This window comes from Acipenser ruthenus, chromosome 20 (genome assembly GCF_902713425.1).
Source record: "Acipenser ruthenus chromosome 20, fAciRut3.2 maternal haplotype, whole genome shotgun sequence".
NCBI lineage: Eukaryota > Metazoa > Chordata > Actinopteri > Acipenseriformes > Acipenseridae > Acipenser > Acipenser ruthenus.
The window spans coordinates 31,914,842-31,982,800 of record NC_081208.1 but is presented as its reverse complement, the minus strand read 5'-3'; the positions used below and the strand labels follow the sequence as shown (position 1 = coordinate 31,982,800).

The 67,959-nt window shown below is 42.4% G+C and overlaps 1 protein-coding gene across 2 annotated transcripts; it reads left to right on the top strand.

Moving 5' to 3' along the window:
* The first annotated feature begins 24,172 nt into the window (after positions 1-24,172).
* Positions 24,173-57,004, top strand: LOC117425048 (protein naked cuticle homolog 1-like). Of its 2 annotated transcripts, XM_034041701.3 has the most exons (10): positions 24,177-24,397; positions 24,546-24,578; positions 24,847-24,989; positions 42,319-42,376; positions 47,545-47,648; positions 48,434-48,529; positions 49,909-50,056; positions 50,361-50,433; positions 51,262-51,389; positions 51,628-57,004. In XM_034041701.3, the coding sequence occupies exons 1-10, from the start codon at positions 24,373-24,375 to the stop codon at positions 52,323-52,325; spliced, it is 1,506 nt and encodes a 501-aa protein (XP_033897592.3). In that variant the 5' UTR covers positions 24,177-24,372; the 3' UTR covers positions 52,326-57,004. The 2 variants fall into 2 exon arrangements, with proteins under 2 accessions (XP_058849944.1, XP_033897592.3); XM_058993961.1 differs by lacking the exon at positions 48,434-48,529 and having other exon boundaries at positions 24,173-24,397.
* Positions 57,005-67,959: the final 10,955 nt, after the last annotated feature.

Sequence of the window (67,959 nt, the reverse complement as noted above, 5' to 3'; positions counted from 1 at the left end):
CTGCCTCCTTTACGTACGCATCACTCTTAATAATCATCGTCATCGCCATCGCCATCGCCATCATCATCATCATCATCATCATCGCCATTGCTCATCATCCGATCAACCATAATGCTCACACTTTCTCAACGTGGGATTCCTTAAGCTTTGCTTTCATTTTTGTTTGTTAACTCATGATAACCTCCATGTGTAGAGGAATTGTTCTCTGATCTGGCACCCCATTAGAAGCTGCATACATTATATTTGTGTTTTCCATTTCTAACGCTGTATATATGCTGGCCAGCTATTATCTGGCATTTTATTCAGCCCTTTGATGTTGGTTATGAGAGAAAGCTCCTCTTGTCTCGTGTACCCTCAAGGCATGGTGTAGGTTAGGTAGAAAGTCAGAGGTTCTGGGCTTGTTAAATGTCACCCGAATGGCTGTCTTCACATATTGAAATGCCAGCGTCTTTCTTTACGAGGGGTGCGGGGGTGAATGAATCACATTACTGCAAAGGGAAGCAGTGCTTTTGTTGGAGGAGCCTGTTTGTCTGCTACTTAAGAAGGAGGGTTTAATTCGTCCCTCGCAGGCCTGCGGGCTAAAGCCATTCCCAGCCTCCAAACAACATTTGCTTTTGTTGAAGTGCGGACTCACAGCATGCAACAAGATAGCAAACCACATGGACCATTACTGAAACTTCATTTCCCTGGCATTGATCTCGGTTTGTATAATTAGTTGTTTCTTAAAAGTATAGCCCAGAGTCTAAGTGTCCGTCAGTTTTTCTTGTTCCTGCTGAGATCTCCTGAAGGAAATCCCTTAGGATTATTGTAAATCCATAAAAGAAATTTCGAGACAGTGACCTTTGATCTATTGTGTTGTAGTGAACTTCCTGATTCCTAATGATGTTGGAACAACACAGACGAGAACCGAACAGGAGACTCTGTCACAGCCCTGTATAAAGACACATGCCTATATCTGCAAATAATTAATAGATGGGTGGTTGACAGCTGTCTATTATATTACATTGCCAAATATAATGAAATACGTTTAAGTATTTGGTAAGGATTTTAGAAAAGGCTTTCCAAATAATGTTTAACTTCATGTTTTTAACAAAAATATTAAAATCAAGGGCTAATTATTATTTGTTTATTTAGCAGACGCCTTTATCCAAGGCGACTTACAGAGACTAGGGTGTGTGAACTATGCATCAGCTGCAGAGTCACTTACAACTACGTTTCACCCGAAAGACGGAGCACAAGGAGGTTAAGTGACTTGCTCAGGGTCACACAATGAGTCAGTAGCTGAGGTAGGATTTGAACCGGGGACCTCCTGGTTCCAAGCCCTTTTCTTTAACCACTAGACCACACAGCCCATTGAGCCCTGTGCATCCATTGAGCCCTGTGCATCCATTGAGCCCTGTGCATCCATTGAGCCCTGGCTGCACCCCTCTTTCAGACTGTGCAGTGTTGAGAGCAGCGGACTCCACAGTATTTACATTCATTTATCAAAGAGCTGGAGGCGCACTCTGTGGCCTTGACTCAGGATAGTTTGCATGAAAAAAAAAAAAATTAAAGATTGCAAAAGCCCCTTTTTTCCCAAGCCCTGCACAAATGCAGAATCACACGTACGCTGTAGACTTACATTTTCATTACGGAGTTGTTATCCCTGCAGAGACTAAAGAAATACTAAGTAAGAAAACAAGCATTAAAAACAGTGAAATAGGTTTTTGCAGAAGTCGTAGTGTAACTTAATTGTTATTGTTATATCGGTAAGGACAGTTACACCATAATTACAGGCCACTAATTAATATTGTCACATACAAGAATCTATTTCGTGAATGTCATTTTTTTTAAATTGCTGCTCAGTTCTCTGTTTAATTATATTGAAAGGTTAAAACAATGCAGGTTCTATTTAACTGAAAAAACAAGCCCCTAATACTCACACAATCTCGTAAAAAAAAAAAGCATCAGATGAAGTATTAATGTTAAAGGCAGCACCGGTTCATTGTGTCTACCAGCCAGTTTGTCAAAAGATTTCCTGATATGCTGTGGTATTTTTTTTTAATTTTTTCGGAGCTTTCATCTTAATTAAGTTTGAAATGCTTTCATTCTGCGTGGATCAGCAAGTGTACTGGCCCAGCGATAGTGCAGATCCAGGAGCTCTCAGTACACTGGTCTCACTGGAACAGCCAGAGAGTGTGCTGGGGTTGTGTTCTAGTCTTCTTCAATGGGTGTATATCATCATCATCATCATCATCATCAGTATTACTATTATTACCTGCAAATACTACATTATATCTAAAGACATGAAGCTATTCTATGAGGAAGGTAACATTCACTTCTTACTTTTCATTGTTTGTCTATAGACTAATCATTATAGAACCTACTCTTCCATTACAGCCCCTCCACCTCCTCCTCCTCAAAAGCTCTCTCTTCTGCCCAGCCTCCTGTGCAGCTGTATCTGCCTTTCAGGGGCTCATCTCCCAGCCTTGACACTTCAGGTTAAAATACGAGATCCTGCTCCTCTTATTCTATCGCTTTTCTGTTCTAGAGATAAACAACCATTCCCACGCTTACAGTATGTTTCCTGGTTTATTGAATTTTTAAATATGTTATACCAATCAATATTTATACCAAGTCAAAGAACTTCAAAGAAAAATGCTATATTTTGTTCTTTTTACTCCGATAACACCAGTTATATAGTTATATACAAAAAAAAAAAAAACAGTTTGAAGATGAAATGGATGAAATGAAAAGCAATGTCCTTTGTTCTTCAGATGTTGTACAGAGTTGTAATTCACAAACCTCCCTCAATGACGCATTTAACTATAGGGACCACAGTGACGGGTCACCAGTTCAGTTAGCGTTGGTTGTGTGGTCTGTTCGATTGATCTAAATATCATCATGGTTTAAATCTTTCTTATAAAGCATGTATAGGAAATCAAACATTTTTCTGGCTTTGTGGCCAGATAAGAAATTAATTTTCGTTGTTATAATATTTAATATATATATATATATATATATATATATATATATATATATATATATATATATATATATATATATATATATATTATAATTTCTTATTATTGGACAAAGGGCTACATCCTCAAAAGCTTTTTATCTAAATTGCACTGAGCACAATTGCACCGAGAAGTAAACTCCTGGTAATGTAACAGAACTTAGAAGCAACACAGCAGTTAAATCCGAGGGGGCTCTGAAGTGCAACTAAGTTGTTTCTTGCAAGTTGACAGTTTTTGTTTCCTTTTAGAAAAATCAATTCTGCAGCACTGCAGGGTTTCCCAGTGGATTATTGGGGCTGTTTTCCGTGTTCATGGAAACCACATTGTGCACGTTCCATCTGCTGCTTTCTTTCTTTTTTAGTCCAATAACAACCTTTGTACCAGTATGTCAAAGTGCATGTGTCACTCATGGGTCCTAATTTAGCACTCCAGGAAAAAGCATTGAAAATCATACTCTGACTGATCATGTAAAACTGAAGAACATCCTACTGGGATGGGAATTTTCCTGGAAAGGGTACCCAGCACAAACAGAAACCATTGGGATCTCAATAGATGCTTTCTAAGGGTCAGCTTATCAGAAGACTGGACCAGGTGTAACCCTTGCAGGCCTCTGTGCGTGGTAGTGTTTTTATTAGTTCAATGTTATTCACAGTATTATGAATGTTATCAAGCCAAGACAAGGGAGGGGCAGAACTTCCTATCGTCATGTGTCTCATGCAGGGTTTTCTGTTTATGCCGTCATGCTTCCTGGATTGGCGTGCTACACGTCTTCCCAGCAAGCTTCCTGGCAGCCACAGGATCAAAGTGTTTGTTTTGAAGACTCTGCAGCAGGAAAAGGTAAACTGGCTGCACTCATCCCCTGTGTATTTGAACGTGAGACTGTACCGGCGAGCGCGTGTTTCCCAGAGTTAAAACAATAGCAAAAAGATCAAAACCTCTGCCCTCTGATTTCATCGTTAAGAGATAGTGCGCTTTCTGCAAATTAATCAGAATGGATGAAAGCTGGGACGGGGCGGAAACACACTGAACAACTAATATAGCGGGGTGCTGTGAGAAAGCGCTCCTGTGCACAAACATTGTGTTTCCTTTAGAGAAAGGAAGGCATCACAGAACGAACAAAACCAGTGATAACACCATGAAAGAGTGAAGACAGATTTAATACACTGCGGTACACGGCTTCAAACACATCCTACTGTGCTTGATGAATCGGCAAAGGAGCACACGAGATGTTTTGTGTGAGAATGTTTGCCTTATTAATTAACTTTCAAAAAAAAAAAAAAAAGATTTCAAAAGAAAACTAATTGCCGTTTATTTGACTTAAACACATTATAAATTAATTAAACAAAATAATTATTTGATAACAATAAATAGCTTGAAAAAGAAATCATTTTTTTTAATATCGACTGTTTAAATCCCAGCCTCCCCTTACAGAAGGAACAGATATGTTTTGAGTATTTTTAGTTTTTAGACTTTCATTGCTTTTTGGTGGTTGGTTCCACAAAGTCGGTGGGAACATGCTTCTTTATGACGCGTTGCGGACATGTGCACGAAGCCAGAACCAGAATCCTGAACACTGTAGAAAAATAAAAAAAAACCTTCACCCAACCACTAGGGTCTGCCAAAAAACATATCATTCCCATTGGGGGCAGGTGAGCGGAATGGAGACTTGAGTATTTGACAGCTATGTATGGGAGGAGGGATTTAACCTGGACCCAAGTGTTACCACCCCTATTCATCCTTCGAGGAGCAGCAATAGATGTGTAATGCAAACAGGGTTGGCAGGACCTCCTTCTCCAGCTGTATTCTCTACAGTATGATGGGATCTGTGCTGTGTGCAGGTCTACTGTAAACAGCTATTATTTCTGGGAGAGTGGGGGGGTTCATTGCATTCCAGAGCTATTTTAACAAATACCAGTGGATCTGTGGTTTGAAGTGCATGCCAGTCAAAGGCGCTGCAATGTTTACTGTTTGAGAGAGTGCTGCTCGGTGTTTAAACAGAGCTGTGATTCAGCAGCTTTGTTCTTTCCTAAACAGGTCACCCCAAGAATGCCGTGTGTGCAGAACAGAGCCCTTCTTCAGCCTGCCAGTCATTAACATTGTACAAATTCTCTCAGTTCTTTCGATTTTAATGAGGGTTCTTTTAAAAGCGTTGCTGTGTATTTCAGAAAACAAACTTTTCTGAGCGTTCCTTCGACATCACAAATTCTTTTTGTTGAATTGAAAGGCGCTCTGGAGTAATTAGGCATCTCTGTCTTTCATCTCACTTAAAAAAAGAAGTAATGAAGGAACAAATTGTGTCCATCCAGTAACAGGGTTGAACTGTGCGAGGTCCGTATTTAAAAAGGCAGTTGTTTGAATGTCTCTCTTTCCTAACCTTTGATCTAAATCTTCTTAACTTTAAATAAAGTGCTGCAGCCTTTTGAAGATCCCAGCTTGCAAGCCACTTTTCATCTCAAGATGCAAAGCCTGCTAGAAAATAAACATTTTGATCTTTAAATGCACAGTTAGAAACATCACAATTGAAGCAGCATCAGCACACTGAACATCAGGCAGCAAACATTGAACCTGTTACTGAATACTTCATCATGCACTCATCATGGGTTTCACTTTATTGCTCATTTCACCACTCCACAAAACCTTTTTTCAGAACTCATATTCATCATTGAAATGCCATTTTACAAACTTTAAGCGATTGTCCTTGTGACGTTTTCCTAAGAGTGGCTTTTTCCTTGGCCTGCGACCATTGAGACCTTCACCTTCAATACTCGACCTATGGTTGAAATGGAAACCCCAGTCCCACTTGCAGCTCTGTACTTTTTCCCATATTGACTTATTGGTAATGACAGCAGTCATCCTATGCCTAACCCTTTTATACTCTCTAAGAATGTTCACCTACAATCCAGCATTTTCTAGATTTTTCTAGAATTAGGTTCTTCATTATCATATTGCAATTTCTAGCACCTTGTAGACAATACTATCATAGCATTAAAGGGTATGAATACTTTTGAATTAGCATTTTTGGAGTTTTGCAAAAAATATATATTTCTTGTAACTTTTATTTCCCTCATCCACAAATGCAAAACTTTTGCTACAAAAGATCTTTCCTAAAATTATTTGTTTTCGAGAAATTTCTAGAAATGATAAATTTCCATTGGGGGTATGTAAACGTTTGATCACAACTGTGTATATACTGTTTTAAACTGCTATATCAAATTGAAAGGCTGTTCCTTGTTATCAATGGTGAATAAGCCTGGTAATTAGCAAGGCGTGCTTCTGGTTGTCGTCCTGATTGTGTCTGCTCCCTCCTGACCCTCACACACATTCAGCAGCTAATATAACGTGGTGCTGTGAGAAAGCGCTCCTGTGCATAAACATTGTGTTTCCTTTAGAGAAAGGAAGGCATCACAGAACGAACAAAACCAGTGATAACACCATGAAAGAGTGAAGACAGATTTAATACACTGCGGTACACGGCTTCAAACACATCCTACTGTGCTTGATGAATCGGCAAAGGAGCACACAGGATGTTTTGTGTGAGAATGTTTGCCTTATTAATTAACTTTTAAAAAAATGTAATTGGATTTGATTCTTTTGAGTTCAAAAGAAAAATAATTTGTAGCTTGTGCAGATTGCGTGCAGAACCTGTTTCTACCTAATTGCAGTTGATATCACTTAAACTCATAATAAATTAAACACAAAATTATTTAATAACAATATTTTTTATTTTTTTCATTACAAAAAGTTCAACAGTTTAAAATCTCAATCTCCAGTTCCACAAAATACAGAACCAGACTCACTGATACTGGAGGCCTCCCCTTTTGACCTGGTGTATTCTACAAACTGGTATTTATTGAGAGACTGTTGGAATGATCTGTATTTCAACACATCCACACCACAATCCTGAAAATCCACAAGATAAGATGGGGCAGCTGAATCACAACACTCCATGATAGCACTAACCCTAACTCTAACACTAACGCTAACCCATCCACAATACTGAAACTTCACCAGATAAGATGGTGCAGCTGAATGCCAGCACTCCATGATAACCTTCATCCTGGCTGGCCACCAGCAGGGCTGGGAGATGATTGAATCACTGCTGTGGTTTGTGTACATGGCCACAATATTGATTCTTCTCCAGTGGCGTTGACTCTATTCTTTAATCTGTTTGAAGGTTTTCTGTTAGCACCTGTCAAGTTAAAGTACGTGCTTCTATCACAATGATTCCACTAAATCTTACCTGAAATACATTGCCATAATATCAGATTTCTGTATAAAAACGACAACTCGAGTTGGTGAAAAGGAGACGTTTCCGTGCTTTTCTGAGTTATCACGTGAGTTGGGCAGGAAATACTACATATTTTCCCCAGAAATCCTTGCGAGTTAAAGGTCAAGATGTGAATTCGCTGCAGATGGCATTACAGTCAAATTGTCAACAATTTAAAAGATAAATCCATCTAGATATTCTTTCACATTTGTTTCATGTAGTACATGTACCTCTGGCAGACTGGTGTGCAGAACAGGGAAAGAAACGCTGGATCTGGGAAATAATGTGTCGGATGCCAAAGTGGATATAAGAATGGCAGTGATGAAGCCAATCTGCTTGAAAACATTAAAATTGGACCGGACATTTCCATCAAAGGATTTACAAAAATCTGGAATTGATCTGATGTGACCAGAAACCCAGAGGCAGTGTAAACTATGCCTGCTACTGACAGGACTGTCCTGTTTTTAGGTTAAGCATTTTGTGTTCCTTTTTTTTGTTGTTTACAAGGGTTTAATTAAGTAACAGACAAAATTGTTCATGCCAGACTTGTTATAAAGTCTATAACAAAATGTTTGATTGTTATTGTCGGTATGATGAATATTACTGAAGACAGTGCCCACCGTGCAGGCATCACAATGTCCATAAATAAACCGTTAAAATAAATGAGTTCCGTGCTGTATAAAACTCAGCTGATTTTACCAGTGCTTGCTAGATCTATTAACCAATTTGAAATTATTTCGAAGCATATTAAAGCCTTTTCGTTTCGGCTGTATTGTTAAAGTTTTCAAACGTGACAATACTGCCCTACAATTACTACATGATACAAATCATTCCACTGTGTTATGTTGTGAACCAGAGCTAAGTTTTAAAACTGAAAGACAGCAAATGCTTATCATAAGTTTACTGTTCACCTTAAAATTAAGGGATATAAGAACGATAAATACTATAAAGAAGGGTGTCTTTGTTTTTCTCCAAGTTGCTGCAGTGACAGATGCTATAATGAGTAACTGTAAATGAGATACTGTTTTAGCAGATGGATTTCATTAAGTAAACATTTAATTGAATGTTTTTGGAATTAAGAGTTTAAATGCAAAACTGAGTTGCATTTTTCTTTGTGAATGTGCCAATTGAAAAACAACAATTGAAAAATCGTCAAAATCACCCAAATCTGCCGAATTTAATAGCCAAAATGTCCCGTTATACCGTATGTTCCCACTTCCTTGAACATTTTTGATTGACATTTACTGATGTAATTTCCTCCCAGCCCGAATTGAGACTTTAGAATTCAGGCCAGCCCGAGGAGTGAAACTCGGACCAGAGAATTGGGGCTCCTTCCCGAATTGGGGGCCAACTTGAGTAATTTAAAAACATGGAAACGGAGGGGGGGGTCAACTCAAGTGCGTACCCGGGTAATGTGGTTCATGGAAACGTGGTATTGCTGTGAAAAAATCTAGTTTCCAAGTTTAGACTACCTGGAATGGACTTTTATAACACACACGGTCCGGGAGAAATGTATATTTATTGAGGAATGGAAGCTTGATAAGAAATACACATTTCCCCTGGACAGTGTGTGTTATAAAAGTCCATTCCAGGCAGTCTAAACTTGGAAACTGGAGTGTCTTGTGGCAAGCCCAGTCATCTCTCAGGATTGACACGTTGCTATCGCTGGACCTGGGCCCTGGAAATACAAAAGCTACAGACAGTTAACTTCTTTTGATCTGGTTCTAAGCTCTTCAGTCCCCGGAGAAATCCTGGACACCAAAAAAAACTCACTGGGACGTCCTCTCCCAGTTCTTTGATTCATGGTGTATTTACTGGAACACTTTTGTACTGTTTAATTTACATGTATGGCAACAGGCTTTAATGCATTTGAAACTTGGATGACATTCAAAGGAAACCATAATTCCTCTGAAATAAGCCTTTTGAAGGCTTTATCTTGTTCTCACTCTTTTAGCTAATCTTAAAGCCCTCAGCATGCCAAAGCAATTTTCTAATGCCAATTAAGCTGGGCATTAGCATAAAGGTCTTTAAAAGGTGTTTTAATACATGCTGAAGGAGCTCTTGTTTATGCTCTGCAGCGAATGTGTTTTGAGTGCTCCCATTGGCATCCCCGGTATAATAAAGCACAGCATTTTTCTGAGGCAATCTGACAACTGTGTTGCAGAGCACTCTGCAAACAATAGCTTTACAGACTCCCTGATAACAAGGTGCCTCCACAGTGAGATATCATGAATAATGTTCAGTGGAAATGTTATAAATATACATCGCCAGCCAGCCACACAGTATTCTCCATAGAAATGGTGTAGACAGTTGTCTTAGGAATTAATGAATCACAAACGGTCTCAATAGTCATCAATATGACCCTCAGGAGCCAGGGGAACTGTTTGCTGATTTCTTTAAGGTTATGTACTGTAGAAAATGAACGTTTCCTAAACAGCGGCCCTGTATATTTTCAATGGGCAACCTTCTTCTTGGGATATTAGAGATTTTTTTTGTTTTACGCAAATCTTGTTTGTCTATCATATTCTGCCATCTAAACAGAATTCTTAGAAGTACTGTCAGACGGTTGTATGGGCTGGATTGCCTTTGGAAGATTAAGCATGGTTCTGAAAGGGAAACTACCCTTATGCCTCAAGAAGAAAGTCTTCTACCAATGTGTGCTGCCAGTGCTAAATTATGGATGCGAAACCTGGACCCTCAATGCAAAAAATAACTAAAAAATTACAAACGACTCAACAGAGTATGGAAAGATGCATGCTGGGAATAACAAGAAGAGACAGGAAAAGAAAGGAATGGATAAACAAAAGTATGCAATGTTATTATAAGAGCGAAAAAACTGAAATGGCCGTGGGCCGGACATGTAGCAAGAAGAACAGACCATCGCTGGACCAAGGAGATACTAGACTGGATCCCAAGAGATATAAAGCGACCAAGAAGAAGACTCCAGGAAGATGGCAAGATGAAATTAGGAAACATGCTGGAGCAACGTGGATGAGGGATGGAGCAGAACAGCTTTTGTGGAAGAATCTTGGGGAGGCATCCAGCAGTGGATTGAAAAAGGCTGATTATATATATATACATACATACATATTGATAACAAACCGATATAGCCCATGTTTGTGTTGCAGATGTCTGGTGCTTGAGAGTATGAGGTCAGTAGTTCATGCCTTAAAAACAAGCTGCCGGAGCTCAAGTGTGTTTAGCAGAGGCGAGTGAGTGGGCTGAGGAGACAGGTACTAACATTAAATACGAATATCTGTTCGACTGCACTACAATGCAGTGCTGGATTTCTCTGTTTAGAACGTGCACCGCTTTGTGAGTTATGACGTAAAGCATGGATGAGGCTGTCAGTACCTATGAGGCTGACAGTACCTATGAGACTGACAGTACCTATGAGACTGACAGTACCTATGAGACTGACAGTACCTATGAGACTGACAGTACCTATGAGAGTACCTATGAGGTTGTCAGTACCAATGAGACTGACAGTACCTATGAGACTGACAGTACCTATGAGGCTGACAGTGCCTATGAGGCTGACAGTACCTATGAGGCTGACAGTACCTATGAGGCTGACAGTACCTATGAGGCTGACAGTACCTATGAGACTGACAGTACCTATGAGGTTGTCAGTACCTATGAGACTGACAGTACCTATGAGGCTGTCAGTATCTATGAGGCTGTCAGTTGAGACTGCTCATATTTTGTTGTGTTGCCATGACAGTGTGCAACTCATTTACAATGGATTCCTGGCAAAGCAACAAACCATTCATACAAAAAAAAAGAAAGAAAAATGAACAAATCATGACATCATTACGCACAATCAGAGAAAACACAGAGTATAGCTCTGCATACAACAGTTTCTTGAAACCAGTAATGGTGAAGCAGACCTGAGTTCCAAAAGAATGGGGCACCACAGTTAGATTTTTAGTCCAGGCTGAGCCCCGCATCCAGCTCAGTGCTGGTCCCCTGTCCCCCCGTCCCCTCGTCCCCATTTGTTTTAGCAGTTCTTATCTCACACGCCAGTCATTAGCAAGCAGCCTACTGCCTTCCAGTGACTGCAGCGTAGAATCTGACACCCAACACAACACTTGAAGGGTACGGCAGTTCAAAAAAGAAAAAAAAATAGGAAGGCTGTCATCCCGTCTGTATGAAAGCAACAAAGAATACAAAAACAAACAAGATTGTTTGCAAACTTCATAATGTCGAGGAAAAAGAAAATACATGAATGTCCTCATCGCAGCCAAAGAAAAAGAGTGCTCAACCCATCAGCCGTCATTAGAACAGGAGCGCGCTTTCAACACAGGCCCTGTATTGAGCTCTGGCAGACTGGAAGGGTTTTGCTCAGACTGTATGGGGCCACATGTTGAGATAGGGTCCTATAGAAGGGCAATAGAAAAAAAGGAACGTTCTAGAGTTCTCTTAAGCAACCGACCACAGTGCATTAACGAAGCCACGTTCCTGTGAGGCACAGGTTTTCAGCAATGTGATTCACCTGTAACGTCATCAAACTTTCACTGTTTTTTTTGTATAGTGAATTAGCCTTTTCACTATAATAATAATAATAATAATAATAATAATAATAATAATAATAATAATAATAATAATAATAATAATAAAGTTCAGGTCTCACATCGGAAAGTTTCATTTTTCGTTATCGATTGGCTGTATTCAAAGGCATTCAAATGATTTCGTCCCTAAGCCACATGTTAGACTGGATCCATAATCTAAAACCTGGAATGAAAGGCATTCCCCATCATTGCATAAAAAAACCGCATTCCGTTTCATTGCACCATTCCAAAAAACCGCATTCCGTTTCATTGCACCATTCCAAAAAACACATTCCGTTTCATTGCATCATTCCAAAAAACACATTCCGTTTCATTGCATCATTCAAAAAAAACACATTCCGTTTCATTGCATCATTCCAAAAAACGCATTCCGTTTCATTGCATCATTCCAAAAAACACATTCGGTTTCATTGCATCATTCAAAAAAACACATTCTGTTTCATTGCATCATTCCAAAAAACTCCACTTCGTAGCAGACTATAATACTGTGAGTAAGTGATGGGAGAGTCAGTATCATGCTCAAAAAGCATGGCTGTTTAATCCAAGCACACCATGACAGCCATGTCAACTACAAAAATTACTAAAATTCAATTACAGAGGCCTGGCAGCCTGCTAATACTGTGTAGCTTTTGAACCCGTCAGTCAGAATGAATGAATATATTAATAAAGAAGGGAGGGGGACCCGGGTGAGCTCTACCCTAAGTCCTGCTCACAGCAGTCCGAAGGACAGGGCTTATTAATGCTGTCAAGACTGCTTTTGAGAAACGGGTGTGATTCTATTGTGAAACGCACACTGGCAGACCAACGTCTCTAACACCCCCATAACAACTATACTAACATGGGAGGTTTTCTCAAAGGATAATAATACAAAATAATACTTTAAAACTTCCCGTGCAGCAATCACTTGGAGTTCCCTGCAATTACTGAGAATTTACATTCATTCACTTCTTGAGTAAAGAAAGTAACAAACCATTATCAAGAATGACCTCAAATAATCTACACATCTGCTGCTGAAATCTTAATGCTGAGCTGTTTACAAGTGGGCATCTAAAAGCTATTCAGAATTGCTTGCAGAGCAAACAAATGGGTTTAAAGTTGTTTTTTCTGAATCCCCACTGGTGCTCCCAGCGACTGGTTCGCTGCAACCTTTGCCCTCTGCCAGTGATTAATCATCTTAGTGTCGCGGTGATCACCTTCCCCCGCTCAGACCCTGACTCTGTTCTGTCAGAACGTTGAACCCTATTCTGTCTAATAGAGCACTATTAAATAATAGTGGATACACCAACGATACCTGCTCCGGGGGGGGGGGTTGTTCTTAAATCCATTTTGATGATTTTTCCCATGAGATTTAATAGGAGCCAGCCGAGGATCAATGGATCTAACTGTTCAGAGTTCAGAGTTGGCTCTTTGCTTTTGGATTGCCTTGTCTGTGACTGTGGTTCATTAGAAAGAAAAAACCTGGCTGCGCTTCGTAGAGCTGGAGTTTTGTGCGTTTCACAAGAAATCACGTAAAATAAAACATTTGAATAATTTCACAATATCCATGTAGTTATTATTGCTTTATTACAGCGTGAAGACATAGCATGTAAAGGTAATACCACAAATAACAAAAAGCAGTTTAATATGCAATAGTTAGCTGTTCAGAGAAGTCCAGTGGCTTGCAGGGATGCTGGATTGTTAGATTTCCTGCTTGTGCTTCCTGGGTACAACAAGGGAGCAATAATGAAGCCAACGCCGTGTCAGACTGAATTAGCCACCCATCAGTTTACACCAGCTGAGCCATTTGCAGATGGGTAGCCTGGGGGACATGCATCTGAAATAAGATACGGTTCAATGATCTTCTTTAATCCCAATTCCAGCTAAAGTTCTAGTTGAGATACTGTGTGATTTCTTAATAACAGTGAAGACGAGTAATAATGGGGCTGTACGGGACATCTGGGAGTGCAGTGGCCAGGGCACAGGGTCTCCTTCAGGGGCAACTCCAGGCCCAACACACGGTGCTTCTTTTTAAATTTTAGTGGGTAAAGAAGGCGTAATGAAAAATCGTTAGTGTTCGGGAAGGGGTGCATACAGCTACAGCCATTGTGATTTGCTGTACCGGTAGTTGTAATGTTGTAATGTCTATCTTTAGCTCACACTGGACAGGAATTTTCCCCACAAAGCTACAAAATTCAACACTGTATATCTTTGGAGTTCCAGTTAAGTATGCCTCCTTTTTATCCCAGAGGTGTCTACACTAAGTGTCTGAAACATCTGACTCTGACATCACTGTGTAAGCATGCAGAGTGTTATGGTAAATGAAGAGGCTGCATCTGGTTGCAATTAAAAGTGCTTGCTCTTTGATGAGGACGAATACAAATGTAGAGAGGAGAAGATTAGTAATATATCGAGGCAGCCCTATAGAACAGCACATACAACTTCTCAATAACGCTTTGCTTTTGTGTTGTTTTAAAGGACACTGCTGCTTAGACTTGAAACATTATGGGCATTATGAACCTGTTCACAAGGATCCCTGCAGAAATAGGATTGCTTTGCAGATGTGCACTGGATTACTCAACATCTGTTTCATAGTCGGACTACTTCCCCTGGGTGTCCAACTGTTCTCTTACCAGGAGGAATGGGGTTGTATTCATTATACATGGGGATGGGAACACAATCGAGGGGTTCAGCAAAAACACATCAGAATAATAACAAATGATCTGTTGAGACAGCCAAAAAAAAAAAACAAGCTGGAAGTGAAATCTGCTCTCTCTAAAAAAAAAAAAAATGGTTTTGAGGCTCGCTGTTCTTGACTGAAGCCCTTGGACTCTTTTTTAGTGCATTCCAGAATCATCTTGGAATTACATTTTATTGCTAATTGTATAGCTAATTAACAAGTCATAAATGCATAAATAGTGAGCTCAAGATCCTTTAACACTCCTGGGTCTTGTAAAGCAACAGCCAAACCAGGCTTAATGAAACCCACATGTGGCTGAAAAACAACAAGCCTCTTTTGTTTGTGCTCTCTTATACAGCCCAATACAACTGGCTAAGAAGATGAAACTACAAGAAAACTCTCTTTCAAAGCAGAAATCCATGAGATAGCGAGATTCCAGGTAAACTGTAGATGAGACAGGCTGGTTCTGGAATTACAGACCCCCCCCCCCCCCCCACCCCCCCACCCACCCCTCCTGCTCTGCATCGCTGGCCCCAAATTCCATTGTGTTGTTTTTTCTCTGTCTTTACTGCTGCGTTTTTGTAATAAAAGCTTCTACACCAAAACTTGAGTAATGCTTATCAAGAGAAATCTATAAAACTTAAATTACATCTCAGGGGACGCATAGAAACTAAAGCAGAGCTGCAATTCAGAGATTTAATTCTTCCCATTTGAATGCTACCAGGCACGGGACTGCTTTACTCTATGTTGTTTACTCCTTTGAAATCGTCCTTGTTAGAGACGGCATATCTAGCACATGAACGAGATGAAGTTCTCCAATTGAAATATGTTTTATGTCTGCCACAACCATTCAACCATATCTTTGAAAAACGTTTTAGTGTTTTAGACCCCACTGTGTAAAAAAGTGCACTTGGGTTAACTTGATCTGTACCATTTATGATTTTATAGACTTCATTTATAGACATGGATAAAGAGCACTTAGCAGAAAGACCTTCGGAGGGATTGTCTTGGGATTGGCAACAGTATGTGCAGTATATTCACATCTGGCAGAGATTTCAGAAGCCCAGTTTCTGGGGAGAAGAACCGGGAACACGCAACGCACACACACAAAATGAAGAAAATAAACTAAACAACAACACAGCCCTGTGAATGTATTCCCAAAGCTAGTCCTGAATACTACTGTCTGCATACAAAACGATAATGGAATACAAAATAAATTCAACTTGCATGTAAATGATTGACTGAGCTACTGAAATGTATTAAATGATTACTTACACCAGTTCATTAGGGACCTGTAAATGTACCCTTTTGCAAATATTGATATTGTGACTAAAAGTAATACTAAAACTGTGTGCTTCAATACCGGGACACAACTGTTATTAATATCGTTCCCCAGCATGAACGGACTCTGCTGTTTACTCTGCTTGGAGCCTTGATAAAAACACAGTCTGTGTTTACGAAAGGACTTCCACTTGAAAGGAAAGAGTTGAAAAGCCAAAAGGAAAGCGAGTTAAGCAGCTGAAGTGCTTGCCAGGAATGAGCTGGCTGTACAGGGCACACACACACCCACGCACACACCTGCACACACACACACACACACTCGCACACGCACACGCACACGCACACACATGCATGCACACACATGATCGTTGTCGAGCAATTGTTCTGGTTCTGAAGGAAACAGAAATTTCCTCGAGCTGGACTGGAGTCGCTCGACTCTCTTCTCCAGTCTCTCTCCTGATTGGTTGCCTGGATCAAATGAAACAAAAGCTCTTTCATTTGTGCTCTGAAGTGGTTGAGTAAACCAGGGGTCACACCCAAAGGGGAGCAGCTGCATGCCATGGAAGGGTGACCTCATCAGAGAGGAATGTGGTGTGACATAATTAGGTGAGTTGGAGAGTCAGGAACTGCAGTGTTGTGTTTGCTGTACAAGGCTCAGTCTGCAGCGATGCGTGTCCTCCGAAGGAGAAAAAAAAGTTAACATCGGCGCTCACTTCTGACTGCTACAACAGAACAGTAAATGGGCCATTAAGTCGTTAAAGTATTTGGTATTTAGATTCAAACTTTTTAGCTTCCTTGTTATTTAATTTACTATTTTTGTTCTTCTAACGTTATGGTTCTGAACAGGTTACTTCCTGGGGGAATAAAAAATTCCATTAAAAGAGATCATGCTGATAAATTCTGTTTTGCTTTGCATATATTTTCATGCAAAGCAAAACATTTTCTTCCCTCAATTTCGACTCCAAAGGCATAGCAAACCCTTTTTATGAACTGGAATAAAAAAACAGCCTGCATGCTGTCCAGTTCTGCGGCAGTAACCCCTATCTGCAGCTCTGCGCTTGTGTTCACGGTTGATCTCAGGCATTTGACACACACATCTCTGGCTCCTCTTTCCACATCTGTTCTGCCTTGACCCAGCAGCCCCCCTGCTTCATTCAGTGTTCACTTTGATAAGATGAGCCCCTGAACTCTCTCTGAATTCCCATTTCCAGTTCTAAATACCATCCACTCTCCCAGACTCTGCCCTGTACAGCCAGCTCATTCCTGGCAAGCACTTCAGCTGCTTAACTCGCTTTCCTTTTGGCTTTTCAACCCTTTCCTTTCAAGTGGAAGTCCTTTTGTAAACACAGACTGTGTTTTTATCAAGGCTCCAAGCAGAGTAAACAGCAGAGTCCGTTCATGCTGGGGAACGATATTAATAATAGTTGTGTCCCGGTATTGAAGCACACAGTTTTAGTATTACTTTCAGTCACAGTATCAGTATTTGCAAAAGGGTACATTTACTGGTCCCTAATGAATTGGTGTAAATAATAATTTAATACATTTCAGTAGCTCAGTCAATCATTTACATGCAAGTTGAATTTATTTTGTATTCCATTATCGTTTTGTATGCAGACAGTAGTATTCAGGACTAGCTTTGGGAATGCATTCACAGGGCTGTGTTGTAGTTTAGTTTATTTTCTTCACTTTGTGCCACAGGGCCAGCACAGGTACATCTCAGTAGTGCAGCACTAATACAAAGAGAGACCTAAGTAGACCATGCTCAGCAAAATAACAATACAACTCTAAAATAATTCTGGGGACTGTGCCTCTACGGGTCGCTGTGACTGCTGGCTGTAGCCAGAGCAGCGAGGGTGCAGATGCTTTGGAAGATCCTGTTTTTACTTTTCACGAGGGCGAAGCACAGAGATGTCATGTTCCTGCGGCTTCCAGCCCAAGCCAACTGCTGTAGCTTTATCCACCTGTTAAGAAATCCAGGAAGTACAGTAACGCACCCAGCTCAGCAAGTGCCCAGGATAGGACTGTATGTCTGAATAATGTTCCACAAAAATAAATCATTTGTTTGCTGTAAACAATACTAGGTGTGTTACATAACCCTTTAATTGAATCCATGTAAACGATGTTTCAATCTCTGGGAATGGCCGCTTCTATCACATACCTGTGGTAATCCACAACATGGTTTTCATTTCCATGTAGTCCATTACTAACAGTTACAGACTGCCTTTCTGAACTGATTCTCTGTAACAGTAGACTTCATACAGTATTCAAATGTGAAAACTAATCACTTACACTGTGGCTCAGATTCTGTAAAATCAAAGAAAACTGCAATGTTATTTCAATCGGTGGTGTTGCGGCAAGACGGAATAGCAAATATTTTGGTATAACCCTTTATTTAACTATTAAATATTATAACTTCAGTGGATGCCATGAAGATGGAGTAACACAGTGTAACTCAATACCTTCTGCAAATTAAACCCAAGCGAGAAGTGAAAACTTTCAAAGAGCACTGAATCTATTCATGACACACCTCTGTGCTTCAGATCACCACACTGAATCTATTCATGACACACCTCTGTGCTTCAGATCACCACACTGAAGCAGTGAATCTATTCATGACACACCTCTGTGCTTCAGATCACCACACTGAATCTATTCATGACACACCTCTGTGCTTCAGATCACCACACTGAAGCAGTGAATCTATTCATGACACACCTCTGTGCTTCAGATCACCACACTGAATCTATTCATGACACACCTCTGTGCTTCAGATCACCACACTGAATCTATTCATGACACACCTCTGTGCTTCAGATCACCACACTGAAGCAGTGAATCTATTCATGACACACCTCTGTGCTTCAGATCACCACACTGAAGCAGTGAATCTATTCATGACACACCTCTGTGCTTCAGATCACCACACTGAAGCAGTGAATCTATTCATGACACACCTCTGTGCTTCAGATCACCACACTGAAGCAGTGAATCTATTCATGACACACCTCTGTGCTTCAGATCACCACACTGAAGCACTGAATCTATTCATGACACACCTCTGTGCTTCAGATCACCACACTGAAGCAGTGAATCTATTCATGACACACCTCTGTGCTTCAGATCACCACACTGAAGCACTGAATCTATTCATGACACACCTCTGTGCTTCAGATCACCACACTGAAGCACTGAATCTATTCATGACACACCTCTGTGCTTCAGATCACCACACTGAATCTATTCATGACACACCTCTGTGCTTCAGATCACCACACTGAATCTATTCATGACACACCTCTGTGCTTCAGATCACATCACATCACATGAGACTTCCTAGTGGGCCACCTTTTACTTCTTCACATCATCTTTAATTAATTCCTACTTTTTGAAGGAGACAAAACATCTGTTAATTTAACAAAAGTAGAACCAACTAAATGATATATTTCAGGTCACTTTAGCAGTCTGTTTTTGATGATTATGATGACGATGTAGCTGCAGAGCATGGTGAATCTGTGGACAGCTAATTCCGCGGGAGCTTGAACATTCCGATTTCTGAGTGATTGGACTGCCTCGAACCATGTGTTGTTTGCAGAAGACACTGAATTTAACAAAACAGTGCCCTAAAGTACCCTCTGAGCCCTGCCTGCTCACTCACAGGCATGGGGGGATAGCACAGCCGTTTTGTTAAAGGATCCTTCAATTAACGTGCTTGGCTGGTGCTGTAAAGGTTTACACAAGGCAGGCTTGGTGCTCTTTGAAGTCCTTGTGCTGGTGGCTGTATAATCAGGGTAAGGGGATTACTCCTCTCTCTCTCTCCTCCCTCTCTCTCTCTCTCTGCCTCTCTCACTGCCATCTCCCATCTCTCTTTCTCAACCCCCTCTCTCTCATTTTTTCACTCTCTTCTCCCCTCTTTCATTTTTTCTACTCTCCCTCTCCTGCTCTCTTCTCCCCTCTTTCTTGTTCTGTGTTTCCCACTGCCTTTCTTTTTTCTCTCTCTATCTCTCACAATCTCCCGCCCCTCTTACCTTCACAACTTCCCCTGTCAGTCTTTCCTGTCCTTTCTTTCCCCTCCCCTGCCTCCAGCACATGACAGCTCTTGGTAATTAATGAGCATCATAAAACTCTCTTTTTCTATTAGATACCCATTAGCAAACCTGGCAAGACTGTCATTTTGGACAAAAATACACGAAACCTCATTTGATCCCCCACATCAAAGGGGATCGCCTGCTGTTTTCCTCTGAATGCACTGATTGTGTGTGTGTTTGGCAGGGGGGTGGGTTTGTGTATGTGCTTTATCCCACTCTGCTTTTGTGACCAGGCAGAAGTCATGCAAAAAGCAACAGTATGAATGCAGAAATGATTATGCATTATTCATCTAAACTGCACTGCTTTAACAATGCTTTAAAGACGCAGCGCTGAAAACTAAACAAACAAACAACAAAAAAACACTTTGTTTTTAAATGGCATTAATGAAATTGATATTCCACATGTACATCTCTTCTGTTGAGCCGGAAATAAGTATTACCAACTAACACCAAACTCATATGAATTTCCATTTGGGTGTTGCAGAGATATTTCATGTCACCCAAGTGTTCCTAATATTGATTGGCAACTGCTTAATGTTTAGTTCTTTTTTTTGTTTTGTTTGCCCTTATAATACAAATGCTGTTTGAGGCGTCAGATTACAAATGCAGGTGATGCAAGTCCATTTTAACGAATTAGGGGAACTCATCCCCTGCAGGTTGTTTTTGATCACATTGTAGGGCTGGCTGTACTAAGATTCTCCACCGGTTAGACCCCAGATTTCATCTTGCTTGTGTTTCCCACACATACTGCAGCGAAGCATCGTCTCTTTCTACTCTGTGCATTCTGCTCAGTGTGACTGGGGCTGGGTTGAAGACTAGCTGATGGCTGTCCTGCACTGTCTGCCTATTTAAAGTGGTGTAAGTTCCACTTCAATTGGCAAATCAAGTTGGGTTGGCTAGCATTCAGCAAAAATCCTCTCATGAAAAAGTACAGGATTTGAGTAACTGCTTGCTTCTATTTATATTATCACTGGGACAAATACAACAATGTAACCTTGCCAGGTATAACAGAGCTGAGCCTGAGGCATTGAGAGAGTTAGGGGGCAATTAATCAAAGGTCATGCCTGTTTCTTTATTACTTCCATATGGCATATAATACTATTTTCATATCGGATTTCTTTTAACCCCCTCCCCAACATGCCTCTAAACTAATAAACGAAACTTTTATTTTTACGAAGAAGGCTTAATTTCAAAGGCTGCCAAGAACTTTGAACTGATTTTTATTAAAAATGAATTTAGCATTGCCAGTTTACACTGCCAAAATGTCAAAATAAACACACCAACTCTAAAATATCAAAATAAACACGACCCCTAAAATATCAAAATAAACACATGACCCCTAAAATATCAAAATAAACACACCCCCTCTAAAATATCAAAATAAACACACCCCTAAAATATCAAAATAAACACACACCCCTAAAATATCAAAATAAACACGACCCCTAAAATATCAAAATAAACACATGACCCCTAAAATATCAAAATAAACACATGACCCCTAAAATATCAAAATAAACACATGACCCCTAAAATATCAAAATAAACACGACCCCTAAAATATCAAAATAAACACACACCCCTAAAATATCAAAATAAACACATGACCCCTAAAATATCAAAATAAACACACCCCCCTAAAATATCAAAATAAACACACACCCCTAAAATATCAAAATAAACACATGACCCCTAAAATATCAAAATAAACACATGACCCCTAAAATATCAAAATAAACACATGACCCCTAAAATATCAAAATAAACACACACCCCTAAAATATCAAAATAAACACATGACCCCTAAAATATCAAAATAAACACGACCCCTAAAATATCAAAATAAACACGACCCCTAAAATATCAAAATAAACACAACACAAATAAAATATGAAAAGCGTGCCCATCTTCAGCTAAACCTCCCATGAGGACCGGATGCAGGATCTAATAGTAGTTTACAGACTAAACAACACTGAAGCTGACATCAGGCTCCCAATGACGATAGTGGTATAGACTTAACAATAATACATCCATTTATACTTCACCAGGCAACCATCTCATTTGAGCTTTTTTGCTATAAATACAACGGCACGGCACACTATTCTTGTTTCCAGAAGCCGTCCTATATTCACTCTTTATTTTTGTATTTCTAATTCCCAAGGCAATGCTGCAATCAGTGCTGTTTCAGGATGCAACACATTCGCGCATTGGATCCTGAGATGAAAGGACCTGTTCTACTGTCTCCCTTTGAATACTGCATTGTGATCGTGTTCTGGAGGGGGTGGATGCAGAGTTTTATTACTGAATAGATTACTGTAAAGATGTTTGTCATCAGGACTAGGGGGTTTAGGAATTCAATGTGAAAATCCTGCCAGGTATTTGTATGCCTTTAGATGCTGCAGTGGCTGCTTCACGCCACTCAGTTCTTTCTTAACATGTGTTTGTTCCTTGCACGGTGCTGTTGGGATGCATTGTTTCTTCTCTTCCTTAGTGACTGTCTCATCTGCTAGAACAATGCGTTAACAATGCAGCGCTGAAAACTAAACAAACAACAACAAAAAACTGTTGCAACATTTGTTTTTAAATGGCATTAATGAAAATGATATTTCACATGTACTTCTTTTCTGTTGAGCAGGAAATAAGTATTACCAACTAACACCAAGCACATATGCATTTCAATTTGGGTGTTACAGGGATATTTCATGTCATCCAACTGCTCCTAATATTGATTTCTTACCTGGGTAATATCCCTTCCTTAATACAATGCCCTCACTGCAGGGGAATGAGAGAGCACGCAGAAGGGGGCATATTTATAATGGGGCTGGCTGTCTTCGATAGGAATGTGTTCTGCTCTCTTTGATACTCTGAAGTCTCTGCAGCCTGCTGACCAGTGAGACTGGACATGTGTCACTGCGACAACAAGACGCTCCAGTATTTTGAGTCTGGTGGTTCTAAGTTCTAAGCACAGGAAAGCACGGTACAGCATAGGTAGGCATTGTAAAGCACAGAGAGGTATGGTAAAGCTTATTAAAAAACAAACCATGCTACCCTTATAAAAGTTTCCCACAGTAAAAGCACAGCAAAGTGGAATAAAGCAAAGTGAAAGCATGGTAAAGCATACTGTAGTTAGGCATTGTAAAGCACAGTGAGGTATGGCAAAGCATATTAATAAAACCTGGTTAAACTATTGTAAATGCATGGTATAAGCATGGTAAATGTGAAAGAACACCCTGCAAAAATACTATGGTCATTTTAGAAGGGATACCTCCATGCTTTTACTGTTTTATTCAATCTCTCCGGAACTGCCAGACTGCAGCTGATGGAGATCTAGCCCCTTTTCATGTGGTATCCTTTCGTATGAAAGACTTGGCAGAGGAGTAGCTATAGATTGGATTGATTTCCAGTTGTCAAACTGCGATTCCCTGCATGTCAGCTGTCAATGATAGGCAGATGATGTATCTGCAAACAGTGTTCTTTTGGAACCTGTTTATAAAGACTCTTCTGAATATTCCATTCTCCCTAACAAACACATGGCAATGATATATCATGAGATGGGTCTGAACGCTGCAGGCTGTGTGGGTTCCTAATAAAGTGGCTGCATTGTCACTCCTGCTGAGTTCCATACAGCTTGCTTGCTGCTACTGGCATGTGTTGTTGCACCACGGGTTAATGTGCTCAAATAGACGTCCTCTGCAGCAGGATTCGATTTGACAATGACAATGACTGTTGTAGACTTTTAAAGCATTGAAGTGTAACAGACTCACTATGAGGCTGCTTTCACGACACGAAGCGTAAGTTTCCATTAGTTTAAGCTCGGGTTTTATAATTGTTTTCATTGTGTCACTTCACAAAGACTCGATAGTGAACACAAAACAAAACAAAAGTGCATTGCTTTAAGACAGTATTTGTGTTATCTGCGTGTTTTCTATGACATTCCTCTCTCTTTCTCTCCATTGCTCTGTGTTCCGCTGGCAGTGCCTGGCTCTGTAAACGAAGCATGCAGACGCGGCTCTCTTTATTTTTGGAGACTCCAAAAGGATTTCGACTCCCTTTCATGTGCCGCCTTGGTCCAATAAAACAACAGAGGCTGCCTGAAAGTTGTCTAATCTGAACGAGGTGTCAATCACGTTTCTCTGTGGGAGAAGCAAGGGTTTTTTATGTGTGTGAGAGAGAGAGAGAGAGAGAGAGAGAGAGAGAGAGAGAGAGAGAGAGAGAGAGAGAGAGAGAGAGAGAGAGAGAGAGAGAGAGAGAGAGAGAGAGAGAGAGAGAGAGAGAGAGAGAGAGAGAGAGAGAGAGAGAGAGAGAGAGAGAGAGAGAGAGAGAGAGAGAGAGAGAGAGAGAGAGAGAGAGAGAGACTAAAATTACTTGATCAGTTGAGGGCTCTGTCGGCACAGGAAGGAATGAGTGGTGGCTGCTGTTTCTCTCACGGGGTCTAAACTCAGGCACCGCTCTAATTTCTGGAATATAACGCATCAAATGATTGGAAAGTATAATAAACCAATGCATTGAAATGGGTAAACTTCCTTCGAAACATGGTGAGTTAGTAATGCTAGTAATAACAGAGGGCTGGCTGCATAGCTTTTTAATGCTTTCTCGTATACCGATATATTATTATTAGTTATTGTAGTATCGCTTGTCTAATAAATACTTCTTGTTTTTGCTTTTACCATCTTTTCCGAAAAGCTGTCGTTTGTAAACCCAGAGAAAGCCCCGAAGGTAAGACATATTACTGGTATATTGTCTTTTTTTTTTTTTTAGAAAGTGGAGATTCTGTAGTTTTCACTGCGGTTCAGCTTTGTCAGTCACGCAGCTACAGACAGTAACACAAACGAGTATGTTATATTTGCACGCACTCCTGTACTGTGTCGTTGTTGCAATATGAACCCATCTTTCAGCGTTAATTATGCTTGCTTTACACTATGTGGTGGTGATAGCACTTTGCATTCCAGTTGATGGATTGTGTTTTTTTTCTTCTCGATTTTAGGAGACAGTTTCGTAGTCAGTGCTTGTTTGGCTCGGAAAGGAATTGAAGATTGGATTGCTCGACAGAAGTATTACTGCAGCTCGGCACACCAGCATTCGAGCTGTCACAAGAGCGCGTGCAGTACGACTAAAGTGTCCAGCCGGGTAAGGACTGTCACTTTAATGTTTCTTAAGCGTTGCTGTTAATATGTTTTAATAGTCTAAAGCACTGTAATAATAATATTTATTATATTAGTTTACGCAATTATGTGTATTGTTTTTACTGTGCCGTACCAAAGACTCTATAAATTGGGCTAATCCGTTTTTGTAATGTCTTTGTGAAGTCACCGACGTTCGGTGAAAGTCACGTTTCGATTGAGCAAATGAATAACTGTGCTTAACCACACGTCTGTCTTTGTTGATGCCGCTCTTTCAGCAGTTACTTTAGATTACAACCCGTCTATCTAAGCTGTAGTAGCACAAAACTAAAAGCTATTCTGTTTTAAGAAGTTCTGATGTGGGCAAAAAAATATTTGGCTGTTGTTTTCCGCTATGTGCTAAATCTGTGTCAAAAAGTTCCGAGTTTTTTTTTTTATTTATAAAGGGAGTGGATATGTCAGTGTTATTATAATTTAGCTTTTTGCGTTAACATGGTTACATTCATTTTTACCAGTGCAAGAAGTGCGGTTGGAGAATCTGCCATCGGTATACGCGTTAGAAACAAGACGCTTTAGGTATTTGTTAATTGAATTGTATTGAACAGGTTTACTCTGGAACATAGCAAGACGTTTACTGTCTGTAGTGAACGCAGCCTGCTCCGTTAACTCGCGGTGAGTGTGTGGTGTGCATCGATGGTCATCGTGGTTTGACATTAGCTGCTGGACTGTCTTTATAATGTGACCATCCTAATTACTGGAAAGCGTATTTGTTTCAAATTACAGATGAATTCTGTAGTCCCCGATGCGACTGTTTTTAACTTTATGTAGTATTATTTTTTTTTGACAGCGCCGCGTACCCACTTAAGTTCGGACAGTCCAAACGTTTATTAACTTTAAAATAATCTTGTAATGTAGGTCACACTTTTGTGGAACTTTTCATTTTCCCGGTACACAGTGTTTACCAAAGTAAACAGCACTGTTCACCATTGAGAAATGACCTTGATGCGCAGTTTATACAGTAATAGTTATGATATGAAGCAATAATAAAAGTATATATTTATTTTTGAAAACTTTGCACTGAAGTCCAGTCAGTCTGGTACACTTCACATATCAGGGAAGGCAGTCCAAGATGAGTGCTAATGGAGGTCTGTGAAAGGAAGCCACGAGTGTTTTAGTACAGCAAACCCACAAATAATACTAAGCAGCAGCACCACCAGAGGAACCATGGTGGAGAAACTGTGCTAGCTGGGTTTGTTTGGGTTCAGAGTTGATTGGCTTTCATCTCCAAACTCCCTCGGGTTGTTTTGAGGAAGTTCATAGAGTTTGTCAAACTCAAGAATTGTTTAGAAGAACAAAACCAATCCAAATCGACTGCAAATTAATTTTATTAAGGATCACTTAAAGAAAAAGAAAAAAAAATGGGCAGAAATATACTTTGGTATTTTTGGAGTTCAGAATTTTAAAACAGGAACTAGACCCAAACCCCCAGCCAGCACCCTGACTGCTGCTAATTAACCACAGGTCTGTGACCTAGTTCTCTTGGCAGTGTTTAACAGGCCCAGGTGAACTGATGCAGATGTACACATGGCATCAGGCGCACACAAGGAAAATATTTGGGGCCAAAGTAAGTGATAAAAAGCTGTTCTAAAGCTGGTGTTCAGGCAACCTGTTTGGGGCCTTGCACAGGGGGCTGCGTGAAGCTGTTCAAGTTATCCAGGGTGCTGTGCAGTCTGATGGAGCAGCACTGTGAAAGCACACAAACGAGGTGTGCTTGAAGTGCTGCACTGTCAGGGTGTGCAGATCAGAGAGCTCTGAAGCAGGGTTTGCTTGAAGTGCTGCACTGTCAGGGTGTGCAGATGAGAGAGCTCTGAAGCAGGGTGTGCTTGAAGTGCTGCACTGTCAGGGTGTGCAGATCAGAGAGCTCTGAAGCAGGGTGTGCTTGAAGTGCTGCACTGTCAGGGTGTGCAGATCAGAGAGCTCTGAAGCAGGGTTTGCTTGAAGTGCTGCACTGTCAGGGTGTGCAGATCAGAGAGCTCTGAAGCAGGGTTTGCTTGAAGTGCTGCACTGTCAGGGTGTGCAGATCAGATAGCTCTGAAGCAAGGCAGATTCCAGCGGAAACTGTGTAACACTCGCTGTGAAGAGCTGCCCAATGTGTGCTTGTGGTGAATCCTACAACAACTTCAATATCTATAGATGCAAAAATAATATCATGTGGCGTATTGTGCTGATTAATTGTTTTGGGGGATGCAAGCCTTCGTGAAATACTTGCACGTTTTCAGTTTGTTCAGTCCCGCAAGAGATGATCTAAATATCGTTCTGTACACAGTAGATGCTATTCAAAGTGCAGATGTTTTAAATGTATAACCCGAATGAGCTCTTGCTGCTCTGATGTTGCAGTTTTACTGTGTTAGCTTGAAGACCAGGAAATACAAGTTCTCCTGGAATGATTAGGGGTCTGTGTGTTCTTTCTACTGAGCGTAGATTTAACCCAGAATCCAGCCCTGCTACAGTATATGTCACATGCTGTCTTCACTATTCAACTGTGATATTCAGTCAGTTTCCTATTTACTGTAAATGTTTTTTTTTTTTTTTTTAATTGTTAACTTGATAGATTTTTTGAGATGCATATATCCACTTTGGTCACAAATTACTAATTACATTTTTGAAATTTTGAAACAGTTTATGTGAGCTCTATGGAGTTCGAGAAGCTGCCCTGCCATAACTTTGAAAAAAAACCCAAAACATATATTCAGTGAAATTATAATCCTGCTGTGGTTTTTATAAACGGTCTCTTTTAAATAATCGATTATGCTGTTGTTCTTGCAGCTTGCAAGCTCTTTCATTACTGCAGTAAACTTCACTAAAATTCACGAATGTTTCAGCTATTTCCTTCTTCAAAGCTGTAAATAACTGATGCTTTTGATAGTTATTATCTCAGTGACAACGGAGCCATACAGCCTGTCTTTCCAAATGTGAGTAACAGATTTCATCTTTATCTTTCATCTGCACTGTACTGTTGATAGTTATAGAATATCATGACCCTTAGCAACTTGCACAACGATGTACTTTAGTGATGTACTTCTTATTTCTACCACTTGTTCCTGATTTATAAAAGTTTCCCTGGGTAGTGTACAGTTTGCCACGCTTGTCATGGTTGGTACCATGCTTCCCCTGTGAGCTGCAGTATGGTATGGTGCAGAAAACTTACCAGGGAGCGAGAGAGAATGAATGCTGAATTGCGTGTTTATTCCAGCAGAGTTCAGTTTTGAATGACAGCAAGAGGAGTTTGGTGGCAGATTTGTCTAAGGATTGCAGGAAGATGACTCTGCCGGGGAATGAAAGGAGGGCCGTGTTGCTGAACTAGGCGCCGACGCGCTGGCACACGGCAGGTGATCTCGCAGGAAGATGACTCGGTTGGGGAATGAAAGGAGGGTCGTGTTGCTGAACTAGGCTCAGACGCGCTGGCACACGGCAGGTGATCTCGCAGGAAGATGACTCGGTTGGGGAATGAAAGGAGGGTCGTGTTGCTGAACTAGGCGTCGACGTGCTGGCACACTGCAGGTGATCTCACAGTGAATGTTGTTTAAAGCCTGACCTGTCCTGCGGTTTCATGAATGTATTCCAGCTAGAGGATGTTTTTGTAACTTCAAAGGGGCTGGGAGTCTGGCTCCGTGCCTGGCAGTCCACAGATCTTTCCGGCTCTGGGCCTGATGGAGACGTGTGTGATTTCAGACAGACGTGTTTTCTTAAAGAAAGCCGCCTGCGCACCAGCCCTTTTAACGAGAGGAGCTTGCTGTTTAAAAAAAGTTCAGAAATAGAAACTCGCCAAGCAGGCTCTTTTCTTAATATATATTTTTTATTTTTGCACTGAATTCAGCAGCAGTGCTGTGTGGTCATTTTTTTTCTTTAAGTGACTCCAGGGTTGAAATAGCAGGTCAGAGTGAACTGTTGAACATGCTGTATATTCATGCATGGGATTTTTCCCCTATCGTCCTCCTCCACCTTGTTTCTTGCATTTGCCCAGCAGTCCTGCAACTTATTGCAATGAAATCTGACTAAATCTTAGCCAGCCCTCTTTACATGCGGATGCAGTGAAATTCTATAGCTCTCCTGATTGCTGTGCACCAGTGGAAAAAGGCTAGACTTTGCATATTACTGTCCGACTGATAATATCTGGTAACCCAGGAGCACAGTTGGTCTAAAAAAAACAAACAAAAAAAAAAAACAGATTAAACCCCATTATACACAGAGGGTTTTACAAAGGGTTGATTTTATTAACTCCTACATTCTGTTAGTTTTTTTTTTATTCCTTTTCCAAAATAAGTAGAGCTTATAAGTGGGGAAAATGCCCTTTTAAACTCTCCCCAGTTCCGCTGTGTGTAGAATAATGGGCAATTTATTATATCAAAAATATTGCTGACTTAAAGCCTCAGTGCATGTACTTTGTGGCTCCCACTTTTTTAAAACGGCAGATTAATACGCCATGGTACTTCAGTTCTATTCTGTTTAGACCTCGGTCACAGCCCTGGACTTGCACCGTTTTGCTTTGGTTCAGATTGTGAGCAGGAATTGAAACATTAGGATGTACTAGCAATACAGTTGATGACCCTTCGTCAGCTTGGGGTTCCATAGACCCCCCCTGTAAAAATGTGGAAGTGTTAGACAACTCCCTTGAACACTCTCCCCTCTTAAAATAGTTAAAATCCCAGTGGTTCTAGATACAAGGAGAGTGCACATGCTAGTTTTAAAATAGTTTAAATCCCAGTGGTTCAGTGCAGACAATAGGGCTAGCGAACAAGAAAAGCAGGACATGGATTCAAAATAAACTGTGTTTAGAAATTGTTGAAACAGAAGGGTTTTTTCTCTATCTGATTGCTTATCAGTCTACTCCTGTGTTTTGAATAGTCTGTGCTTGATTTAAATTCATGTGTTAAAAGCATCTTTGTAGCACAAGGGGTAAACCCAAACAAACAAAAAAAAAGGAATCTATTCAACATCCCAAGGGTCTGTGGGATGGGCACTCCCAGGTGTGAGCACTACGGGATGGGCACTCCCAGGTGTGTGTGTTACGGGACGGGCACTCCCAGGTGTGTGTGTTACGGGACGGGCACTCCCAGGTGTGCGTGTTACGGGACGGCCACTCCCAGGTGTGTGTGCGTTACGGGACGGGCACTCCCAGGTGTGTGTGTTACGGGACGGGCACTCCCAGGTGTGTGTGTTACGGGACGGGCACTCCCAGGTGTGTGTGTTACGGGACGGGCACTCCCAGGTGTGTGTGTTACGGGTTGGGCACTCCCAGGTGTGTGTGTTACGGGATGTGCAGTGCATCAGGGTTATTGTATGGCATGCTGTATAGGAGAAAACATTTTTTTGAAGGACTTTACTGTAAATGGTGTCACTCCCTTGAAAATTATTTTAATTGTAAGTTTTTAAAAAGGTCTGAACAATAAAGCTGAAGCCAGCGTTCCTCATTTAGTTTAATTCAGTTGGAAAGCGGGTCTAGTTTATGAACATTCGTTTAGACACACAGTGTGTGAAATAACCCTTTAAATAGCACATGACGGCATGTTGGGTGGAGATTGTAAACATACCCAGTGTAATGTTCTGTTTATTACGTCTAATTATTGTGAGGTTACAGCCCACATGAGAATTCGGGCACATTGCAAAGAGCGTAAAGAGGTTTTTCAATGGCTCAGTGTGCCCAGCACAGACCTGCTGGCTGGCTGAGGTCTGATCTGAATGAGGAAATGAAGAACTAACATCCAAGAGGAAGTGAGTCATTAAGAGTAGAAGAAAAAGAAAGCCGTGTTTCTTCATGGTTTTTATTGATCGCTGTCAGAGGGGTTCGTTCCCCTCTGGAGGTCAGCAATGTTCTTTCTTTGTGTATTTCTATATGCTGTGTGGGTACAGCTTTAAGATCAATGTGCACTATTATATCTTCACTGTGTGCAGGTCAGTAGCTTACTAAGAAAGCTCACCAGGTATAGGCACTCCACTGAGCACATCTACTCGTTGCTGGAACCCTCCTGTGAAAGTGTTTGTAAAGAAGATCTTGCTTTGGTGGCAAGTTCTCCCTAATTATTTTTTCTCAAATAACCTTGATTTAAGGTTTCTGAAGCATTGATTTGCTAACTGAATCAGACTCCAAGAGAGAAAGGCCAGCTTTTAGTTTGGGTGCTGGATTTCACAGGAACAGCGCCTACATTTCTCTCGAGTTCTCATTTTTAAACTAAGCAGCGTGCGGTGGAGCTGTCTGTAAAGGAAGCCTCAAGTTTAAAAACAAAAAGCCCTCAGTTTACAAGTGTGTGATTACCAGCCAGACCGAGCTTACCATTTAGGATAGTCTCCAAAGAGTCAGTTACATTGCAGGGATATGCTGGAGTCTGTTTTACTGCATTTATGGTAACTTTTACAAAGTGGATTAAACCGGATTACAACGTAATTGGATACATTAGCATAATGCTTCCCAATATGGCTAATCTGTTCTGTTTCACTACTTGGGCTTTTTTTATCATCATACAAAATGTAGTGTTTTAAATGCCGCTGGAGGCAAAGCTGTTTCTAACAGCAATGTCCTGAGAGTCGGTGCTGTTAGTCGTCACCCAGACACCCACATGTTCACAAAGGAAGTCCATTTTGCCCAGAGCTGGTGTGTGTATTAGAAGAGAGCAGCGCACTCTCGTTGCATGTGCTGTACAGTAGCTTGTCCAGAAAACCCTTCTGGTTGAGCCAGCAGCAGGAGCCATTTAAAATTCCCACCTCCGCATGTCAGCGAAGGGGGAGTCTGCCCTTTAAAACTCTCAAAGCATCCAGACTGCCACCACAGTAAGCTGTGCCTGACTAAACCCACTGTGCGCCACTGAAATGAGTCAACACAAGTGTGAATAAATAGCCCCTTTGAAGTTCATTACAGTAACCACTAAAACTGACCAGCTCCAAATAAAACATGACGTCCTGGGGGAGGGGTCAAGCAGCTATAGACGTGACTTCAAGGGTCCATGCATATAGTACAGGCAGTTGTACTGTATGTGTTCATTTAAACCTGCACTGGGTCCACCCATGAGATGCGTTGTTTGTAAGCTCAGCACCCAAACCGAGTTCAGGAAACTGCGCCTATGGGTTTTAATGGGTGTAAGTGCTTCTGCGGGATTCAGGAAACCAATTTAGTTGACCTCGGTTTGAATCTACAAAGCAGATTGCTTGGTAGTTAGCCTGGTCTGGAGTGCAGGGGCGGGGCTCTCTCTCTCTCTGGGTTAATTAATTAAAATTAGTGAGGGCTCCCAGGGGTTATGTGTGTGCTGGGACTTTCCCTTTAAGATGCTGAAGGTTTTTCAGAGCAATGTCTGCTGTACTGTACATGCAACTACTTACTATTGCTCTGCTCTGATCCAGTATGCACACTCTTCATAGCGTAGCTCTGCTCTGATCCAGTGTGCACACTCTTCATAGCGTAGCTCTGTTCTGATCCAGTATACACACTCTTCATAGCGTAGCTCTGCTCTGATCCAGTGTGCACACTCTTCATAGCGTAACTCTGCGCTGATCCAGTATGCACACACTTCATAGCGTAGCTCTGCTCTGATCCAGTGTGCACACTCTTCATAGCATTGCTTTGCTCCAATATGCATGCTATTCTGACACCGGTGTGTGGGTGACTTACTAAGGCCACTGACTTTCAGGACATTTCGATTCAGCCACATGCAGAAAATGTGAATTTGACTTTCTGTTTCAGATGCTGCAATGGATAGCTTTGCTGGTGGCTCTGTTTCCTATGCAAAAATCCCACTTGAAGGCATTGTTAATAACAACGCGAAGAGTGAAATTAGTACCGTCTGTCGTTCTGCCTCAATCATGTTTTTGTTGTTAAGAACAAAGGCAGCATGCTGTGCACTGAATTCCTCTTGGGCATGGCTGCTTTCTCTCTATCTCTCTCTCTCTCTCTCTCCAGTCCTATAATTTATTTAGCGGACAGTAATCACATCTGTGTGACCGGTATTTAACAAGTTGAAATACAAATGTTGGAGGCTTGATTTTTAAATGACAGATTTTTAAATTCTCAAAGGGTTATTTAGGATTGCAAAATAACCAGGAGATGTTTGGGTGTATTTGGGGTGGGGACGTGGGGACGTGGGGACGGGACCCCACACAGAGAACCCAGCAGCTATTTGCTGTGAAGGAGGAAGGCAGCGAGCGAGCCAGGCAGGCTTTGTGTGTAAAGGCTGAAGGCCTGCACCTCTGACCACGTGTGCTCCTTAGGCTTTGTGTGCTGCTTTAAATCTTGAATTAGTGCGTACAGCTCCTTGAAGCTTACCGTAAATTTTACACCGTTAATAAAAGGCAACTTGCAGACTTGTGACTGTTAGAGCTGCAGTGCAGATGGTAAAGCATGAGGGTGAATGGCATGCTAGAGCCTGTAGTGTGCTTAAAGAGCTGCGCATGGGCCGGTAATTAGAACTCTCTCTAACTATATCCTTGCTCTCTGGGGGCTGCAGTTTTAGGGAACACACAATTAAACTACACAGTGGAGATTGTTTAGCTCTGAGCAATGGATGTGTGTGCTTTAATTTGGTGGAGACAGAAACAGGCTTTAAACTATTATATGCTACGGTTTAAAGAAACGCACAATTAAAATTGTAAAAATATCTCTCTCGAGAAAGAGGACTTCACTCAGTGAGAACTTGCATTAACCCCCACCACTTGTCTGCCACCTGTGTTTCTCTGTGTGCTGTTGCTGTAGTTTTGCTGGGGTGTTTAGGCCTGGGTTATTGTATGTATTTCCTTCAACAGAAATCCCTTTTCAGAAGCAATCTGATATTACTTAAAATTAAGAAGAGCCTCTCCTTGACACCAGCATTAGGCCACAGACAGAAATATTTGTGAAAATAAACATACGTGATGGGCTATAGCGGGGGAAAAAATGACATCAGAAGCCAAGCTTTGACCCAGGGTAGCAGAATGTCCAAACCTTCCGGAACCAAATAATTACACATTTAAAATGTAGCAAAAGACAAAAGTTCTCGTTATAGGCTAGGCTTAATATTTCTATTTGACTTTGAATCTGATAAGAGATTTGATTAGCTGTGCAAAAAAAATAGCAAAGAAGGGGGTTTCCGATGGCAGCTGAGGCTGACATGAGAACGTTCCTGTCGGCTCCCAAAACATTATAGCAGGAAGAGAATCTTCTGGGGGGGGGTCCTGACCAAACCTTTGGGTCCCCACGGTGTGCGTGCACAGCTACTCTGCAGCCCTGCCTTGACCTGGGAGATGCTTGAACCTCACTAGGAAATGTAATATTAACTGAGTCTGAGACTTCTCGCCTGTCAGGGCCTGGCTCCACTCTGTAATCCCCTCAGAATGTGCTCAGTTTAGGGTTCAATTTCAGAGCCATTACAGTTGGTGTATGAAAGCAGAGGTGGGGAGAACATGGTGTGGTCTGCATGGTGGGATCCCCCAAAAACAATTGGACACGTGAGCCCAGCCATATCGAAAGAGGTGGTGCAAATCGATGACTGCAAACTGGAATCCACACAAGTTTATAAATTGTAAATGTCACCTGAAATGATTCATACCAACTGCTTTTTTATTTTTTATACATGTATGTGTGTGTGTATATATGTATGTAATCACTGTTTGTTTAAATTTCAGATGACATGATGTTAAGTTTGTTGTTCTGCTGTGGTTTTGTGTGTTGTCCTGCCTGGGGGGTAACGGATAGCGGGGAAAGGGGAGGACACTCTGAATCCCATTGCCTGTCGCAGTGAGACAAGGACCTGTTTGAGGTTATTATGACAGCGCTCTGTTTAAAGAGAGATGGTGGAGGAGACCTTCCCTTGTGTGATCTGCAGCTCCCTTTATCTTTGCTCTATCCACACCCTTTGAAGTCCTGGGGACCTGTGGCTGATTAACTCAATCCATTGAGTGCCGAGTACACAAATGCATGGGTCACAGCACTGCTGAGCTGACCCTTCATGGAGGCGGAGTGTCAGCAAAGATGCAGCACTGCTGTTTTTCCTCTTGTTTATATGAAGGAACACATGTGCAGTGGCTGCAGCGCAGAGGAAATGTAGCCCACTCTAAATGTAGGACCTGCAGCTTATTCCTGGAAGGATGAATATAACTACGTTTTGAATTCTGGCAGGAGTTTCAGGCTCTCAATAGAAGATCCAGGTACTTGAGTCTGATCAGGGTGGTGTAGCGGAGCCTGCTTTTCCGGCTGTTTTTATCAAGATTTCTCTTCTTTTTTGCATATCTTGCATCGTGTTTAAATGTCAAGTGTGAAGGTGTTTCGAGTATTCGGGACAGGCCCATTCTCTTCTCTGTCTCTCTCTCTCTCTCTCTCTCTGTCTCTCTCTCTCTCTCTCTCTCTCTGTCTCTCTCTCTCTCTCTCTTGATTTGAGCGCCAGAGTTTTTCTACTGAAATAGAGCGTGGGATCGGCTCCAGTAAGCACTGGCTCTGGATCAATGAAAACCATCGTTCAGTGAGCACATTGTCAGAACGTGTGCTGTTGGCTTTAGATAGACAGTAAATAATCTTTGTGCCTGGTGCGAGGGCTCTGTGATTTATTGGGTACCTGCAAATAGTATAGTGGCTCTTCGCTCAGGTATTTGAATCTCCCGAATTATCTAGATTTCGAGTCCTCAACAGAATATCTCAAGCTGCAGACCTGCAATAAACTGCGTGGTTGCAGGAAGCAGCAGTAACGCGAGTATTTTCACGAGTATTTTCTTGCTAGTTCGATAGTTTCAAATGATTCCCTTCTGAACCCTTATAGAAGTTTACCACAGTATTTGTGTATGCTTTTCATATGCTTATTCTATGCATTTACCATAGTTAACCTTGTTGTTGTTGTTGTTGTTGTTGTTGTTGTTGTGTTTTTTTTTTTTTTTTTTTGCTTTCACTGTGCTTTACTATACTTTACTATACTATGCTTTTACTATGGGAAACTTTTATAAGGGAATTCACTTCACTAAGAGTCCCTTCGTGTGATCAGACATTGAGCAGGCTTGCCCGATTATTCCAGACATGTAAAACAGACTCCAGCATGGATGAGTGGGGCAGTGCTGACGACAGTGGATGTGGCAGCGACTAACAGGGGGGTCTGTAGAAGCTGGGGCCTTCTGCAAAGTGTGGCTTCATCAGTGAAACCAGCTGCATGCCACGGAAGCAGATTCCAGGCATTAGAGTCGGCACAGCTGGAGCCTTTTTATGCCAAACCACATCTGCCATTCCTGATGTGCAGGGTATGATTACTGTTATATCAATTTGCAACTTTTCTGGGCCCTTTGACACGTTCCCCAAGTCACTGCTGCTGACTGTGTCAGAGGCGTTAAGACGTGGTCCCAGTGCATGGGACGCATTACTTTGCCTTGCGAGGAGTACGAGAACGCCCTGGCCCCAGCTACTTCAGTGTTCCGCTCTGTCTGTGTGAAGCGTAGGCATTGAGAGGCTCCAGGGAGCACTGACCTGCTTTTAAGGGACTGGAGCCAGGAGTAAATGAAGATATTTCAAGTAGACAAGAGCAGCTCCTCAGCTGTTAAGGCCAATCACTCACGATGGTGATCTTGTTTATACCACTGCTTGTAAAATTCCTTAATAGACACCCCGGAACTCCGAGGCCAGCTGAGGGACAAGCAGAAGAATTCCACGTTGGTTAAAATATGAACCATTACAGTAACTCAAGCGTGCTGTAGTGGTGCATGCAGAGCACTGGCTTGTTCTACCTGTCCCAGCTTATTCACTTTGCATTCTTTACATCTGAAGGTTCCTCCCATGCAGGCGTACCTTTTGGTTTCATGTACCTCGTATACAAGTCAAGTCCACGTGCTGTGCTCTGTGTCCGTTGGCAGAGATGACAAGGCTGAGCTGGGATCTGAGACTGACTCTCCCTGGCAGCTGAGTGTGTGCAGCTGCTGTGCTGGTGCCCGAGGGGGCACTCTGTGGTGAGAAGCACCTTTTACACAAGCGTTTGCAGGTCATTCCAACTGCAAAAAGCAAGCCGCAAAACAAAGTGGATCCCGTCCAGAAGACCTCCAGAAAATCAATCTGCGTTGTTACTTAATTATCTGAAAGCAGGTTTTGGCATTGAATGCAAATCCTTTTGGGAATGAACGTGTTTGCTGCGGTCTGGATTGTTTCAGCAGGCAGGATATTTCAGCAGCCACGCTTCCAATCAGGGTCACCTGCCTTGTTATTAATTACAGCTGGCTGCAGATTTCCAGTGAAAAGCATCAGGAGGATTGCTTGCATGAATTTCCTATTGCACGACTTACAAAAATGCTTCTGCTGTGTGTAGTTGTGCTGGCTGCTGAAAGTTTCTTTTATATAAAAAAAAGAACAAAAAAAAAAGTCTGGAGCAGATTTAAATGAGAGACGGGGCTGGAATCCCAGTTTGGATGAAACTTGTTTTGGCTTTTATGTTTCTATAAAGCGCAGTATCTCAGATCTAAATATAGTTCTAGTACCATTTTTAATTTAAGATAGACCTTTTCTCAACAACTGCAGAGAGCAATTGTTTCATGTTTTTTAAAAAATATTTTTTTTATTTATAGTAGTAGAAAGTACTGCAGTGTTATTGCACAAAGTCTTCAATGAAACATGTTCTGCAGTGCTGCTATTTGTTTTGCTTGAGTCCGCTGACGCGAATGGGAGGAACGTGTTTCTGAGTTTGCTGTTAGGATTACGAGAGCTCGCTATTCTCTGCACCCAGATTAACCCAGTAAATACGCTTGTTTTCGCAGAACCATTGAGGGGTTTGACATCTCCTGGCTGTGGTTACCTGGGAGCTGAGTGCTGAGAGGGTTTGCTGGGGTTGCCTGGGAGCTGAGTGCTGAGAGGGTTTGCTGTGGTTACCTGGGAGCTGAGTGCTGAGAGGGTTTGCTGGGGTTGCCTGGGAGCTGAGTGCTGAGAGGGTTTGCTGGGGTTACCTGGGAGCTGAGTGCTGAGAGGGTTTGCTTTGGGGCCCTGGGAATCTCTGTGAATGAATGGGATGTGAAACATGATGTAAGATAATCACAATCGCAGTTATCATTTTTAACCAATAATTGCTAATTGTCTTCCAGCTGTGTGCTGTATGAAATATCACCTATCGGGATATCAAGATGTTTTTGTAGCGCAGCGGTTGTGACTTCAATCAGTGGGGAAGCTCCAGCTCCTTGCAGTGGGCCTAGAGAGCCAGGTTTTATTTTTTTTACTTTAATCTTGCAGGCTTTGAATTCACCAGGTCTGGTGCTTTTCAAAGCACAGTGGAAACGCAGGAATGCTGTGGCTAGCTCGGAGTTTCAGCAGATCTTCAAGCAGTAAAGTAGAAAAGCAGCCCAGCCACAAGAATCGCGGCATGACAGGGTACCAGAGCTTGGAAAAGAGCAGCCAGTGTGCTCTTTTATGTGTGTGTGTGTATTGATCTGAACAGGGCTGGGCTCAAAGTAGGGTTCCGAGTCAGAAGTGAAGTCGGGGGGATTAGGAGCGTTCTCACAGCAATTAATAAGCGAGAGGGGGCTTTAATCCTTCAAGGGGATTTGACCCTTTCTTAAATATATTATCTTGGCTATTGAACTTCAGGATTTGGTTCAAGAGCCAGGGATGTGAGCTCAAGAAAAAGATCGATGGGGATTCCAATGTGAAGCTCATGAGGCTGCCGCCTTCTTCTTTAGTTTCTTTGGTGTGACTCTGATGCTGGATATTACTGGCAGTGAATAATGCTTCAGCATTGCAGGAGACACAACAAATAGGAGGCTGAGGGAATTGTATTGCTGTTCTGGGGTTTGAAGATGTCTGACCTGGACCATGTAAAGAGAGAGCTCACCAAGTCACAGTATCAGGTAAGAGCAGTACATAGAAGTAAGAACTATCAGCGCAGCTGTTACTCATACTCAAAGACACCAACCAATGAATACGTTCTTGGGTCCTGGATTCTCCTGTTCATGGCTATCCCCTCTGTAGTGAAGTGACTTGTACAGCGTGGGGCACTGGAATGATATCTGTTCGGTTAGATTAAAAAGCGAAGAGTGTTTTGATTTAGATTTAATTTGATTTATTTTCTTCTGAATCCAGAGCTGAGGTTTGCAGGGGTTAGCGAGTGGGGCCGTGCAGCCTCTGTGGCATCGATGGCGAGAGACCTTGCACCCTGTCTGTGCCATAGCTAGTGTGTGAGAGAGCTCCATTACAGAGAGAGGGGGCTGGGTGAGAGAACTCCATTACAGAGAGAGGGGGCTGGGTGGGAGAGCTCCATTACAGAGAGAGGGGGCTGGGTGGGAGAGCTCCATTACAGAGAGAGGGCCATAGCTAGTGTGTGAGAGAGCTCCATTACAGAGAGAGGGGGCTGGGTGAGAGAACTCCATTACAGAGAGAGGGGGCTGGGTGGGAGAGCTCCATTACAGAGAGAGGGGGCTGGGTGGGAGAGCTCCATTACAGAGAGAGGGGGCTGGGTGGGAGAGCTCCATTACAGAGAGAGGGGGCTGGGTGGGAGAGCTCCATTACAGAGAGAGCGGGCTGGGTGGGAGAGCTCCATTATAGAGAGAGCGGACTGGGTGGGAGAGCTCCATTACAGAGAGAGGCGGCTGGGTGAGAGAGCTCCATTACAGAGAGAGGGGGCTGGGTGGGAGAGCTCCATTACAGAGAGAGCGGGCTGGGTGGGAGAGCTCCATTATAGAGAGAGCGGACTGGGTGGGAGAGCTCCATTACAGAGAGAGGGGGCTGGGTGGGAGAGCTCCATTACAGAGAGAGGGGGCTGGGTGGGAGAGCTCCATTACAGAGAGAGCGGGCTGGGTGGGAGAGCTCCATTATAGAGAGAGCGGACTGGGTGGGAGAGCTCCATTACAGAGAGAGGGGGCTGGGTGGGAGAGCTCCATTACAGAGAGAGGGGGCTGGGTGGAAGAGCTCCATTACAGAGAGAGGGGGCTGGGTTGGCGTGTTTGCACTGACTGCTTGGGGCAATTAGTGCAGTTGCTTGGAGTTTTGAGAAAATGTGACTCACTGTTTGTACCTCTACTGTTTGTTTTCAAACACTTTTTCTGTTGGCAAAGGTATGTTAAACATACTGAAACATTAGGAAGTTGACACGTATATAAATATCTGTATATACTGTATACATAACCTGATCAGAATTGCAATCTCTTTAGTGTCAGTGCTCCCCCTGTCTGTGTAATCCAACCCTCCATGCTGGGGTCTGGCCGACTATATTAGTGGAGTTCAGACCAAGTTTAAATAGCTGGCTGATGATAAAGTTTCAGCTTTAAAGAACCTGTCTGGAGTTTCTCTCTTCAGTTGAAGTATCTTGGCCACCCACTGAGTTATAAACCTGACGGGGTGGAGTCTCTGGATAATCTTCTAGGAGGCGACCTTGACTCCTGGGGATTAAATCCGATTTTCCTGATGGACTTTGTCCTCCGTTCGAGGTTTGCTCCTCCAGAGAGGAGGAAGCGCTCCATTCCGCCTGTCAGTCAACAGGCAGGTTCTCATCCACAGAGCACTTTCAAACCGGGCTCCTCTGCAGCTGAGCAGGTCTTTAAGGGAGTCCTTGAATACAGAGCAGAGCCAGGGAACTGATGACATTCAATGCATGGACAGTCCAAGAACTCCACGATACTTTTTTCTTTTTTAAGTCTTTGATGCCAGAGCCAAAAAACATAGAAAATGTTCCTGCTTACATTATATATGTGGGGTGGGGTGGCAGGCCTGTTTTTAACAGCAGCAGATCTAGCTTTGAGTGTTCACAGACCCTCCTGTTAGGCTGTTTACTGTAGCACTGTGAGCGGAGGGCTGCAACCCCCCCCCCCCTCTCTCTCTCTCTCTGATGAGGTTCTCCCATGTCTCTGAAAGCACTTCTCCCAGATGTGCCAGACACCACAGGGAGAGTGCAGATCTATCTATTTGTCTATTTGTCTATCTATCTATCTATCTATCTATCTATCTATTTATCTATCTATCTGTCTGTCTAGCTATCGAGAGAAGGGGGTTGGAAGGTTTATTACAGTAGTTTGTTACCCTGAAAGCTCATGAAATGAAAAATAAATAAATAAATAAGAGTGTCATTCACTGTTGTGTAGAATAAATTACTTTCTGCTCTAGAAAGTGCTGTACTTGTCATAACTTTAACATTTAATACAACAGCAGCCAAAAACCTGTACAAAATGTGGAACCCCTGCCTTCAGAATCCAGGGTGTATATAGTTCTGTTGTGTTCATGCACTGTACTGTATACACTTTTGTATTTGCTGGTACAAGTAAGTGCCTATAGAATATGCATGCTGGCTTATTAGGGGTGTCTATTTCAGGACTCCTTCATCACATGGAAAATAAGCTTTTAATTTGATCCTTGGGGTGCGCACACCAGTGGTGACAACAGACACATGGTGCATAAATAACTCTACCATCCAGATAACCCGCCAGCGCGTGGGTGTGAAACATGGGCACTGCATTCAGAGAGAGAGAGAGAGAGAGAGAGAGAGAGTGGAGGAGAGGGTTGCAATCACGCCTCAGCTGTTTGTGTTTGGAGTTCTATTTGTTCCATTTTTTAAATACCTTCCAAATGCAGAGCCGAGGAACCCGTGTTTTGTGCCAATATTTCATGCACTGCAAATAAAACAAAAAGGTCCTAGCATGTAGCACAGTGAGATCCCGGACTGCAAGGTGACAAGCTCTCTAGTGATTGCACTGCTGCTTTCTTGTAGTGCAAGAGACATCCCCACTGCAATTATTAAAAGCGCGCTGGATAGCGATACAGGAGTGGGATCGGGTGGGGAGTATCAGTGTTATCAATGTGTTCTGCTTGTTGCTGAGATTCAGTTGCTATCATTTTCATTGAAGCGAAATTATAGCATTGATATTCATACCTTTTCCAAGTTGGTCTTTAATTCCTGTGTCCAATGCTTAGAGAAGCGGTCCTAAATATTCCCAGGTATTTATTGTCCATAAAGACATTGAGTTTATTCACTTTGTGTGTTTGTTACAGAACAGTTCATGCTGATGTGGGTTTTGGTTTGTTGTATGCCAGGTTTAAGCTAAAAACCACATGGGAATTGAATGGCCGTTAGGAAATATTTTGTGGAGAACAGCCAAATAAGGGCAAGAATAAATCAACTGCAGAGAATTTGTTCTTTTTTTTTTTTTAATTGTAAGTAAAAGGAAACCAGGACTGGGGTCAATTACTTTTTTTTTTCGGTTCCGTTTTAAAATCAATTCCCACAATTCCAATTCCCATTCCGTTTTCATCAATTCCAGTTCCTTTTGAAGGCATTCCTTTTGAATTGGAATTGGAATTGGGAATTGATTTTAAAAGGAATTGGAAACAAGAAAGCGTTCTTCCTTCCTCACTAATGCTTGCTTCCTTCTCTTCACAGGACCCCGCAGGAGAAGCGTGCCTGGAGACTCTGGGTGATGAGCACTATCACCTAGAAGGTACGTTGTGGCTGTGGTGCATTGTAGTGTGCATGTGTCAGCTTGAACCCTTTACACCCTTTCTAACTCCTTCTAGCCTCCTTCCTCTCAAATTCTTTGACTTTGTCCGGCAGTAAGAGACTGCTGAGTTCTGTATTCAGATGTATGGGGAGTAAGACGCTGGTTGCATCAGGGTTTCTCTTTTCTCTTTTGAACTCCCTGCAAAAGAACAAAGTCAACATCTAAAGCGCTAACTTGTAGTGATCAGATTATCGACGATGTGCTGGTGCTGCCGGCCAGGCGGTTCCATATGAGCTTCACTCCAGCTCGCTGAAGGTGTGTGTCTGTGTCTGTGTGTGTGTGTGTGTGTCTGTGTGTGCGTGTCCGTTGCCCCGATACAGCCATTTCCAGTATGGATTAATTGGAAGTCTGAACAGCACTATTTTGTTTAAGTGCTTCAGGTGGTTTTATTGTTCCTACTTTGCCGCTGTAATTTGGCAGTGAAGGAGCTATAGCATCCAGTTGGGCAGCAGCACAGACAAGGACAGCTTGACAGTCTTATTGTTTATGTGGGGCCCCCACTCCCCCCGAGCAGTGCTTCCAGGCTTAGCAAACGCGGCCCCAATAACCTGTGCTAGAAATAAGAGATTTTTCAGTTTTACAGGATCACATGGATTCTGTCCGCACTAATTATTTCATGCAATGTGTGCATCTAAACTTCCCCTTTCCATGAACAACACATAGGTATCAACTCATAACAAAAACCTTGTTAACTGGAAGTGATAGGGAGAGGGGGGCAGTGTAACCCAGTTTGATTCAGGTGATGGAATGGAATAGTCAGTCGTTTGAGCTGCTGCAGCATCTATTATTATTATTATTATTTATTTCTTAGCAGACGCCCTTATCCAGGGCGACTTACAATCGCAAGCAAATACAAATACATTCAAGTGTTACAATATAAGTCATACAATAAGAACAAGAAATACAATAATTCTCAAGTGTGACAAACCACAATTCAATAATACAGCAGATAATAGTGAAAGTTACATCAGGATATGATTAAGTAGTGATAGTTACATCAGGATATGATTAAGTACAAAATACTACAGATTAAACACTTGGGAGATTACAATATTCTGAGGTACAGGATTAAATGCAGTAAAATAGGGGGCAGATAAGAGCAAAATAAAGCATATTTAAATGAAGGGTGATAGTGTCCCAGGATACAACAGAGGAGTTCTACAGGTGCTGTTTGAAGAGGTGAGTCTTAAGGAGGCGCCGGAATGTGGTCAGGGACTGGGCAGTCCTGACATCTGTAGGAAGGTCGTTCCACCACTGCGGAGCAAGGGTGGAGAAGGAGCGGGCTCGGGAGGCAGGGGAGCGTAGCGGAGGTAGAGCCAGTCTTTTAGTTCAGGCGGAGCGGAGAGGTCGAGTGGGGGTGTAGGGAGAGATGAGGGTCTGGAGGTAGCTGGGTGCAGTCTGATCAAGGCATCTGTAGGCTAGTACAAGAGTCTTGAACTGGATGCGAGCGGTGATCGGGAGCCAGTGGAGCGAGCGGAGTAGTGGAGTAGCGTGGGCGAAGCGAGGTAGAGAGAACACCAGGCGAGCAGCAGAGTTCTGGATGAGCTGGAGCGGACGGGTGGCAGACGCAGGGAGGCCAGCCAGGAGGGAGTTGCAGTAGTCTAGGCGGGAGAGTACCAGGGCCTGGACCAGGAGCTGGGTAGCATAGTTGGTGAGGAAGCATCTAAAGAGGAAATGAATAGTTAAGAAACCCTGGAATAGCTGCCAGGGTTAAAGTAAAGTGAGAAGCTGCAAGCAGCAAAAAGAAACTAAACGGAATAAACAAAAGCACTGCGGAGTGTGAAATTGTGCAGCGAGTGGCAGGGGGTCCGGATCCTGGGGTGCTTGTTACTGCCTTCACAAAAAAATCCCTCTCATCTGCCTCTCAGAGCCTGTAGATAACGCAGCAGAGAAAACAGCGTGCAGAGACACTTCCACGGCTGACTCTCAGCTCTCATTACGTTTGATCACAAAGCGCTGCTCGCGCTGGAAAGAGAAGGAAACTGGGAGTGATACTGCGCTGCAGCGATGACCCTGCTCCTCTGGCATGTGCCTGAGTCCAGTGTCTTAATGGCAATTCAAGGCCTAGGGGGTCCATAGTCTCAGAAAATGAATCTTCAAAGCCTGTACTGAACAGAACAGGAGTTCATCAGGCCTGCAGAGTCACTCTGCTTGTTAAGCTTGTTAAACTCAACCCCCTGTCTGTTAGTTTGAGAACTGCTGCAGCTCGCCTGGCTGGGCAAGGGGAGCAGAGACTCTTTTACCTGAATTCATAGGTTTGATTTCAGGTGAATTGAGTGTGTTCAGTTTGACTGTCTAATTTTAAAAAAATGAGTGCCATTCCACAGACTTCAAGAGGCAGCGGTACAGCAACTCTTTGTTAGCCAGACCAGACTTTTTTTTTTGTCTTGTTCTGAAATGTGGTGTTCTTAAACACATCTGAGCTGGAAAAGTGGAAATTGTGACTCGCTGCTTGCGCCTGGGGGACAGGGCCGGCTCCTGCAGAAGCTCTGGAAGGTTCTCCTAAGTGGGGAGGTCGGGTTTCAAAGACCGTTTCCGAGTAGGTGTTGGGTGTGCTCGTTCAGCATGAGACCAGGGACTGGGAGTCTTGCTCTCTGTCTTCAGAGAGTGCTATTTCAGTTTTCATCCCAGATTGTAAACCCTTTCAACCAGAGCTCATCCTGACCCTGCAGTGTTAAAGGATGTGATGCTGCAAACATGTGATTTTAATAAAAAGGCAGACTGGAGGCCCAACGTGGGCTCGTTTGGACCCCCTTGTGGTTTCCGTTCAGATTCATGAAAGGGTCGTCTCTGTTTGCAGAGTCCCGCATCCTGCTTCATTGCAGGTCATTTTTGCTGCTTTTTAAAAAAAATTCTAATGCCTGGAAACAGATAAACAGAACTTTGAAATACGCTCTTATCAATTGATAATACATAGATTTAAATACTTCAATACCCAGATGGGGGGGGGGGGGGGGGGGAATCAAACAAGCTTTTGGGGACAAACGTGAATTTTTAACCAATTGCATAGAGAATTTCAAACGGTCTGGGGAGGGAAAGACTCTGCTCTGCTTTTGAGTCTGATAAAGTAAATGTGCACCGTGCACATTAGTGTCTGTGCTGTTTTCCAAAGCGCTTACACTCAGTTACATATACAGCCGCTACACTTTATTGAATGACGGCACTAAGCCAGGAACTCAATTGTTGAGGCTCGGTGGTGTCACATGTGAATAAACAGGCAAGCGAATGCTCTGTAGCTGAAACACGTCTAACTCTCCATGCAGAAAGCAGGAACACTTTCACAGCCCGCAGGAAGCTTTAACACTAGTCATCCCAGAGCAGTCGGTATTACTAAAAAAATTCATAGGCGGCAGTGTTGCATTATTGTGTTTTCAGGGTCTAGATTGCTCTTGAAGTGTTTCATTACTTGCTGGATAACCATGTTCAGAAAGTAAAGCTTGTCACACAGAAGGCTGCCTGTGCACAATGTCTCCTTTGAAAGCCTCCACTGGTCAAAACGCAGACAGTTTTCATGTTTTTTGCCTCGACAAATTTCCCTAAGACTTTATCTTACGGAGGGGACAGATTATTATTATATGTGTTTTTTTTTTGTTTTTTTTTTAATCTATCGAGGGGGGGAAAGACAGAGCTGCTGTTTTTGGCCTTTTGGCTAACACAACAAAGAGTGTTTAAAATGTAACTGCTTAATTAGTAATTCTGTTTTAAAGCCGTCTGATCTCCATCCAAAAGGCATTTTGGAGTTTGAGAATAGAACATCAAAGTGCGCCGCGGAGAGATGGTAAAGTAAAGCATTTAATCAGCCAGCCGCTACCTATGAGGTCCAGCCAATTCTGTAACTCCTCCGAAAAGATCCAGCTCTGTCAGTATTTAACATCTAAACTCACTACTTGATAAAAGCATGTACAGTCTTGAATTAGAGGATGAACAAATTGGCTGCTGTTTATTCTTTAAACGGCAGCCTTAAAAGGTTTGTTATTTCGGTTACAGAGCTCTGACCTTGCAGCATTGTTCTGTGATTTCTTTTTTCCCAAAACTTCAGAAACAAAAGATGCTATTCCTTCCAGGCCCAGGTCCTCCCAGTGCAGCTGCTGGAGGTCTTCGTTTCCTTTCCGGACCCCAGTCCTCCCAGTGCAGCTGCTGGAGGTCTTCGTTTCCTTTCCGGACCCCAGTCCTCCCAGTGCAGCTGCTGGAAGTCTTCGTTCTCTCACAGACTCTCTGGCACTGTGTAAACCCTCCTCTCACAGACTCTGGCATTGTGTAAACCCTCCTCTCACAGACTCTCTGGCACTGTGTAAACCCTCCCTCTCACAGACTCTGGCATTGTGTAAACCCTCCTCTCACAGACTCTCTGGCACTGTGTAAACCCTCCTCTCACAGACTCTGGCACTGTGTAAACCCTCCTCTCACAGACTCTCTGGCACTGTGTAAACCCTCCTCTCACAGACACTCTGGCACTGTGTAAACCCTCCTCTCACAGACTCTCTGGCACTGTGTAAACCCTCCTCTCACAGACTCTCTGGCACTGTGTAAACCCTCCTCTCACAGACTCTCTGGCACTGTGTAAACCCTCCTCTCACAGACTCTCTGGCACTGTGTAATCCCTCCTCTCACAGACTCTCTGGCACTGTGTAAACCCTCCTCTCACAGACTCTCTGGCACTATGTAAACCCTCCCTCTCACAGACTCTGGCACTGTGTAAACCCTCCTCTCACAGACTCTCTGGCACTGTGTAATCCCTCCTCTCACAGACTCTCTGGCACTGTGTAAACCCTCCTCTCACAGACTCTCTGGCACTGTGTAAACCCTCCTCTCACAGACTCTCTGGCACTATGTAAACCCTCCCTCTCACAGACTCTGGCACTGTGTAAACCCTCCCTCTCACAGACTCTAGCACTGTGTAAAACCCTCCTCACACAGACTCTCTGGCACTGTGTAAACCCTCCTCTCACAGACTCTAGCACTGTGTAAACCCTCCCTCTCACAGACTCTGGCACTGTGTAAACCCTCCCTCTCACAGACTCTAGCACTGTGTAAAACCCTCCTCTCACAGACTCTCTGGCACTGTGTAAACCCTCCTCTCACAGACTCTCTTCCTGCTCTGTCTCCAGTCGCCCTCCCCCCGGAGAAGACGGCTAGCTGCTGCAATGATGAGAAGAAACTGGGGAAGGAAAGCCACGCACACAGCGGCTCCAGCAAACAACTCAAATTGGAAGTAAGTGGGAGTGAACGTCCCAGCAAGGGCTCGGGTGATTTTCTTGTTTTGAATGAGGTGTATGAATTGAAGACTAGCAGACTATTGGTTAAAAAAAAAAAATTAGGATCTTCAACAAATGCTGACTTGAGAAAAACACCATGCCAACCAGACCTAATCCCCTCATTCTCACGCTCACACACACACACATATAAACATGTTTGAAGTTGGCACATTTGATATTGAAATATATTCTGATCTCATTTTAAATCTCTCTGTCCCTCTTCTGTGGGAGTTGCAGGGCTCTTACTTCACTCCTTTTACTTTTTAAACAACCTTTGTATAAAAAAAAAAAAAAACTAATGTAGAGCTCTACTGTCAGCATCCGTAGCAGGGATGGAAATAAGACTCCTATTGCATAGCATTTTAACCCATTCCAGGTTTTACTATGAGCTTGATCAGCCACAGTGTATAGGTAACAAGCTGAGGTGTCGTATTTTTAAACTCATAGTAAAACCTGGAATGGATCAAACTGCTATGCAATGGGAGTCATATTTCCTTCCCTACATAGGTAACTCGGATATATAGAACATGGGATCAATATCTGGTCTCTGGGTTGATCTTGATATAGAGTGCTGCTGTCGGCTCATTCCATGGGAGTGTAACAGTCTTTGCAGTGGGTGAGTCTTCAGTGTTGGACCCATCTCCAGTCCCAGGACGGTCCTGCACTGTGAGCTGCTCACTCCCATGGCATTGCCTTGCTGTTGTGGGTGCTGGAACCTGTTCTGACTGTGCGTTGTTCCCAGGAGCTCGAGTGTGATGTGTCGGTAGAGGAAGATAACAGGCAGGAGTGGACCTTCACACTGTACGACTTTGATAACAATGGGAAAGTCACCCGGGAGGTAAGCTGTCCCGTCGAGGCTTCTTCATTATTGTAGCGGGTGTCCAGGGTGCTAGCGAGGCGGAGCAGGGTGCTAACCATAGGGGAGGCAGTGAGGGATCAGCCCCCAGCCTGTGGGAGGGTTGAGTTTATCACAAGGTTCAGAAAAATTTTGTAATAGCTAGGGGACTCTCACACGGGCCATAATAAACCTTTTGAACTTGAGTATTTGCAGGTTCTGTTAAATTTAAGAACCTTTCCCTGTTCCTTTCATGTGTTATTCATTCAGTCGACACAGCCAGCGCAAATGCGGGCCCGATTGTGTTGACGTTATCTGTAGTTCAGAACTCCTTGTGTTGTGTTTGCAATGTGTAATGAGTCAGGAGGCATTGGGGTTCAATTGCAGCTCATCCACTGACCCTTAAGGTAAGCTACAGTATGTCCCTGGCCTACCCACTTGTAGTAGTAAAGCAATGGACCTGAATTAATTGGCTCCATTTAATCTGATGCAGATCTTTACTTTTATTTTATATAAAATGGTTAAAGAAAAGTTGTAAGGGTTTGGGCTCAATAATCCAATCCTAAACAGCATTGTCTTCAGTGGACTCCCAGATTACAGCAGACACACCCGTGTGTTATTGTGGCAAAGCCAGGGAATGCATGTAAAGACAAAGGCAAGGCATGTAGAATGTGTGGGAATTCTACAGGAAGCGTAAAGTTTCATTGCAGATACACCGTGAGTACATTGAATCAATACAGTACACGACAATACACAGAAGAGTAATTCTCAATTAACAGGAACATTTGCACAGACAGAACCTGCAATCGTCGTACAAGTTTGATTTTGAAAAAGAGTTTTGTGCGTGCGTGTGTGTGCGTGGTGGGCCAAAGCAGTTGAAAGACACAACTAATAGGGCAAAACGCCTTGATTCCAGCCTTGTTTTGTGGACCTACTTCTTTCAGTGACAGTCTTTGGAGAGCTAATAGTACGGCTGTAATTACCTTCAGAGGTAAAACTGTGTAAGACTAATTAAACTTGATGTCAAATCTAAGAAACTTCATGTTTTTCTCCCATTTTTAAATTATTAAATGTCCTTTTAGATGTCTTATTTTTTTCTGTAGAAAAGCTCCATGGTAGGTTAATTGTGCAAAGCGCTCTGTATAGAGTTCTGCATGGTAAATCATGACCTGCAACTTTAGAAACTCACTGGTCTGTTGTGTGGTTATCTCTTGATAATCACTTCAGCAACATACAGATAGCTTATTATAAACCTCTCGGTTCATCTCAGCCAGTACAAAACCCAGTGATATCCAAAAACAGATACAAACAAAAACCTGATCTTGTGCATGTGTGGGTTTGTGAGACGAGTAACAGGAAATGTTGCGTTTTCTTTCTCCCAGGACATAACCAGTTTGCTGCACACAATCTACGAGGTAGTCGATGCCTCTGTAAACCACTCTCCCAGCACCAGCAAAACACTGCGAATGAAGCTCACTGTGGCCCCAGACTCCATGCACAAGAGGAAAAACACGCCACAGAACCATGCAGGTATGGAGAGAGGTAGAGGGGTAGAGCAGTGAGGGGTAGAGCGAGCGAGTGGTGAGGGGTGAGGGGTGAGGGGTGAGGGGTAGGGGGAGTGAGGGGTAGATGGGTAGAGGGGTGGGTGAGGGAGGGACTTGGAATACATTCCCTTGCCTCTGAAGCCACTCCAGACCTGGGGATACTCTTGTCTCTTCACCCCTCCAATAACACTCTGTTTTAAGAAGTCTGAACACCAGAGGTATTGAAAGCTGTGACTTGTTTTGAGCTGCTGTTTCAAGACTGTACTGTTCTGTCTCTGTTCCTTATTCAGATACTACAAGAACTGAAAGCAAATGTACTGAAGAGCCAAAAAGTTCTGACAAGAACTCCCGGGCCCCCCAGAGGTAGGCAGCAGTCTCGTATCGGTCTACAGAACCCAACATCTCAACTCACGACAGTGTATCGACACCAGGGCTTGCAACTCTTAAATATTTGTTATTATTCTGCACCGTTTTCCAGTGCAAATCTGGAAGACACTGAATACATCAGATTACAAAGAGAACTGAATGAAAACTGTGGTTGAAAAATACAGCAGTAAGGCAGGACCGTGAAGCACATCATAGGCCTACAGAAGGCGACTCTGCTCCTGTCTTTATCAGTTCTGTGTAGGAATGCAGTTCTTGTTTAGAAAGAAAAGCACACCAGCCTGCCTTTCCTCCGATGTGTGCAGCTGCACTCTCAGCTATGGGGAGGGCTGTGCTGGAAAGGAATGTCAAGCATGTGCCGTTCCACCAAGTTTTGTGCTGCGTTACATGTTGACAACAGCTGCTTATGAAAGGCAGTTTTTTTTTTTTTAATGACAAACCGTCGATTTTTGTGGATCCGTGTGACAGATGTGAGCATGCAGCAGGAGTGTCAAAATTCCAGGGAAGGGGAAGCTGATGCTTCAACGTTTTAAAAGTGTTGTCTATGATTCCTCCTTGCATAGATTTAGTCTGCGAGTCCAGAAATCTGCACGTATTATCTGAAGACGGAAATGTGTTTTTATTGGTAATCAGTCGTTTGAAAACATGTAAATACACGTGCTTGATGCAGGGATGGAAATAAGACTCCTATTGCAGAGCAAATTTAACCCATTCCGAAAGCATGACGGGATCCCCCTTCCCCACCCCTCTAATCAATGGAACCCTTGTTTCCATCCCTGTTGATGTACTGCTAACTCTCCCTTGCAGGAGCCACCACAGTGACCACGCCCAACAGAATGGCTGCTATCGGCATTGCGTCGACGAGAACCTGGAGAGGAGAAACCACTACCTGGATCTGGCCGGCATTGAGAACTACACGTCGACGTTCGGACCGGGTGAGGACAGCACACCCTGCCTTCCTCTTGAAACCCTTTTTAATATTTCTCACTTTGATACACACCGAAATATTGATTGCAGCGGATTGGTGATGGAGGCTTGTACAGGGCGTTGCATATTATATTTATAACACAGACCCTCCTTGAATTAACTTCATTTATAAATGATCACTCAAATACAAAGGCCTCGATTTTGTCCTTTTTCGAATATTTATTAATCTTTAATTTATTATCGTAGGGTCCAATCCTGAACCTGCTAAACCAGAGCACCAGTCTCGAGTGGTGAACCAAACCAGGTCTCGCTCCCATGAGCCTGAAAACACTCCCTCCTCATCCTCCTCCCACCCCCGGCGCTCCCAGACGCTGGACCCTGCCTCCGGCACCAAGGGGCTGGAGCTCCAGCAGAGACTGCGGTCCCAGGTGCTGGACCCTGCCTCCGGCACCAAGGGGCTGGAGCTCCAGCAGAGACTGCGGTCCCAGGTGCTGGACCCTGCCTCCGGCACCAAGGGGCTGGAGCTCCAGCAGAGACTGCGCTCGCAGGACTCTGGCAGGCACCTGCTGAGGTCTCCCAAGATCCAGGGCAAATACGCTGTGGTGGCCCCCTCTCAGCCGAGCGGAAGGGCTGTAAGAAACAAGGGCTTGACCTGCCAGAGCGCCCCACCCCCAGCGCCCTCCCATCCAGCACATGTTGGCCAGAACCTGCCCCACCTCCCCGTGCCCCAGCACACCCACAAGAGACACAAACAGAGGGCGAAGGAGGCAGCACAGCCGTACAAGTCCTTCCAGCCTCCCACGACGCTGCTGGAGAAGGAGAAGGTGCGGGACCTGCCTGCCCTGGTGTTGTATGAAGGCCATGTAGGGAAGGTGATCCAGAGACATGAACACCACCACCATCACGAGCACCATCACCACTACCACCACTTCTACCAGTCCTGAGCCCCGGCACAGCCCCGTCTCTGCTTCACACAGGAAAACAACATGAAGGAAAGGAGCTTGACGGGGGTGTTGTTCGTGATCGGTTCATCGATATTCTTGCTTTGCACATGTACAGCAGCGGATTACCTGGGTGTAGCATGGAACTGAAGCACAGAGAATTTTAAAGGTCCAGACTACACTTTCTCTACCTTTGCAAAACGATGAAGGGATTCCAAGGACAGCTGCAAATACTGTGCACAGACAAACCAATCCAAACTGGTGAACCCGTCAATCAAACTGGTGAACCCGTCAATCAAACTGGTGAACCCGCTAATCCAAACTGGTGAACCCTCCAGCCACTGCTCTGTGCATCAGGGTCTGCAAGGAACTCTTTACCAGGCTCTGGACTGGATCGGATTATTGGACCTCCCCTCCCCTTCCTGCACCCCTCTCTAATCCTGTGAGGTGGTGGGATCCCCCCTCCCCATCCCTCTAATCCTGTGAGGCGGCGGGATCCCCCCTCCCCATCCCTCTAATCCTGTGAGGCGGCGGGATCCCCCCTCCCCATCCCTCTAATCCTGTGAGGCGGTGGGATCCCCCCTCCCCATCCCTCTAATCCTGTGAGGCGGCGGGATCCCCCCTCCCCATCCCTCTAATCCTGTGAGGGCTGTGGGAAGCCATTAAAAGCACTTCCTGGTGCAGTTGCTGTTGAAGATTTGTTTGCCTCAGGAAGTCGGGCATTTGTGAGATACCTGATACAGACTAACATGAGCAATTCCAGGACTTTCATGAGGGGAAAAAGAAGAAAAACTCAGAAACAAAAAGCTGCTACCTCGAGTATTCTATTCAGATGTGTTTTATTTTCATTAACGGATTGTAATGTGCTTTACTCTTCTGCAATGTGTATATGTAGCCTTGTTGTGTTGTACTGCATAACCTTTCTCTTATTTTTAGTTGTGTCGTTATACATCATTGAAACACTAACTGTACTTGTCAACAATATATTATTATTATTATTATTATTATTATTATTATTATTATTATTATTTATTTCTTAGCAGACGCCCTTATACAGGGCGACTTACAATTGTTAAAAAATATCACAGTACAAAGTATCACATTACAAAATACTTTATACATACTTTATTAGGGCTTTATTACATTTTATTTAACACTCCAAACTGTATCTATTTTCTGACTCCATTTATCACGTGAAGCTGTTTCGAAGACCACTTACAGTACCCCTGAATTATAAGCAATCAAACGGGCCTGGTGCACTAGTGAATGAACGGAGGGCTTTATTGAATGCAACGATGGCTTTGTTACTGTTGGCAAGTATAAATTCACTCTCAGGTACATTTTGTTTCTCTTTTATAACTGGTGTAATTATTTTAAGATATAAGAATTTAATAGCAGTGACTGTAGTCATGTATATTTGGAAAATGAATGAACTAATTGACTTTCCAGTGCCTATAAATGGAGTCCCACTAAGAAAGACAGAAACTGTACTGTAGCTGCTCGACCTGTCCCAGCAGGACACGAGGAGTTTGTCCAACAAAAACGGACAGAGCCCAAATGTGTTTATTTTGAGTGCTCAGTGTTATGGCTAAACTAGCTTTCCCCTTAAGATTATTATTATTATTATTTTTTTTTTTTAATGTATTGTTCCATTGGTCAAATCTTGTGATTTGTGGTTTTCTTTTTTATTTATTGTATAGCACACAGCGCCACTAAGTGGAAGACTATTGTAATACCATCTATTTATTTGACTTTGATTTGTACTGCAGTCAAAATGTGTAATCCTGATGCTATACAACTACACCAGTAAATAAAAAATAATAATAATACAGATGTGTTCAGTTTGGCAGAAGACTTGTATTCAAGCTGATTTGTTGTGTGGACCCCAGCGCAGTAATGAACCTCGGGGCTCTTTATCTTAAACCATCGAACTGTTCTGTTAATATACAGGTGCTGTCTGCTGCAGATTGTATACTTGTGTAAGAGGCAGTGTTGTGTGATGCACTGCCGGTACGCATTCTGTCCCGTTGGTGAGATGCGATGAGGTTAAAAACTCTAAAACCACGAATGCAGGTGAACCCGACTCTCTTGTATAGTGGTTAAGACACTCACTTACGGTGTGCAGGGTTGCACACCGACACAGCAGAACTGCTCTCCCATCTTCCCTGTAGTAGATGAGACACAGCAGGATAAGATATATTAAATGGGCTGATCATCAAGACACAATCTTGCTTGCTTATAATCTACTACCACTCGCATACAATATCATCATCATCATCCTCATCAGCAGCCATTTCTGAATCTACAGCACAGTATTTATTGACTTCTAACTTCCAAGTGCATAGTGTGAATCATTATTGTTGCACAGGTCAGGTTTTACACCATCATACCTTGCTTTTGTTTTTTACATGATTGCTATTTTCAGTATTAAGATGGATTTGATTTAAACGCTTTATGTATTTATTTAATAGCAAGACTGTGCCATGAGAAACCCCCTTGATTGAAGTTGAAACGAGTTCCTGAAGCGTGTTTTTGTGTCCCTCTCCATCTTCAAGCCCCAGTGGTGCAGGCAGCACAATTCACTACACTGTGCTCCAGCCCTGTTCTAAATTGTTTAATTGAGCCAATGAACCAGGTCCTGATGTAGGTCATTATTTCATTTTACCTGTTAAACCTGGGGTGGAATGAATGGCCCTCCAGGACTTTGAGTGGACACCCCTACTGTAGAGTATAGTGTGGCCAAAAATATATATATATATATATACTGTGTGTGTCTGTCTAGTATGGTGCATGGTGGGAGAGTGGAGTGAGTCGGTAGGTGTTTCTTTTTTTTTCCGTTTTTTGTGTTTGTTTGTTTATGTGAATATTTTCTTTGTTTAAAGTAATCTTGGTAAGTTTAAACATTTTTTGCGGCCAGCATGGCTGGTTCAGGTGGGTTTTTCCCCTTTGAGAGACTGACTCGAAAGCATGGAGTCAAAGTAATTACAGAAAGCTTTGTTTCTTTAGAGAAGTGTGTTTTTAGCGATTGGCAAAATAGTTGGATAAGAAAACATAAAGTGCTTCAAGAATGAATGGTTCATTTGTGGCTTTTTTGAGTCAAACTGTTCTGGTAAATAAAATTGTTGAGAACGGAATTGTTATAAATGATTCCCTTGTTGCCGTTTCGCTGCTAGAGGTACTGGCAAAGAAAAGAATTCTATCAAACGATTCTAAAAAATGATTTAATCGTGAATGAGTTATCACGGGCAGATTGTGTCAGCCCCCAAAAGAATTCCGCTGGTATGTAAATCTGCATTGTTAAAACATGTAGTCTCCTTTTTGGAGGCAGCTGAGCCGAGTGGTGGTGTTTGGTGCAGGGGTGAACCGAAATAATATTAAATCTGTGGAGCTTAAAACAAAACGTAAAGTGCTCTGAGTAGTGCTGGCGTTGGAGCGGAAAATCAGAACGTTGATCGAGAGAATGAGAGCGCTGAAATCAAAGATGGAGAGGCAGTGGGGCCGTGTAGGGGGGAACCAAATGAATAAAGCTGTGGAGCCTGAAATAAAAAGTATAAATAAAGCTTTTGCTGTTGTGAGTAAAGTAAAGGAGGCAGAGGGTGGTAAAATAGAGGGCGAGATTCCTTCTCGGCGTATTACTGGAAGTGAAGACGTTGGTGCAAGATGACTCGCATTTCAAGAAATGTTTTAGTTTTTTTTTTGGAAAAAATGGAGAGCTGGTAAAAATTTGTTTTTGACTCCAACCCATATTAAGACATAAGAAACAGTTAATAGCAGATCTTTTGGATGCAAAAGTACAGGGGGCTCTGGTGAGGTCCAGGATGCAAGGATTGACAAAGATGGACTCACCCACACAGTTTTTTTTCGAGTTGGAGAAGTGGCCAGAGAAAGACCATTTACAAGTTAAGGATCTGTGTAAACACCAGTTAAATTTATTAGAGGGGGAAAAAAGTATGAAATTTGTGTGAACGTTAAACAACAGGAATTACTTAAAGCACTTCCAGATACCCACTGGAGGGAAAGCCTGGGGGCAGGAGAGGAGGATAAGCCAGCCTGGAGGACTTTTATATAACCCCCCCCCCCCCCCCTCTGTAAAAGATCAGGGGATTTGCAAAGGAGACTCTTACATACAATTTTGGCTGTTCATGCACTGATCAATGCCCCCTCTGCCAGGAGAGAGAGAGACTGTCTTTCACTGCTATATGGATTGTGAAAGGCTGGATCTCTTGTTCAATTTTTTAAGCAACCTTTTTTCAAAATTGAATTTATCATTTACAAAGACTATATTTTTATTTTTGGTGTCAAATATACAAAAAATTAGAAAGTATTTGATTCAGCTGGCCAATTTTATTCTAGAGCAGGCAAAATTGGCCATCTTAAAAAGTAGGAAAAGCCAAGTTAAAAAAATGTTTATCAAGACCTGGTAGAAGTGTTCAGGATATTGGTGGTTACTCGTATAACTTTTGAGTTTAAATTTTATAAGGTGGTGCACGACTTGCTTAGTTTTGAGATGTTGTGGCGTGTGAATGGAACTCTTTGTGAGGTGGAGGATGAGTCGGAAGAACTATGTTTAAATATTTAAATTGATTTTTGTGTGTTTTACATTTTTGTTAAATAATGTAATGTAAATGTTTACAGGTTGTTTTGAATGTTTTATTAAGTAAATAAATGTTTTTTAAAAAGTATATCTATCTATCTGTCTATTGAATACAAGTTGAGTGCCTGATGTCGTCTCTCTATCTCTTCTGATCCCCTCCCAAACCTAGTCCATCTGTATGACCTCGCTTCCCATGTATTTACAGAAGGAAAATAACAAGTCATTTTAATTCTCAATTTTGGGTTTTTTAAGTGCTGAGTGCTGATGGATAGATTGTCCCTGACCCCAGTACTACACCTGAAAAGACGTACCCTGTGTTAATTTAAGATGGGTGTTACAAGGTTACAGGGCCCTCGTCTTACACTGTTACTCATCCCACCAATGGCAGCTCTGGTTTTCAGCTTGAAACTGGCTGTGCGTCTTTATTCTGGTCTTGCTGGTTACGAGATAAAGATACTGGTTCAAGGAAGAGAAACCAGTTCAAATCCCTTTTCACTGTACGGTTCAGAATAATTAGATTGAAGTTTTCTTAAAACAGCCTTCGTGAAATAATATTTCTTGTCGTTGAACATGCAACTAGAGGCAGGCAAGGGTAACTGTTGCAATCTCTATATAGTAGTCTGGTGACCATCACTAAGCCAGTACTTTGCATTACAAAAGAAGTGAAATACACTGTACGTATATGTGCCCAGTGGACAGTGGTATTTTGTTGTGATGGAGACCAGAGAGGTGGTGGAGTCGTTGCTTATATTCACTCTTTAATCTTTTTTGCTGGTTGGTATTTCTTTTTGAGATGATCTTTTAAATGCCCCTGTGCTAAGAATGTTTATATCATCGGCTGTTTATACAGTGAATTGCCTACTGCCTCCAATTTAATCCTTTTACATCAATCCCAAGTAATTTGTGGCTGTTCTTTCCAGGCAATTGAAACGCACACTGCCCTGGTACACAAAGGGAACTGTGCACTCCTTTTTGAGTGCCACAGATCTGTCTCTATAAAAAGATCACCCACCTTGAAAATGAATGATTCAATCACTCGCAACGGTTAACCATTGGATTTACAATACAGATGGAAGCATAGCAATTGCTGTTAATGATTACAATATTGTGTGGTTGGGTTTTTGTTTTTTGTTAAAGAAATTGAGACATTTGACCTGGCCTCATTTTTTATTACTTAATAATATCCCTAGGAAAAATTTCTCTTTGCTGGTCCCAACAACTGCGAGAGGCGATGGCCTGCTTGTCCCATTAGGGTTGGTCTTGTGTAATAAGCCATAGTATTTCTTCCTCTTTATTCTTGTGCTTTTACAATAGAGCTAAAAAAAAAAAAAAGAACGTTCTCAAAACTGTACGAACTCGCTCAGACTTGGGTTTCTTCTTTCTGGTCTTGTGTTAGGAGCGGAACATTTAATTAGCCTCAAAGAGTCTCTTCCTGGTAAAATAAAGGCTAAAAGTAAAGAAAACACACACACACACACACAAAAATCTCCCAGCGCAGGAATCCTTGACGGTTGCTAGGTTACACAAAATCTAAAACTATGTTTGATGGAGACAGCGCTGAGCAGCTATCTTGCAGAGAGCACAGGGCTTTAACTAAATGCAGTTTGAAATACTCGGTTTGAACAGCAGAGCTGCTTCCAGGCTCCTAGATGTGATATTTATCTAACTTGTTCCGTCATTGCTGCCGTCTCGGGTGCTGCTTCATTTAAATCTTTTTGATCTACAGGAAAAAAGGCAATTTTGAATGCGTTTTCTGTTCAAAAAATAAAATAAAATACAAAGAATTGCAATGCCAGGCACAGAAGGGATAGGGTGTGGGGGAGACACGGTGCTTTGAAGGAATTGGGGTAAACCCCATGTTGTTGCCAAAAGTAGAAAAGCTATGATATTAACTTAAATGTGGGGAAATGAAAAGGGGCCATATGTTGTCACTTTGTGTTTTGTTTCTAGCAGATAGGAAGAGTGCTTTGAAGTGTGGATTGGCACAGTGGGGGGCAGGCTTGTGCAGAGAGGAGATGCTAAATGCTAAGGATGAGAGGGACACGCTGAACTCCATTACCAATACCAGAGCAAAGAGAAAAAGCAAATCCAATGGTAATGTACATCTGTTCCAGGGCATTTATAGGCTTTGAACATTTTTTATGTGCAGATAAGTGGATCCTTTTTCTTACTGTATATTAGAACTTCAAAGATGATTCAGAGGATAATGTAAATTATTGGAATATGTGAGTTTCTGTTTTGAAGCAAAGAAAGGAAAAGAAGAAAAAAGAATTAATGATAATTGGTACGGTAGTCTTTTATGTTTGAAAAAAATAAAATAAAAAATTCCAATGATTGTGAAGTTCATTAAATAGGGAACTAATTGACAGTGTTAAATATCAGACCTGCCGTACTTTTGGATGTGGTGTTCCACTTTTCACAATTACTCTGGGAAATATTGAAAACTGCACTGGATGCGCTTTTAAAGTTTCATAAGGAAAGCTTGTTCGACCCTTGATTGCTTTAAAACCTGCTTTGTCAACAGGTTGTGGTATAGTGAACCTGCACAGGAAGCCAGTGTAAGGAGGCCAAGACAGGAGTACTATGTTCACCTTTTCTGGTTTTAGTTACAATTCTTGGAGCAGCATTCTGAATAAGCTGCAAGCGAGACACCAAATACTTTGGAATCCCAGAAAAAAGTGCATTACAATAGTTGATTCTCGATGAAACAAAGGCATGCATTAGCCTCTCAGCATCAGATACAGAAATAGATCTAAGTTTAACTATATTTCTCAAATGATATATATATATATATCTATATATATATCAAGCTACCTTCCTCACCTTTTCTTTTTTAGAAGGAAACATGAATGCTCTTTTGGTGCCTCTAAGGGACTAAAATTGGACTAGTCAATTAGTGGACAAAATGCTTTTAGTTGTTTATAGATAAAGTAAAGGAAAACTGGCTGTAGTTCACTGAGAAAGAAAGATATACCTTTTTTAAAGGGTACGAAAAAATATCAAGCAAAATGTTACATTGGTTTAAGTAAATCACTGGGTTCTTTCTTTTGTAACATCAAAGACGTCTGTTCCTCTTTGATGTCTCAGCGTGCTGTTAAGGTACAGTATGAATGGAGAAATGTCAAACTGCAAGGTGCCTATGTAGTTTAGGCCGAGCACTGCAGAGAGCTGGAGATGAAAGGAGAACTCAGAGTTTGGTGTAGAATGTCCAACAAGCATCTAACAGGAGCAACTCTGCTGGAGAACTTTCCACTAACAGACTGCTGCTCCCAAACTCCACACACTGCTGATTGTCTCCATGCATCAGCAGGGTTCAGGTGCTTGCATGCTGCAATGGAAACACCCATAGCTTGTAATTTTTTTTGTTTTTTTCTGGAACGAAATATTCTAAAAGCAGCAGTAAACTGGTGTAGAAACATGGAAACACTGACCCAGCCCACCTCCCCATGGATGAATCACCAGCAGAAAGCTGTGGTGTGCTGATGCATAATGGGGGTTCTGTTTAAGAGGTGGCAGCTGCACAGCACTCAGTGATTCAGTCCAGTGTTTCTAGAACCTTCTTGCTTGACTCCACTGCGGTCTGTGTGCTGTAGGTGGCACCTGTTTAATGCTAATGGTTGGAAGCTCTTTTGCATTGTGGTTAAGCTGCTCGTTTGTGGTGCGCGTGGTTTGATCCCAGCCTCCGCCGCTGGGCTGTTCTTATAGTATACGATTGTGTCAATGGTACTTTTTCCCCGCTAATGGCCATGGGCACGTTGTTAATGAAGTTGAATATTTCTCAAAACAATCGGGAAAGCCAGGCTCGGTTAGATCACAGAACCGGCAAAACAGATGGTGAACTTTTTACCTGAACGCTGGCTGTTTTTGCAATGGCTTTTCTAATTAAGCTCATATTTTCACCGTTCCCCACATCAAACATAATTAGACAGGAAAGGCAGAGTGCACAAAGCAGGAATGATCCAGATGTTTCATATAAAAAATCTCTGTGGCTTTTGAAAGAGAAATTTCAGAGGTGGGAGGGGGCGGGGGGGTAGTTGTAATCATAAGATCCCACTTACTGTTCTGCTTCACTTTTAACTGCATCCTTCCTAAAGTAACAATTCTCTCTTGCACTTCTATCTCGAGTTCAATAGCATATGATCTTGGCTGATTAAAGCCCCCTCCTGGTAATAATCAGCATCTCTGGTGTCATGTTACTAATGAAGACGACAGTTGCCCTCCTGATATCGTGAGCTTCTCCAAGATCGCTGACTTGAGAGACGGCCCACTGCTGAGCAGGCTAGGCTTTGGGATGCATGCATACTGGAGCATCCTGCTGATTTCACTTTTGTAGTTTCTTTAGATAGTGCTTACAATTGGTACAGCGGCACAGCAGGGTTTTTTTCCTTTTCTTTCTGCACTGCAGCGTGGTTCGCAGTCTGCATCAGCTCGCCTTGTTTTTGGGACAGATAATGGCATTGCTGATGACAGAAACAATAAAAAGATTCAGAAAAGGATCCAATGAAAAGGCTTCCTAAATAGAGATGCTACGATTCTTCTTCTTTGAGAGGATCTGGAAAGCTGCAGTTACCGTGGCAAGTAGATTATATATATATATATATATATATATATATATATATATATATATATATATATATATATATATATACAGTGCCTTTCATCCATGCACGACAATCTCAGGTGAGGTGTGGCACAACACAACAGCTTAGTTTTATTTGGTCCCCACAATGTGTTATACTTGGTGAACGGTAAATGCGAAGTTGTCCTGTTTTTCCAATGGTTATAATATGCATTTACAAGAGTTATTTTAAAAAAAGGGAGCAGCGGTTGAAAAAGTTCAAATGCGTTTTGCATTGCATTGCACTGTGTCGTACTGTCAAGATGAACAGAAGTGACACTGCACTGTGTGTTGTGACTGTGAACCGTGTGGGAATAGCATTGCGGATTATCATTCCAGAAAGTCAATAAGCGCTGCAGTTCTTTGCATTTCTACATGAGCAATTATCACTGGAATGAATTCCATGCTTAAAGAAAAATAAATACATAGAGAGGACTGAGACGCTTACCACGTGGGCCAAATCCCAGAGGTCACATTAAAGCCTTCAAGCACAGCTCTGCAATGCACTGGAGACTGAGCCTCATCAGAGGCTTGCTGTCATTCTACCATGCAAAGAGGACCACCCTGACCACATATACAGCAGTATTTATGAGGTATTACTCAACTAACAGAAAAATCATGATGCAATACTGCAATAGTAATGAACTGCAACAGACCAATGAGGTGGTGCAATAGCGAATCTGACTGCAATAGAAGTTCCATGGATACTCTACAGTGCACTGCAGAAGCCATTCAATGAAACGTTTGTCTGACTTACTGTCTTCTAGTTTTACCTTAGAATTCTGACTGGGGCTGTTCATCTCGCATAGCTCTGTGCTCATTTTTGTCAGACTTGTTTGCTGCAAGATCTTCATAGTGTCCACACAAGGATATCTGCAACCTAAATGCTGGGCAACTAAAACAAAACCAAAAAACAAAAGCACATATTTCAGCAGTGATGCGGCACAACACATCTGCAGTCCATTGATTGAACTGGCACAGATAAGTGCTCCTACTGGAAAATACCACTGTAGAATTTTATGTCTCACCAAAAAACGGTGATGTTCCAATGCAATGATTTTGAGAAGGGAGCCCCTGCCTGTGAGGGACACCCTGATAGAGAGGCGGGTATTGAACACAGTGGAAGATACAAGTCACAGGAATGCATCAAGAAAAGCAATTACAAGTCAGAAAACATCAAGACTGTCTGCTGTACCAACATCTTATTAAGCTAATTAAAATAATAATAATAATAATAATAATAATTTCTCTAGATAGACTTTGTCATTAGAAAGGCTTTCTTATGCAGATTCCTTTAACGTCTTGCATGGAAGAGGAGCTGGCCCGACGACACGCCCCAGCCTGCCGTTACAGTAGGGTTTCAGAGCAAGCTGCAGGCCCTTCTCATTACACTCACTGACATCTTTCATCGCTTATCAGAGGAACAAGTGAGAAGCGAGCGCTTCCTTTGATCAGGGCAAAAGTACAGAAGATACAGAGAAGCCCTCTGGAGATCTGCCATGTGCAGCCTGTGCCGAAGACACTGTGTGGCACAATTACTAGAGAGGCAATGGTGGGATCTGCCAGATAGAGAGCCGATAAGGAAATGCATCCGGCCCTTTCCATTGTGGCATGTTGAAGCCAGGTCTGATTGAAGCGTAGTCCACAGTGAAAACTCAGGGTGGCTTTAGGATGGCCTCAAGACACCCATCGACTTCATTGCTATTTCTTTTATTTTTAAATAATTTTTAATGTTGTTTGATTCAGCTGCACATAGCCCTAGCACCAATAAAGCACCCTTATGACTGCAAGACATTTTGGCCAGAATGCTTTTTTTTTCCCCCCAAAAAGAAACTGTTGATATTTTAGAACTGGTCCTCCAACAGCTTTTTGAGCAGCAGCATTTAACTGGGGTTATATTACAAGGGGGTGGCAGCATTTAACTGGGGTTATATTACAAGGGAGCAGCAGCATTTAACTGGGGTTATAGTACAAGGGAGCAGCAGCATTTAACTGGGGTTATATTACAAGGGGGCGGCAGCATTTAACTGGTTATAATACAACAGAGAGGCAGTGATCTATAATAACCCATGACATTGCATTCCCATGCCCATACATGCAGTTAATAAATTAGATTTAGTTAATGTATTTACACACTCTGTTACTGATAAAGGGTAACAGCTTCATCAATATCTTCCATTCAAAGCAAATAGAAGCAAGCAAGCTGCTTTTCTATCACTCCCCCTGTACTTGGGAAAAATATCTGACCCGGTTTTCAACAGTTTTTAAAAATATATATATTTTTTTATTAAATTACACTGATTAAGTTAAAAAAACAAAAAACAAAAGGCCATGTTAATGCGTCATGCAGCAATTATCAGAACATGTGACATGGCCTGATTACAGATGACAGTGGGTATTGTAATAATGTTACACACCTCAATGGGGGTCTGCTGTGCTGAGTTTGGCTGTACAACAGAAGGCCCTTATCTCAGCTTTACAAGCGAGATGGTTATCACATGGCTTACGTGACTAAAAACCGGGCCAGGATGCATTCCTAAACTCAGACTGCTTCTACTGAGAATCTGTGCTCTGAATGGTATGTTTTTGTTAGGAGCCATGTGATCTGATACGCTACAGAAATAGCACTGGATTTAAAAAAAACAAAACTAAAAAAAAAACAACTTCTTCTGCAGCAGTGACCTTCTCCAGCAGGGGAGAATGAACTAGTCACGGTGACACCCCCATCAACCAAGAGGTCATTGAATAGGAATCAACAGCAGTCCGGAATCCATAATATACTCCCCATATATCAGGCGACCCTTTATAGCGTGGAACAGGTTATAAAGCATGATGGTCCTGGCTCCCATTTGCCACATATTTCCATTACACGAGCACTTATAAGGTGTAATGGCATTATTCTGGTTATAAGGCGGAAGACAAATTGCAAGGCCTGTTACCTCTGGCTTCTGACTACATTAAAAGGGGGAGCATTTTTGGGGAGGGTCCTTTACCCAGATCCTGTGTTTGTCATGGGGAAACGCATGCTGAATCAGGGAGCTTTGAAGAAGTGACTCTTGGGATGACTGATAATACGTAAGTGAGGTGAGTTTTACTATCGCTGGTCTGCAGCTTCTTCATCGATTGTAAAGATACTATCGCTGGTCTGCAGCTTCTTCATCGATTGTAAAGATACTATCGCTGGTCTGCAGCTTCTTCATCGATTGTAAAGATACTATCGCTGGTCTGCAGCTTCTTCATCGATTGTAAAGATACTATCGCTGGTCTGCAGCTTCTTCATCGATTGTAAAGATACTATCGCTGGTCTGCAGCTTCTTCTTCGATTGTAAAGATACTATCGCTGGTCTGCAGCTTCTTCATCGATTGTAAAGATACTATCGCTGGTCTGCAGCTTCTTCATCGATTGTAAAGATACTATCGCTGGTCTGCAGCTTCTTCATCGATTGTAAAGATACTATCACTGGTCTGCAGCTTCATCGATTGTAAAGATACTATCGCTGGTCTGCAGCTTCTTCATCGATTGTAAAGATACTATCGCTGGTCTGCAGCTTCATCGATTGTAAAGATACTATCGCTGGTCTGCAGCTTCTTCATCGATTGTAAAGATACTATCGCTGGTCTGCAGCTTCTTCATCGATTGTAAAGATACTATCGCTGGTCTGCAGCTTCTTCAATTGTAAAGATACTATCGCTGGTCTGCAGCTTCTTCATCGATTGTAAAGATACTATCGCTGGTCTGCAGCTTCTTCATCGATTGTAAAGATACTATCGCTGGTCTGCAGCTTCTTCATCGATTGTAAAGATACTATCACTGGTCTGCAGCTTCTTCATCGATTGTAAAGATACTATCGCTGGTCTGCAGCTTCATCGATTGTAAAGATACTATCGCTGGTCTGCAGCTTCTTCATCGATTGTAAAGATACTATCACTGGTCTGCAGCTTCTTCATCGATTGTAAAGATACTATCGCTGGTCTGCAGCTTCTTCATCGATTGTAAAGATACTATCGCTGGTCTGCAGCTTCTTCATCGATTGTAAAGATACTATCGCTGGTCTGCAGCTTCTTCATCGATTGTAAAGATACTATCACTGGTCTGCAGCTTCTTCATCGATTGTAAAGATACTATCGCTGGTCTGCAGCTTCATCGATTGTAAAGATACTATCGCTGGTCTGCAGCTTCTTCATCGATTGTAAAGATACTATCGCTGGTCTGCAGCTTCTTCATCGATTGTAAAGATACTATCGCTGGTCTGCAGCTTCTTCAATTGTAAAGATACTATCGCTGGTCTGCAGCTTCTTCATCGATTATAAAGATACTATCGCTGGTCTGCAGCTTCATCGATTGTAAAGATACTATCGCTGGTCTGCAGCTTCTTCATCGATTGTAAAGATACTATCGCTGGTCTGCAGCTTCTTCATCGATTGTAAAGATACTATCGCTGGTCTGCAGCTTCTTCATCGATTGTAAAGATACTATCGCTGGTCTGCAGCTTCTTCATCGATTGTAAAGATACTATCGCTGGTCTGCAGCTTCTTCATCGATTGTAAAGATACTATCGCTGGTCTGCAGCTTCATCGATTGTAAAGATACTATCGCTGGTCTGCAGCTTCTTCATCGATTGTAAAGATACTATCGCTGGTCTGCAGCTTCTTCATCGATTGTAAAGATACTATCGCTGGTCTGCAGCTTCTTCATCGATTGTAAAGATACTATCGCTGGTCTGCAGCTTCTTCATCGATTGTAAAGATACTATCACTGGTCTGCAGCTTCTTCATCGATTGTAAAGATACTATCGCTGGTCTGCAGCTTCTTCATCGATTGTAAAGATACTATCGCTGGTCTGCAGCTTCATCGATTGTAAAGATACTATCGCTGGTCTGCAGCTTCTTCATCGATTGTAAAGATACTATCGCTGGTCTGCAGCTTCTTCATCGATTGTAAAGATACTATCGCTGGTCTGCAGCTTCTTCATCGATTGTAAAGATACTATCGCTGGTCTGCAGCTTCATCGATTGTAAAGATACTATCGCTGGTCTGCAGCTTCATCGATTGTAAAGATACTATCGCTGGTCTGCAGCTTCTTCATCGATTGTAAAGATACTATCACTGGTCTGCAGCTTCATCGATTGTAAAGATACTATCGCTGGTCTGCAGCTTCTTCATCGATTGTAAAGATACTATCGCTGGTCTGCAGCTTCTTCATCGATTGTAAAGATACTATCGCTGGTCTGCAGCTTCATCGATTGTAAAGATACTATCGCTGGTCTGCAGCTTCTTCAATTGTAAAGATACTATCGCTGGTCTGCAGCTTCTTCATCGATTGTAAAGATACTATCACTGGTCTGCAGCTTCTTCAATTGTAAAGATACTATCGCTGGTCTGCAGCTTCTTCATCGATTGTAAAGATACTATCGCTGGTCTGCAGCTTCTTCATCGATTGTAAAGATACTATCACTGGTCTGCAGCTTCTTCATCGATTGTAAAGATACTATCGCTGGTCTGCAGCTTCTTCATCGATTGTAAAGATACTATCGCTGGTCTGCAGCTTCTTCATCGATTGTAAAGATACTATCACTGGTCTGCAGCTTCATCGATTGTAAAGATACTATCGCTGGTCTGCAGCTTCTTCATCGATTGTAAAGATACTATCGCTGGTCTGCAGCTTCTTCATCGATTGTAAAGATACTATCGCTGGTCTGCAGCTTCTTCATCGATTGTAAAGATACTATCGCTGGTCTGCAGCTTCTTCATCGATTGTAAAGATACTATCGCTGGTCTGCAGCTTCTTCATCGATTGTAAAGATACTATCGCTGGTCTGCAGCTTCTTCAATTGTAAAGATACTATCGCTGGTCTGCAGCTTCTTCATCGATTGTAAAGATACTATCGCTGGTCTGCAGCTTCTTCATCGATTGTAAAGATACTATCGCTGGTCTGCAGCTTCTTCATCGATTGTAAAGATACTATCGCTGGTCTGCAGCTTCTTCATCGATTGTAAAGATACTATCGCTGGTCTGCAGCTTCATCGATTGTAAAGATACTATCACTGGTCTGCAGCTTCTTCAATTGTAAAGATACTATCGCTGGTCTGCAGCTTCTTCATCGATTGTAAAGATACTATCGCTGGTCTGCAGCTTCTTCATCGATTGTAAAGATACTATCGCTGGTCTGCAGCTTCTTCATCGATTGTAAAGATACTATCGCTGGTCTGCAGCTTCTTCAATTGTAAAGATACTATCGCTGGTCTGCAGCTTCTTCAATTGTAAAGATACTATCGCTGGTCTGCAGCTTCTTCATCGATTGTAAAGATACTATCGCTGGTCTGCAGCTTCATCGATTGTAAAGATACTATCGCTGGTCTGCAGCTTCATCGATTGTAAAGATACTATCGCTGGTCTGCAGCTTCTTCATCGATTGTAAAGATA

What these genes read in the sequence shown, in the direction of transcription:
- LOC117425048 (XM_034041701.3), top strand. Translation starts at nt 24,373, where the DNA reads ATGGGTAAACTTCCTTCGAAACATG. An exon ending in GCAAACAACTCAAATTGGAA is followed by an intron (nt 47,649 to 48,433) that starts GTAAGTGGGAGT and finishes CGTTGTTCCCAG; the next exon opens with GAGCTCGAGTGTGATGTGTC. An exon ending in CACGTCGACGTTCGGACCGG is followed by an intron (nt 51,390 to 51,627) that starts GTGAGGACAGCA and finishes TTATTATCGTAG; the next exon opens with GGTCCAATCCTGAACCTGCT.